Below are 72,089 nucleotides of genomic sequence, written 5' to 3'. Positions count from 1 at the left end.
ACACTGTTCTTTTAAGAGGAATGTTGATTTTCAAGGCAAACCTTGACGTCTTGAATGTTTAGCTCATCAGACACATTGGGTTAGTATGTTAGTCTTTTTTAAGTTTAGACAATTCTTGATCGCTGTTAGCATTCCTAAATGAAACTAATGGGTACAGACAGCTGTAGGTAAGCTGCAATAAAAAAATGTGTCTGATGAGAAAAATAGCATTTAAAATTTCACTATGATCTCAATATGAAGTAATTCTTTTTATGCTAATTCTTGTGAACAGATCATAACAGCATTGACTTTACTGAGCAACAGTGCAAAGGCTTATAGAACAAGTACAAGTCACAGTAACAGAGCAAGCTAACTGGCAGTCTTTTTAAGGGAGCGTGGCTGGAAATGTAAGGCACTACAGTCTCAGTGGGAGCGTCTCTGCATCCTTCAGACCTCCATTACTCTGCTTGCGGAGAAACTGATGATGGGACTGAGATGGAGGGACGTCTGTCCTCAATTCAGAAACTCTCAGAAAGTTTGTCCATCCGTTCATCACGATCCTCACATTCATAATATGCATAATCAGGAGAGCAGCTTCTGCAGCTCTGTGATCTCCATAGAAAGAGAGACTCCCTCCAGGCGTGACAGGCAAGGTACAATTAAAGGCTGGGCTCGCTGGCATGTGCTACTTCTCGGGTAGAGTTCAGGAGTGAGGACAGAGCATGAAGAAGCTGTACGGAGGAGACGAGAGGGATATCTGTGTGTGTGTGTGTACACTTACAGTCTAGTGAAAGGGCCCACGTGAAGAGGCCCTCTCAGTTTGGGAGAGGAGCAGGAGTTGGTGGTGAACGTGGAGGAAGGAGAGGAGGAATAAGGTGAAGAGGAAGCAGAAGAGGAGTCACCGCCACTGTTCAGGGTGAAGACGCTGGAAACGGCCACATCCACGATACCTTGACATAGCTCTGCATATAGTTTCCTAGACGGGGAAGAGATAATAGGAGTGTCAACTTGCCCTCACACTTTTGTGGCTTTAGAGCCAGAGGGAAGATACTGGTATCAGGTGAAACTAGAAAACCAGGAATCCATTGGAACCACCAACCATGTCATGCTAGCAGAAGGGCCAATGAGTCCAATTGTATTCATGTGTGATGATGTTAGTGCCCATAGTAGCCATTTCATTGTAGTGAGACTTTTTTTTTGGAACTTGACCTCACTGTATAAAATGACCTGTGGTGACCTCTAGGATAATCACAGCCTCATGAAACTTAACAACCACAAACTCAAGACCTACAGCATTCAGAGGATGGATGGCCTTCCTAGGTAGATTGACAATAAGGGGGTTTCTGAGCAGCTTACACAACACAAGTGCTCGCCATCCAATTGCCGAAAAATGCAATTCTTGCAGAAATCTCCGAATGTTTTTTGATTTCAAAATTGATTCCAATTCACAGCATGGCTTTTTCTATGGTGTTCCTCAAGGTCTTGGTGTCTTAATGTGGTATTTTGGAGGGATTATTGATCATTTTTATCAATTCTAGAGCGGTGAAAACATTTTTAATTTAGCACCAAATTTGTGTAGCAAATAGTATCAACTCAAAAAATCGTTGCAACAACTTATGAGACATAATAGAACATGGTGATGGACATCACAAACTTATATCATCGTGTTCTCAGCCCTGTTAAACTATTTTTTTTATTATTAATTAATTAATTATTTCTTTTAATTTCTGATTTATGACTACAACAACTTGGCACACAATACTGAGCTGCATCTCAAATTAATCTTCAGGTTCCCAGCTTTCGGATGATGTACACCACTTCTATGTGATATCTACTGCTGACCTGTTATCTCTCCTTAAAGACCCCCTGTCTCCCCTAAAAACGACTAAATTGGGAAAGAAAGGGGTGGAGTGGAAGAGGTTAATGAGTTTGATTTAAGTCTACTCACAGCCACAGCTAGCTGTGACTTATTTAATATCTAGCATAGGAAATGAATTCCCATGACAAGTTGGCATTAAAAAACGTCAAGTTCACTGAAGAGTCAAAGTTTCAGAAAGGAGCAAAATTCAAATGTCTAGCTTTGAAACAATGGTAACATTTTCAAAGCCTTCCTATTTCTGACTCCGACCCTCCGTGGAATAAAAACAACAAACAAACATTCAAACATTTCACCAAAGACATTTTTACATAAATTAAGGAAATAGATTCAAAGTTTTTCTTCTCCGTTTTGTCAACAGAGGCCAAAAAAGTCTGTCTAAATACAGACTGCAGGAATAGATGTGAAAACAGAAGGAGACACTACGCTGTATGAATTCTCAATGGAAAAACAGTGGTAAAAGCTAAAAAGTCAAACTGAAAGGGACACTGAGAAAGAACGTTACTGACTGTGCACAGGCTGGAGCTCCGTTGATCTCAATGAGCCACACTTTGAAGCTCTCGTCCACCATGAAATCAAATCCAAAGAGTTGGAAGCTCTGGTAGGACAGGTGCTTGGTGCTGATTGTCGGCTCAATACACGTTAGACAGCTCCTATGAAACCAGACAGCAAAATCATTTCCAATCATCTGGCAGCTCAACAAACACCTACTTCCTGCCGTGTGCAAACACTCGATACAATTCATTAGGAAAGTTTCTGACCTTTTAAGACCTTTACTGCCATTTGAAAAGGAAATGCACAATAAAAATGCTTCCTGCCCAGGACCCACCTTTTCCTTCAAGTGGCAGTAGCTAGGATTTGTTTGATAGATACCTAAGTCACATTTTCACAAAACATAAGGGAGCTAATTAGAGAGGAGATCTGACTTAAATGGCTATCTACAAAGTAATACATCACAATTAGTAATATTAAATACTATATATGTACTAATATTAATAGAATATTAATTGTGATCACGATTTTGGCTTCCTACAATTAAAATAACATGTTCGACTGCAATATTGACGTTTAAAATGCGTGCTTTGTTCGTAAAAAACTCTATCAACTGTGATGTTTTGGCTTCACTTTTGGGGAGCTGTCATGCTGCTGCACACACACCCTACAGTACAGAGGCAGCCTGTAAAAGTTTTTTCCTGAATGTGGCAGCTGCGGTCCAGATTTGAAAAGTAGAAGATTAATATAGGCCTACTGTATATTACTCGTTTTTCCCGTCTGCAAAACAAACATGCACTGAATTCAGGTGAAGAACCATACTTTTAAGTCAGATTTTGCTGCAAAGATTTGTTAATTAGCAGAATATAGCACAACGTGGAAGAGAAAGCCGTGCTCTCTTGATTCAAATTTTGGGTAAAAAGTTTTGGTACATTTTTAATTTGACTTGACAACTCAGTCAGTCATTTTCAAAAGTAGCGTTTGAAGAATGTCTTCAACCACACAAATATGCTAGTTTTTGTGTATGGATACAGTAGGTGACTGATATGTAAATTTAAAAAAAACCATTATGTATTTCAGCTTTCAATGTGATGTGTGAGAGCTAAGCTATGCCTTCTAATAGATGAGGTTATAGTTGCACTGATTAATGCAATTAGTTCTCTGATTCCAGCTTCTTAAATGTGAATATTTTCTGGTTTCTTTCCTCCTCTTTGACAGTAAACTGAATATCTTTGAGTTATCGACAAAACAAGACACTGGGAAACTTTGGGAAACACTGATCGATATTTTTTTTTTTTACCATTTTCTGACATTTTATAGACCAAACAACTATTTGATTAATCAAGAAAATAATCGACACACTAATTGACAGTGAGAATAATTGTTAGTTGCAGCCCTAGATGAGATCCAAAAATAAAAGAAAAAAGCCAGAAGGACCTACTTTATGACCTGCTTGATCTGAGGTAATATGGTGGTCTCCAGGGCGACGTTGTGAGTGTTGAGCAGGTACAGCCTGAACTCATCGAAGAACATCTCGTTCCCCTCCTCGTATCGTCCGTAGTTGTGGGAGTGCTCCTTCTGGATGCAGTGGTTGGTCAGGTGGCTGGTCATATCCTGGAGGTCGGAGCTGTTGTAGGGCTCCGAGGACGTCCGCAGCACACCCTCCCGGTATAAATAGATATTGTACTGATGGTCCACTAGCACCCAGCTCCTATAGCAGTAGCATAACACAATAACAGCCTCTGTTACAACGTCCAGACAGACTAGCACATCATCCTCTGTGCGTTAAACATACAATACTTGCCTGATGTCAAACTTCCGATGTCCCGGCTGCAGAAGCAGAGGTTTCTCCAGGTACTTCTGAATAACATGAACCTGTCCCTGATTATCAATGTACTCCAGCAGCTGATTAGCATCATGGGATATCAAAATACCAGCACCTGTTACAATAAAAACAAACATGTAAAGCTGCCACTAATACCACATTTTAAAACTGTAAACAATACAAGCACATAAAAGGGGATTCATCAATAGGAAATGTTGGCCTTTAGCAGAGCAAAACTCTACAAAATAGCTCAGAAAGAGTATTTAATCTAATTGATTTAAGTTAATATAATTTAAGAAGGCACCAAAGGGAAAATGGCTCACTAAGGCTTACTTGTATCTTGGATTTACAACCAATAAGACTTTACCTTTAGCTCCAGCAGAAGACTTGGCTATCCACACTGTGCCCTCCCCACTTTCTTTTTTCAAGTGATAGGAGGCCAAGAAGACTTCTCGCTCATCCGTCTTGGGATTGTTCTTCAGATGGCTAATGCCATTCGTAGCTGGAGCAACAGGGGTGTTGAGGTTAGTAGGATAGATGATGTAGGACTCTGGAAGCCAGTTACAGGAGTCGGACAGCTCTGGGCTGGTCTTTATTAGCCTAATGGTAAAAGAAGGGAAATGGTCAGCTAATGCAACTCCCTTTGAATAATTCATTTGAACATTAGTAACATGAATGCCAGCAAAAGATAAAAATGTGTCTAATGAGACAGTCTCATCCACCAAAACTTGATGGTCTCAAGAGAACTTGGGAAAAGGATCTAGAAGGGGAGATAGCTAATGAGACGTGGAAAGAAACTGTGGGGTCCCGGCGTAGGACGGAAGAACAGACTCGGTTAATTACATATAGGATCATTCATAGGGGTTATTGGACTCCCTGTAAGATGGCAAGACTGAAACTACGGGATTCAAATACATGCTTGAGCTGTGATAGGAGCAGAGGCACACTCCTACACATGCTTTATGAATGCCAAATGACTTGGAACTTATGGGAAAATATAATAACTTTCCTCAATAAAGTGCTTGGAACAGAGTTGCTACAGAGCCCTGCGCTAGGTATAATAACAGAGGGAGTGAGACTAGACCAGACTCTATGGTGCAGATTGGCCCTTACTACAGGTTGTAGGATTTTGCTCAGACACTGGAAAACAAAAAATATAATCCCTTTTAATGAATGGGTGGGAGAAATTACCAAAATAGCCAACTAGGAACAATTAATTAATTGTTAAACTGAACAGACAAGAGATATTTTTGGAAATATGGGGCATGAATACAGTATTGAAGGATTAACTAAGGAGAGGCTGATAACGTTATATGTAAGATGTTATTGTCATGATGTATGAGAGTCACAAGCATTGTAGATAGATAGATAGATTTAAAGGGACTGTTTGTAACTTCTTACACGTATAAATCACCCGGGTCGGTGTCCCATGTGCGTTCGCATTTGCAGGTGAAATATAGAGTGATTTCGTGGTTTTAGCTGACGTGTGTCGCCTCACTGTTTTGATTGATGCTCGTTCATGTCTATGTAGAGCGAGCACAAGTGCGAGCCCGACGCTGACTTTCGTTCACTTAACGGCCACAGGTGTCGCTGTTAACAAGCATTTCTGTTTCTTACAAACAGTCCCTTTAATTTGTTGTTGTTGTTTTTTTCCCTGTGGTCTTATTAGTTTTATTGTTACTACTGTTTTCTTGTTTGTTTCTGATGTCTTTGCTCTGTGTGATGTAACTTGCGGAAAAGCAATAAAAAGATGCAGATTTTTCATTTTAAAAAGACAGATACACACTTGACCAAGGATGCCTTTCTGCAAAGCTTGTCTGCTCCTCTGTAGTAATTCACCAGCTGCACCAGTCCTGGTTCATGACCTGTAAAGTCCAAGTGAGGGGCACATTTTTTTTTAATGCATTAAAACACACTAAACACACATCTAAATAAGAGACACAATCTTTCCACAGGATGCCTGGGAGCCCTGCCCAGTCACAGCAGCTGTCTCATCCTGAGTGGGTGTGCACACCAAATATAGCAGACTTGTTTTCTGTCTGCTGTCAAGCATCCTATGAAATAAGACATAAGATATTTACCCAGACGTCCAAAGGGCAGTCTGTTCCGTTCACCAAGCATTAAGTTGAACCTGGGATTGTCTCTTTTCAGCCTCTTCCATTGTCCAGTCGAGAGGAGGATTTTGGAAACTTCTGCATAAACAGTGCTGTTGTCGTCACGCGTGACAAATGTGTACATCGGGGTATTCATAACGCCACTGCCGAGGGGGGAGTCTATAATAATAAAATGTAATAACTTAGCTGTCTGAGCTAGTTATGATGCTGTCTGGTTGTCACTGCAGCAGACAGACCAGTTCAGGGTTATCTCCTCTGTCCGTGCCATGATGATGAGTCAGTCATATCCAGCTTTAACTCACAATACTCCCATTCAAAAGGCTGGGGCTAACATTAATAAGTATAAAACACTGTAACATGTGAAGGATAGCTATTTAAAGCTGCTGCACAGACGGGGTTCCTTCACTAAACCCCCAGACAAGGGTGTGACTGACTGACTGACTGACTGCTGCTGCTGCTCCTGTTATGGGTTGATAACCAGTATGAGCTATCCTGGAAACCCTTTATCCGGTATCTCTCCTCACAGACAGAGTCTTTAACACCGAATATAGTGCAAAACATTAACTAACTACCTAGTTAGCTACACAAATATCACAAAACGCAGCCTATTTCCCCCCAACCCGGCGGCGACTGCTTTCTTTCTCTGAAAGCTCAGCTAGTCGCTGTCATCCAACGTCGACAGCGTAAACAAAAACGCTTCTCAACGGTGCTCAACGGTTGTGGGTAGTGTAGTTCACGCGTACATTAATATTAAGAGTAATTGATATTTAAATGTTTCTCATACACAATACAACGAAATAAACACACTCTGGAATGTAATTTATGTAAACGAATACTTTATTTGTATTAATAATGTATGTCAGAATCTGAATTTGACTGAATTTCAACCAACGGTGGTACTACATTTCCCAGAATGCAACACGATAAAGCGACACTTCTCCGAAGCTCAGCAATCGCTGTCGACAAAAAGCACAACGGTTGTGGTTAGTGTAGTTCACGCGTACACTAATATTAAGAGTAATTGATATTTAAATGTTTCTCATACACAATACAAGGAAATAAAACACACTCTGGAATGTAATTTATGTAAACGACTACTTTCTTTTATAAATAATGTATGTCAGAATCTGAATTTGACTGAATTTTAACAAAGGTGGTACTGTATTTCCCAGAATGCAACACGATAAAGCGAAGCTTCTCTGAAGCTCAGCAGTCGATGACGTCCAACGTCGCAGCGTGCTCAACGGTTGTGGGTAGTGTAGTTTACGCGTACACTAATATTAAGAGTAATTCAAATTTAAATGTTTCTCATACGCAATACAAGGAAATAAAACACACTCTGGAATGCAATTTATGTAAACGTATACTTTTTTTTAGGAATAATGCATGTCAGAATCCAGTGCCCGACTACATTTCCCAGAATGCAACACGATAAAGCGACACTCTAACGTTACATTTATTTAGGCGCGTTGTGGCCACCAGATGGCGGTTGTAGACCTCACTAACAAGTTAGCAGATCGGACCGTTGTGTTAAAACAAACCACAGAATATACATTTTAAAACTCAAGAAAAACTCAGTAAGACTGCGTGTAGTTTATAATGTATCGTCATCAATCAAGAAGATTTACGTGGACAATTAATAATTAATAATGAATAATAACAAATTAACAGGTCGGAACGGTTCTCTGGGCGGACCCGGAAGGAATAAATAGAGCACTAGTGATGTGTATTTCATGAACAAGTCGTCTCTTTCAGCCGGCTCTTTTAAGTGAACGATAAGGAGCCGGTGCACGGTGCACTGACGGTCTACAGGTACAGAGCAGGAGGGAGAAGAGGAGAGAAAGAGAGAGGAGTGCGGTGCGCGAATAGCAGACAAGATGAGTGACAGTCGGAAACGAAGCAGCATGTAAAATTATGGTATTCTGGAAATTATAAGGTTTAGTATAATTATATTGAATAATTTAAGTGATATGTGCACACATACTAATCATAGGTCAAAACAGCTAAAGCTAAATTTGGCTGAATTATAGAAGGCAGAAGTGGTAAAACGAAGAGCCGTTTGGGACCCGAAAGAGCCGGCTCTTCTTGGTGAGCTGAGCCAAATGATCTGGCTCACTAAAAAGAGCCGGAATTCCCATCACTATGGAGCACTCCTTAGTTTTGGGGTCCCGTTCCGATATTTCCAAATAACTTACTTGCTCAGCTTAGCTTCTTTTATTATTAAAATATTTTCATCCTAAATCAACGTTTTGTCAGATTGAATGCGGATAAACCTATGGTTCGTTTTGGCTGGAGCTCCTACATTAGGTGAAAGCGATCCTGAAAGTCTAGTTTAGGTTTTACGAGAACGAATTGGTACGTGACCGGAAGTCGTACTGCCGGAAGAAGAAACAGGCGGCGGGAACAACTCAACTGCGAATTAAAGTACAGCAGCGTTTACAGCAGCGTTAACAACATTATAAAAGCCTTGTGTATGTAGTGAGTAGCACCTCTTTATTTTATCATAATATCAGAAGATATCCCTAATAGTAAGTGGCGTCCGTCATCCTCAGTATTGTGGCCTCTGTTGTCTGAACATTAGTAGTATAGACTGTTGTCATGGAGACTAAGATAGGTCTCCCTGTCAGTTGAATGAATGGCATCTTAAAGGTCCCATGTCATGCTCATTTTCAGGTTCATACTTGTATTTTGTGTTTCTACTAAAACATGTTTACACGCTGTAATGTTAAAAACAAACCTTTATTTTCCTCATGCTGTCTGCCTGAATATGCCTGTATTTACGCTCTGTCTGAAACGCTCCGTTTTAGCGCTATTTGACAGAATTGCAACAGAATTGCGTTGCTAGGCAACAGCTTGGGTCCATTTGTACTTCCTGTCAGCTGATGTCATTCACATACACTGCAACCAGAAAAATAAACTGGGACACATTTAGAATGTTTATGTTTAAAACTGCGTAAATGGTCTAAATATTGTATATTTGTGACATCACAAATGGACAGAAATCCTGACAGCTTTTTTCAAATGCAGAGTTTCTGAATACGGGCTGTGTGTATTTCCCTGTGGATTGAGCGTTTTGATACACAGTGTTTATATAGGACTTAAGCCTGCTTTATGATAAATAAACATGAAAATCTCACTTTTTTATAATGTGGGACCTTTAAGGTGCCATGCAGGACCACTGCAAGACAGCAATTAAATGACCTTTTAAGCGACTTTTGAAACATTCGACAGATGAACAGTTACAGTTACCTCAATGTGTGTAGAGGTCAGGGGTCTGAAATTAACTTTGTTCACTTCCTGCCACTGTGGCTGACAAGTATATTTTTTTGTGTCTTCCACTCAGAAATTTTCATCTGCCACTTTTGAAATCTCTGCGCTAAATGAAGGAATAACATTTTAGATCTGAAGTCATTCAATATTCAACATATTTTACATAAAAAACATTATATAGTGGGGCCATAAATGTAGATCATTCACATATATTTTGGTTTTGCCCTGAAGTTGCACAGTTTTGGGGAAATGTTCATAAGGTTATTTGCAAAATTCTGGGCTATGATATACCCAAGTCATGTATAGTACTGTATTTTGGTAATATGACTGGAAATACTGTGTTAAGAGAAGACGGATACCTGCTGAAAGTGTTGTTGGCGGCCTGTAAGAAGGCCATTATGAAGAGATGGTGTAAGGCAGAACCACCTACACAAGATGGATGGCTGAAAATTGTGATTGAAATATATGATATGGAATTGTTAACCCATAGGATAAGAACACAAGAGGAGCAATGTTGATAAAAAAACAACAACATTATATACACGGTAAATTACAGTGTTTCAATTACACCGTAGCTTCCGGGGTATCCTAATTTTGGGGGGAGGGAGGTTACTGTACACAGTACTGTACTGTACTTTGTTATTGTCATCTGTAGTGGTTATTTGCATAAAAACACACTATTTAAATGATTATGAATATTTAAATATTTATTTTGATTCCAAAAAATCTTAGTAAGTTATGAAGTTAAACAGGTCATAATTCCCTCTTTAATATATATTTTATATTGATGTGAAAACATCTCCTACAAACCAAAAACTTAATTTTACGAGATTACATTTGAACACATCATGATAACATTGTTATTTACCTTCGCCCAATGGTCATTTTGCTGAGCAGACCGTGAACGTCTCATAATAATAACTCAATGGCACCTCCGTTAACGTTAGTAGCTCTGCTATTTATCCAGGCAGGACAGTGCTGCCCACTGGCTGCTAACAGCTAACGTTACGAACACTCATCCTGTTGATATCAGCACGGATTTGTTGTTCACAGTGTCGCTTTATCAGGGAAAAATAGGGTGTGCCCCTCAGGTTTAGTAGCACCATGCTTTTGAGCGCTTTTTTTTTCTGTTCGCCGTGTCTCCGGTCCAAAACAAACTGAAACATGATATGGCGCGCGTAATGATATGGCGTGCGTAATGATACGGCATGCGTAACTGTGGGAAAGCATCAATAAGAGGAATCGATTGAGACAGGCATGAGATGCCAAGGAAGCGGACAACTACCGTTCTCTATTCCATCACTAGCATTTTCCCTGCCTGCCAAAGTGGTGGATGTCCTGATGATTTCACCTGCCACTGCCAACAATTTACCCGCATTTGGCTGGTGGCGGGTGCTAATTTCAGACCCTGGTAGAGGTTATCTCTGCTTTAAACATTGAGGTGTGGAGTTGCAAAGACATTTACCAGGCAGGAGGGTCTTAATGTACAGATGCTTATCATATGCCTGTACATATATAACTTTTCAGGGATGGTGCATACCTTGGCTTTTACTGAGGTCATGTATTTTTAATAGCTTTTGTCCCCTCTCCTTCATCAGACTGGAGCAGGCCAGGCATGAGTGGAGCACACCTGGACGAATGGCAGAGGAGGTCCTTTGACATTTCATCTGGCAACTGTACACCTGAACAGACGGCCGATGCCTACCGGGCCCACATCCTCTCCATTCAGTATGCATGGGCAAGCTCCCAGCTCTCTCAGGCCGGCATGGCCAGCCTGCTCAGGACCTACTCGGAGCGCTACGCCGCAGTGCTGGACTCGGATGACCCCCGCACAGGGCTTAACAACTATGCAGACAGCGCGCTGCATCTGGCCCGCAGTCAGAGGAACTACAGTGACAAATGGGAGTCGTCGCTGACCACGGAGAGTGTGCTGGAGCTGCCCTGCGTGCAGAGGATGAATCAGGCAGGGATGGAGGGAGGAGGCTCCCTGGTGGCACCTGGAGATGTTAACATACCTGTGGGACAAGAGAGCAGGTCATTGTTCAAACCTGTAGGTCCACCTCAGCCTAAAACAGAGGTTAAAAACATAACCTGTAATCCTGCTACTACTTTAGAGAGGCCTGGAGGCTCTGAGGGGATGTCAGGTAATCCTAACTCATTCTCCCGACCTCCAGCCCGACCACCGTCTGCCTTTAGTCATTCTTCTTCAGTTCTTCCACAGGGAAACCCCGGCCCTGCAGGGGGCACACAAACCTATCAGTCCTCCTTTTTCCCCACCTCCAACCCATCTAAGCGGAAAAATGTTTACAACCCAGATGGAGGGGATGGTGGCAGGGGGCAACACGGAGGTCAAGCAGGCGGTGACCCGCGAGCTGGAAGCAACTTTAAAACGGCTCGTGAGCAGTTTTTTGTTGACCAACAGAGAAAACACTCCAACCAGCCCCAAAGAGGTCAGCCCGCTGGGATGGCAGCAACTCTGAAGAAATCTCTGGGTGCCAACAGGCCTCGAGGCACATTTTCTAAATTTGTGTCACCTATTCCACGACAGGAGGAGGAAGAAGAAGGAGGGGCGAGCCGTAATTCCAATCAGGAACCTCAGATCCTGGATGAGCGTCTGAAAAACTTTGAGCCAAAGATAATCGAGCTGATCATGAGTGAGATCATGGACCACGGGCCTCCTGTTTCCTGGGACGATATAGCTGGCCTGGAGTTTGCCAAGACCACCATAAAGGAGATTGTGGTTTGGCCTATGCTGCGCCCTGACATCTTTACTGGCCTCCGTGGTCCCCCCAAAGGCATCCTGTTGTTTGGACCCCCAGGGACGGGAAAAACTCTGATAGGAAAATGCATAGCGTGCCAGTCAGGTGCCACCTTCTTTAGCATCAGTGCTTCATCGCTCACATCCAAGTGGGTGGGTGAAGGAGAAAAAATGGTGCGAGCCCTGTTTGCCATCGCCCGCTGCCACCAGCCTGCTGTCATTTTCATTGACGAAATTGACTCGCTGTTGTCCCAGCGGACAGACGGGGAGCACGACTCATCGCGTAGGATAAAGACCGAGTTCTTGGTTCAGCTGGATGGAGCGGCCACGGCAGCCGAGGACCGCATCCTGGTGGTGGGCGCCACCAACCGGCCTCAAGAGATAGACGAGGCCGCCCGACGACGCCTGGCTAAGAGGTTATACATCCCCCTGCCTGAAGCAGCCGCCCGTCGGCAGATCGTGATTAACCTCATGACTCAAGAGAAGAACCACCTGGGAGAGCAGGAGCTGGAGAGCGTGGTAGCCGCCACCGAGGGCTTCTCAGGGGCTGACATGACTCAGCTGTGTCGAGAGGCAGCGCTGGGGCCCATCCGCAGCATCCAGCTCAGCGACATCGCCACCATCGCTGCAGATCAGGTGCGACCAATCCTCTACATCGACTTCCAGGAGGCCCTGAAGACGGTACGACCCAGCGTCTCATCAAAGGACTTGGAGCTGTATGAAAACTGGAACCAGACTTTTGGATGTGGACGTTAAGCGCGGCTCCTCGTCCTGATTATTCCTCTGTTAAAGCTATGGATGTTGTTTTGAACTGAGATGAGATAAACATTTCTGCTCTGGAGAAATCATACATCTAAAATATTTTCTTTGTTGCAGTGGGTGGACAAAATAGCAGGAGCACTTCACACTATTGCTGAAAATAATGACCTCCCAATTGGATCAACAACTCTGTGACATAGTCTCACCCAAAAGCCCCAAAAAATAATAAGCTTCACAAATTTTCTAAATGCAGAGATGTGTGTTAGATTACATTATATTGAGCAGGTGTTTCTGGTATTTTGTCCACCCCGTGTGTCCAACAGTTCATTTTAATTGATTAGTTAATCTCTTTATAACCAGTCTGATGTTTCCTTACTTAAAGACGATTGCGACTACACTGGGACGATGTCTTAATATCGGTTTTGGAAATGTCTGAAATGCAGCCATATATATATTTATTTATCCTTATGAGAGACTGAAAGGTTTTTTTTTCTGTATGGAGAAATTGCTCTGCAAATTGTTCCCAGCAGTTTGCATTATGTATTCAAATTGTTTTCAGCAGTTTGACTGTTTTTGTTTGGACATTCATTTTACTGTTGCCTTGTGGTTCAGTGTGAGCGTTAAGCACCATGTTATGTGTTTGAACATGTGTTGCAGATGAAGCAGTGATCTCTGTTTACATTCGTTTTATAGCGATTAGCATCCTTTTTGTAAGACTTTGAGGATGAACATTTAACATCTATCTCATATACTGTATGTCAAGAATTGCTCTTGTTTGTTTCAATTAATTGCATTGCAAAAATTGTGTTGTTTTTTTTCTAATAAATTGAAATGTTGCCCTCATGTGCACATTTGTTTATGTTTCACAATTGAAACACATCAATAGTAAGTTTATCTCTAGCGTATTGTGGCATTTGCCCCAGGGTTTGAAATTACCACCAGCCAAATGCTGATACAATATGCAAGTGGCTGCTAGATTTGCTTCACTCACCAGCCAAAAAAAACAATTGTAATCTATTGAGTGGCTGGTAGATTACAAAATCTACCAGTGGCAGGTGTGGCAGGTGGACCAAAAAAGTTAATTTCCATCACTGATTTGCCCACTTGATCTTCCTTCTCATCTAATCCACAGAGGGAAGTGTGATCACTGTTGACGCACCGTTTGTTTTGGTCAGTAGTTGCACGCGTGTCTCCGGTGTAGATGGCGTGTTTCCAATGCGTGGCCCTTTTGTCCTCTGTTGTCAACAAAAAACTTGCCAAAGTAGGCTTTATCTCTTCAAATAAAACACCACCATCATTACCTTCGCTCACGGGCAAAAACCATTGACCACACCTGAATCAAATTAGTCTACGATGGCTGCCCACAACGCCGCTCCTTGGTCACCACTGAAATGGCTCCAACTATCACTTTGTTAAGAGCTTTATATGCACATCTCTAGAGCTGCCACAATTAATCGATTCGTTTTCAGCTATTAAATTAATCGCCAACTATTTTGACAATTGATTAATCGCTTTGAGTATTTTTTTATTTTATATATATATATATTTTATTTTTTTTCTGGTTTCTTTACTCCTCTATGACAATAAACTGAATATCTTTGAGACATTTGAGGATGTGATCTTGGGCTTTGGGAAACATTTTTCACCATTATCTAACATTTTATAGACCAAACAACTAGTCGATTAATCAAGACAGATTAATTAATGAAAATAATCACCTCTATAATATTTTGCCTCAAGTCTCGTTGTCCTGAAATGTTCCTGCGGCTGGATGTGCTAATCATATCCACGGAAGTTGGGCCACGCAGAGAGTATCCTGGGTCTCATGTTCAAAAAACCTGAAAGCTTTGCCTCCCTTCCTGTTAGTGATTAACACAGCAGAGGACTCAACAGGAAAATCTGTTACTGCAATACATCCTTTTTATTAGACACAGAGGTGGAAGAAGTACTCAGATCCTTTACTTCAGTAAAAGTACTAATACCACACTGTGAAACTCTTTTACATGTAAAAGTCCTGCACTTAAATACTTACACAATTAAAAGTATGCAAGTATAATCATAAAAATGTACTTAAAAGTATTAAAAGTAAAAGTAATCAATGCAGATAAAGGTCCCCTGTGACTTTTATACTATTATATATTATATCATTAGATTATTATTAATCATGCATTAACATGTAATCAGCATTTTAACGTTGAAGCTGGATGTGTTGAGCTAATTGCATATTACACAGGGCTGCAACTAATGACTATTGTCATCATGGATTAATCTGCTGATTATTTTCTTTATTTCTTGATTGATTGTTTGGTTTGGAAATCTTTCAAAACTGTAATTGTAAATTTCAAAATAAATACAAAAAAATAATTAAAAAGAAAAGCAGCAAATCCTCATTTCTTCTTAATTTTTTCCCCCCTAAAATTCTATAAAAAAACATATTGGACATTTTGTGGATGTATAATTCATGAGTAGTTTGCAATAAAAGTATTAAAAAAAAAAGAAATATTTTTGTATGAAAAAGAATTTAAAAGATTATCAAAATAGATGGCAATTAATTCATATCAATGAATTAGTCAATTAATCATTTCAGCTGTTTTCATCAATGTTTTATGTGCAAAAATCTTGCTAAGTAATAAGTAACTTTAGTGAGATAAATGTAGTGAAGTAAAAAGTAAAATTTTTCCCTCTGAAATGTAGCAGAGTAGAAGTACAACGTAGCATGAAAAGAAAAGACTCAAGTGAAGTTCCTCAAATTTTACTAAAATACAGTACTTGAGTAAACGTATTTTTTTTTTATTACATTCCACCACTGATTAGACGAGTAGCATGAGCTCCGTAGTGTTAATAAATACGAGGGCCACTTGCTCTCCTCCACACAGCAGAAACTTGGTAAATCCATCGCCAAGTGGTCAACAGATTCTCGCTGGTCACACACACACTATGCTATGGTGGAGCACCATTATAGATTGTGCACACATGAAATGAAATTCTCATGTAAATTTAATGAAACAATCTTTGAAAATCTGGAAGACCATGAAAAAAGACTTTCATTTATTTTTCATCTTTTTGTCAAGTCCCTGATAAATATTTCAGACATGTGTGGTTGGCCACTGTATTGAAACTTTGTTGAATTAGCCAGCATCGAAAGTCGTCACACACACACACACACACACACACACACACACACACACACACACACACACACACACACACACACACACACACACACACAACAACCCCGACCCCCAACCCTGGGCGTCTCCGAACACGGGGACTCCTCACAGCTGGACCTGGACAGATGCACAGAATTCCTCTGGTGCTGCTGGGATCCACAGAGTACGGGCTGAAGACTGCTTAGCCATATGGTGGAAGCTTGTAGCTCCATTTGACTCTGTGGCTGTGCAGCAATAACACACATCACACAGCGTCTATTGAGAAACGTGTGTAATTTCATCGCCTATGCTCGTTAGTCAAACTTTGAATACTGACATTTGAAATCAAGGTAGAGATGTATCAGTTGATGTGTTATGGTGATTTCTCATGTTGAGCCACCATGTTTCTACAGAAGCCCAGAACGGACAAATCAGACTGTTAAAGGGACTCGATGTAAGAATCAGAAATGCTTGTTAACAGCGACACCTGTGGCCGTGAAGTCAACGAAAGTCAGCGTCCTGTTGCTTACGCTTGTGCTCGCTCTAGATAGACATGAACGAGCATCGCTCAAAACAGTGAGGCGACACACGTCAGCTAAAACCACAATATCACTCTATATTTCACCTGCTTGGCAGTAATGTTAGCTGACCAGACGAAGATCTCTCCATGAATCAATGCTGATCCTAGTGTTGGCTTTTCCTGCCTCAGCCTCCCGACAGCGGCCGGAGGGAACAGGGGAGACACCGGAGTTTTGGTCGGAGACGATAACGTTTCTCGCTGCGGAGTCCCGTCACTTCACAAGACACGGGAAACCTCTGTTGGTCTGGAGGAGCTGCAGCATTTATTTCTGCACAAACGTCCACTGTACATTCACTAGATATTCTCAGAGCTATGAACTCTTCTGCAGTGTGTAGTGTGCGCGCATGCACGTGAGAGTGGAATGAAAGAGCGACAACGAGGGTGCTGTGTGAGTGAAGGCAAGCAGGCAGGCAGAGGAGCAGAGGAGCAGAGTACAGCAGAGACTTATCTTATCTTACTCTTACAGCAAATTTGCGTTTTCGCGTCAGCCACCGTAGCTCTCCAACACGCTTGGCACACGGGAGAGTCTTCAGCTGGTTGCAATCTCCTCACCTCACCGCCAGATCCTACACACCGGATATTTAAATATGTAGGATCACTTTTTATTAATTATTTTTCATAATCTGAGCATGGCGGGCAGAGTGACACTTTGCGCAGGAAGTTAGTTTGGTGCGAGTGAGGTAAGAAAAAATGGAGATACAGAGAGAGTGGCACACGGACAAAAAGGATTTTCAGTTAAGGAAACTCAGGATCTTAGTACCACTTTGCATCTCAACAATATAATATAATAGGTGTTTGCTTTTGGCCTGTGACCCACCATTAAAGCTGAAGTCCATAGAAATGCAGCAAATATGATTAAAAAAAGTTATTTTTATAAAACAGCCATTATATCCTGACAGTAGTGCATGAGACAGGTAATCTGAAAAAAATCCTGTGTCCTCTGGTGTCCTCTGGTGCTCCTAATGGCATCTGCAAGATTTCACAGACCGGAGGAAAACAACCAATCAGAGCCGAGCTGGAGCCTTTTTGTTTAGCTGTAAAATGAGAAAGTTTGTCACCCGGCAGCCATGTTGAGATCAGTTGAGGAAATACCAAGCACCGCCCACCAGCCGGAGCAAACTTTCTCATTTTACAGTTAAACAGTACACTCCAAGATGTTTCTGAAAACATTTGAGGAGAGAAATAGGCATTACAGTAACAGAATATTGATTCATACTTGATCAGCACTGCCTAGTTTGACCGTTTGAACGGAGTTGGCGAGTGATTGACAGCTGCCTCCGTTGAATGAGCAGCCAATAGGTCTCTCTCTCTGAAATGACCTGTGATTGGTCAAAGTCTCCCGTCACAGGCTAGATTTTTTAAAGCCTGAAAACAGAGCCATGAGGAGGTGCAGAAGTATAGTTTTCTCTCAGAACACTTGAATTACAATATGCTGAAAGGTTATTATGGAGTTTTTGTCCAATGATGCCAAAAATATTCTGCCTACTGCAGGTTTAAGTTTCAGTTTTGGCCCTCCAAGGTGAAGAAGTTTGTGCACCCCTGTCCTATACAGTACTTGATGCCCCACATGTTGAGAAACACTAGTTGAAACAGCGCCCAATTTCACAAAGTCTGCAGTGACTGTTCTATTATGGCCGTCCATTAATGGGACACAGTCATGTGAAGTGTGAAAAACCTTCTTGTTGGATCGCGTTAACAGCACAACCGGTTACGTCTCAGTCTTAAAGGAGTATTTCAGTCAGCTGGCTGAAAGAGGAAGTGAGATTTGGGATCCTGGCAGGGCCAGAGTTGGTTGGCCAGATTATCCCTCTCATGCAAATGCCCTCCCTCCCCTGTTGGGTCCCAGTCAAGCGTGGGGGGCTCAGCGCTGGCCACAGCTGCTTCCCGTTTCTGTTAAATCACACAGCAGCCATCTGGACGAGGCTGTCGACGCACAACGCCGCCGAGCTCCTCATTGCCGGCCCCGACTGAGAATGGCCCTCAGAGCCCCGGCCCCTGCCTTCTGCTCCAGTGCCTGATCCTCTCCGTCCCAGCTCTCTCCAGAGGACCACACTCTTCAGGTCCTGGACACGGCACATGTCCACATGCTGGTGTGTGTCTCCACACTCACACACACCCTTTAGTGTGTGTGTGCGCTGCTTATGCTGCTACCATGTATTCCCTTGATGACACAGTTTTAACACGAGGGTCTCTGAGCAGACAAATGCCACTGTGATGTTTGGCATGCGTCATAAATTAAAAGATAATATGAAGGAATGTTTTTAGTTGGAAATTAGGGAAGTTTATAACTACAAAAACACCAAAGATTTATATTTGATATAAATGAGCTTTTTGCAAAATCTAGACGATACTTTGAAACCACACGTGTGTGTGGAGTTGTTTATTTATTCGCCTCTCGCTGTATTTTATTTCAGTGTTTGTGTACTCAAATGCCAGTCATTCACTCTCTCTGGGCTCTTCCTTGACAGCTTGGAGAGAGCAGCATCTTGAATGACATCTAAACTTAATTATTTCAGAAGAGTGTGAAATAAAAAATCTCCATATTTCTTAAGAAGGTAAAACTTTTCATTAACTCCAGGAATCATTTTCATTTTAATGTGGACATTTACATATTCTTTGACAGGTGCAGTAAAGAAAAAACATCCATATGAATATATAAAGATGATCCTGTAGTCATTAAACAACCTCCTCCAGTATAAATTCTGCTTTCTCCACTGAAAAACAAAACACTTCCCCACTCTTTGTGCATATATAAAATATCCTTTATTGATATTTTTGCAAGCATAAAGCTCCTTCAAACCTCAAACGGCTCATTTTGTGAGTGAAACAATTCTTCATCCATCAGATACGAAACAAAAGGCCAAGATAACATTTTTCTTTCAGATAAAATTAAAAACAAATTCCAGCAGCGGTCATGTTTTCACCTCAAACACGTTTAGTACAGTCGGACAGAAAGAGATGCAGCTTTTCTTAACTACTCTACAGACAAACATCGATCACTGTAATAAATACAAAAACAGACAAGCGTGTAGATGCGATATAAATAATATGTAGGTTGATACAAATACAATAAAATCAAGTAAAATGTGGGGTTATCTACATTTGATTGTTTTTATTGATTGTATTTAATTTTTTAAATGAGTTTTCCTGCACTGAAAACAATATTTCAGACACTTCAGTAAATAGCTAAATGAAAGGATGGACATCTTTTTCTATTTTAAATCTAGAAAAAAAGTTGCTGCCTGGTTTACTAAAAAAAAGACACATTTATACATTTTATACACGTGGCAACTGTAGATGTATAATTTAAAAACCTACGTAGGATGTGGCACAGTAACTCTGCCGTGTTGTCTTCACTGAACATTATTTAAAAAAGACAGATGAACTACTCTTCCTGTTGAGCGTGGTGTTCGAAAGGAAAATAAATGTGTGTTTTGTATAGTACATTTATATGAGTTCAACAAACATGCATACTTTGTATAAAAACACAACTTTCAGACATCAACAGTGTATTTTACATCTTGTATTTCTACGCATTTATTTCATGTCTGCATGTGTGTTTGTCGTATGTACACCTGTGTGTTCTCTGGCGCTCAGTAGCGATGCTCCCCTCGCGTTATGTGCGAGGAGAACTCGTATCGGTCTTGGCTCCGGTGACCGCAGAGGTTGCACTCGAAGGGGTCTCTGAAGCCATGGCAGCCCATGTGAATGGTGTACATGACGTGGTCCAGGAAGAGAACGCGGCAGTGTTCGCACCGGTACGCCCTCACCTGCTCCCCGTCGGCCGTCACCACCTTGAAGCCCTCGGAGGCCATCTCGATGCTGGCCCGAATGGCCTCGTACTGCCTCTGCTGCTCCTCCTTCACCAGAGGCAGCATGCCGTTCCTCACCCCGGATGTGATGTGGTTGGTCAGGTAGATGAGGCCGGAAGTCGCCCCGCCCGGACGGTCCTCGTTGTTGCTCTCGGTGTCTGTGGAGTCCTGGCCGCTGTGGCTGGGCGAGCCGTCCTTCTCGCTGGAGGCCGACTTAGAGTTGGAGAGGAGCAGCAGGTTCTCGGCAGCGTTGTCTTTGGCTGACAGGCTCATCCCCGCGTGGCCCTCTGTCGCCTGCTTGTGGAGGGGGAACAGGGAGCTGAGGCCAACATCGGAAGAGGAGGCCGGAGAGGTCTGGACCAGAGGCCGGAGCGACTCGGCGCCCAGGTAGCTGATGGCGCTGTTGATGGCCTGGTCGATGACGTGGGGCTGAATCAGCTCACCTGCTCCTCCGTCGTAGGAGAGGTCTGACAGACGTTTGTCACCTGAGGGTTCCGAGAGAGACAGAAACATTTTACTTCACTGACACACTTAAACTTTCACCAACATCCTGTGATTTCACCATATTAATACAGAGCCTGCTCCTCTCTCTCCTCCTTTCCTCTTAAAAATGACTCACTGTTATTGTATTTCTAGTCTCATACTAGCATTTCCCTGAGCCTCTTTATATTCTGTTTTTCTCCCTCTATTGTTATGAAGATTATCATAATCTTAATGTAAAATTAATATACAGGATTAAACACTCATTCAAACATAGGCTTTTCTAACAGTGATTAAACAAATTAAAGGCACAATTCCTGATCAGGCTGAACTGCAAACAATATACTTTTTTTCTGTTACACTGCATGCATTCTGCAGAACCAAAGTAATTAACACAAACAACCCGTTCTCATTCCTAACTCGTCAGAAGCCGCCGTTTGATCAGTGCTCCTCGGCATCGGAGACCGACACACGGAGGTGCCCTTTAGCAACAGTATGTGACAAACCAGGCTTTCAACTAACTTGGGGGGGGCTCAGTTTTAAAGCTAGTGAAGATATCAGTATCATATGAAACTAGAAAACCTAAAGAATCCATTGGTACCAACGGGAAGGAATTTAATAACGCTCGAAACGTATGCTAAATTTAGGCGATAAAAACTGTCATGGACATTTTCAAAGGGGTCCCTTGACCTCTGACCTCAAGATACAGTATGTGAATGAAAATGGGTTCTCTGGGTACCCACGAGTCTCCCCTTTACAGACATGCCCACTTTATGATAATTACATGCAGTTTTGGGCAAGTCATAGTCAAGTCAGCACACTGACTCACTGACAGCTGTTGTTGCCTGTTGGGCTTGAGTTTGCCATGTTATGATTTGAGCATATTGTTTTATGCTAAAAGCAGTACCTGTGAGGGTTTCTGGACAATATTTGTCATTGTTTTGTGTTGTTAATCGATTTCCAATAATAAATATAAACATACATTTACATAAAGCGAGCATGTTTCTCCACTAGACACCCAGACCCTGGTCCATCCAAAAGTAACGCAAGAGGGGTACCCCGTGCGTCGATCCCAAAGGGGCACTGACCAACCGGCGGTATTTGACAAGTTGGGAGTGAGAATGTGTTGACATAAACACATTGCAGCTTTCATAGGTGCAACAGTTACACAAATGGTTCAGCAAAACTAGTGATATTGTATTAACACAAAGGAAGCAGATTTCAGCCCTTACCAACAAACTTCTGTGGCATAGTGCTCTTACGCTTGGCTACATTATTAGCTAGTCTGTCTAGCACCAAGGCTCTGTCAGATCCCGTCTGGCTTAAGTCTTCCCTCTGCTCATTCTGGTTGCTTTCTTCCTTTACTACTGGAAAGCAAGACAGAAAAGTAGATTTCAGAGTCAAAGTAATTTAAGCTTGTCCTGTTTAAAAGTGATGAACTGGCGCCTGATAACACATACATGGTATATTTTTCTCACAGAGCACAGAGCGGACTATTCTGACACATGCGAAGCACTTGGTCTATAAATAGATTATTTGTTCATGCTCACAGATGAGGTATAGATATGTTTCTAGGCTTCGATGCAGAAGTTTACAGCACCCTGCACATTAAATAGCTCTATAGTGTGTTCATATATGGACAAATACTGAACTATGACATGATTGAACTGACTTTTATTATCTCTGAAGTCATTTTAAATAGCTAAAGAACGTCTGCATGTTCAAATGGAAATGACAGTGATTTGATCTGCCCTCAGCTTCATGTCACACTGCTGTTCCATGCATAGCGAGTCCTGCACTCGGGCTAAAGTAGGCCATCAGATTTGGGTGAAAGTGAAGTGTGTGCGTCTTGTGGGGCACCAACCTGTGTAGATGCTGTTCTGCAGCCCCATGCACTGGAGGTAGTTGTGACAGCGCTCCTTGTGTTCCTCCAGAGAACTGCGCTGCTTGTAGCTCCGTCCACAGTAAGCACACTTGTGGGGTTTTCCAACTGCAGAAAAACAACAACATTAGATCAGTAAACAGTGCAGTGCAGTATTCTATGAGATGGCGTCCATGCTGGGAAGTGAGACGATCCCTCGCGATAAAAAACGCCTCTGTGGATACGTACCGTTACTCTCCCCCACAGAAACACTGCTCCCAAACTGCCTGAAATGCCTTGCTTGAAATTTCCGCCTTTTCTTCCGTAACGTGGTGATGTCACCAAGTAACAAATTTGCATAATACCTGCCTAGCGGCTAGTTTGGCACGCCCTCCAACAAAGTTAGTTAGAGTGGAGCTGGAGCGGAGTCTGAAGAGTTTGGTTTGGTTGACCGATCACAACAGAGTGGGCCAGCTGACCAATCAGAGCAGACTGGGCTTTTCCGGAGGTGGGCGGGAGCTCAAACAGAGCATTTCAGACAGAGGGTGAAAAGAAGTGCCGCAACACAGCCGGTATGAGAAAAATAAAGCATTTTTTGAACATTAAAGTACGTAAACATGTTCTAGTAGAAACCCAAAATACAAGTATGCACCTGAAAATAAGAACAATAGGTCCTCTTTAAATTAATCTGCTGTTCTTAATGCCCTTTTTGGTAGCTCTTTCCTGGAAAAATACAGGAAGTGATGGATTTTACATTTCCAGTTTGATTGGAATAAATATAAGAAGACAAACTGGGTATTTAGCATGAACAGTGATCAGACAAAGAAAAGAGCACCACCTACAAAGACTCAAGGAAAATCCCTGACAGTACTGCCCATACTGTTTGATTGACAGGTGATCTTTGGGAAATCCAGAGCAAAAACTCTGTGATGAGCACGGCTGAGGTCACTGAGGTCATGTCCTCTGTATTTTTTAGGTGGACTTCGGGAAGCAACTTAGGGGGAGTTCACATCTTATAAATAAATCTTACTCATAGTGGGTATTTTAGGGGAGTTTTTCCTTGCCACTGCTGCACCAAGTGTATGCTCATGGGGGATCTCTTGTTTGGTCTCTAAATTATACGGTTAATTAGTACGGTCTAGACCTGCTCTATATGAAAAGCGTCTTGAGATAACTTCTTTTATGATTTCATGCTATAAAAAAATAAATTGAATTGAATTTATAAGATGATTCCTGTGTAGACTTAATTTAAATTTAACTACTTTTACGCCAACAAAATAAACAAATAAGGCTGCATTCACACCAGATCAGGCGGTGCGACGAAAACGCAAGTCTTCTGGACAGAATCAGCTTTTGGAGAAACGCAACCCGACATCAGTGACAAATCACGTAACCGGCGATCCGGAGCTGTACCACCCAGCCACAAGGGAACAAAAGACATTAATCGTCACAGTTAATGGGTCATTAAAGTGACGCTCTCACACGCCTGAGCGCCTGATCTGGTGTGAATGCAGCCTTAAGGATTGACCATTTCCCCACTAGTAGTTTATTCCTGGTTCTGTAGAGAAGGGTTTGAAAGTAGATAATAATAGACTCACAGTTGTGTAAAATAATCTATTGAAATTGTAAACGAACAGCTGAATAAGTTGAATATTGAAAATACAAATAGTAAAAAATAAATCTAATGGTGTCCGGTCAGAGTTTTTGGTGGAGAAGGAGGGAGCAATGGGGGGGGGCACATGACCTCACTATTTCTAAATTCCACTTTGGCATAAAACAAAAACTTTCACTGGGTGACATTTTCATTATTATCATGAACTTGTAGTTTATTTTTGGTGTATAATCAATCCCAGAGTCCTGTTGCTTTAGACTCACTACTGCACCAAATGTGTATTAATCCACGGCTGAATAGTAGTCCCAAACAAATGCGCTATTAACTCCCGCTTGAGAAATATTTGCCCAAACCTACAGTGCCCTACTGTTTAAGGAAATTGTTCAGCCTTTTTTTAAAAATGAAAGTAGATATTTGTGACCTATTTTAAAGCCTGTCGTCAGTAGGAATGAAGAGGCTTGGAGCTGAGTGTCACAAACACAGTAGGGAAGTTGGAAAGTACTGATAGACAGACTGACTCTGTTGGTTTTGAGCCTTTCATGGGAATTGATGACTAGTTTTTCCTAAGGATAACTCATCACGGGGATCATAATGCTTGCTTTATGTTTTGTCACTTATTGTTGTTAGTTAAGGCAGTTGAACGTTTAAATGGTAGGGCTGCATCGGTTATTTCCATTGTTGATTATTCTGTCGAGTATTTTCTTGATTAGTTGTTTGGTCTATAAAATGTCAGAAAATGGTGAAAAATGTCAATCAGTGTTTCCCAAAGCCCAAGATGACGTCCTCAAATGTCTTGTTTTGTCCACAACTCAAAGATATTCAGTTTACTGTCGTAGAGGAGTAAATAAACCAGAAAATATTCATATTTAAGAAGCTGGAATCAGAGAATTTTTTTATTTTTATTTTTTTAAATAATCAAACCGATTAATTGATTATCAAAATAGTTGCTGATTAATTTAACGGTATAATAATCGATTAATCGTTGCATCTCTAGTAAACTGATTTAAGTTGAAACTGCTGTGCAAAAATCATTTTGCATGTTATCCCTTCTCTGTTCTGTTGAACTATTCAGAGCAGGCTTTGTAAGTGTTCTGTTTACACCCAAAAATGTCATCAACACATACTTCTGCAAAGCATTTGCAAAAAAAAAAGTGACACCATATCTACACCCCGTCAACTTCCCCTTATAAAGCACTGAGCTCTCACTGTATACGCCACAGCACATGTCCTGCCTTTTGTAAAGGCTTCCACCTAGCAGTCCTAGAGTTACCATGTTTTCAGTGTGGGTGACCTTTGCACACTCACCCGAATGGGTACGTAAATGTCCGGTGAGGGCGTCCCTCCTGCGACAGGCGTAGCTGCACATGTGACACTTGAAGGGTTTCTCCCCTGAATGGAGCTTGATGTGACGCAGCAGGTTGCCCTTCTGGGTGAAAGAGGCGCCGCACTGGCTGCACTGGAACGGGCGCTCTCCTATGGGACAACAACACAACAGACGCACATTACTGTAAAGACGCAGATTAAACACGGAGAAAAAAAATTCTGTTTTAATGGCACCCTTTTTTTTTTTTTATGTACCCTACAAGGGAGTTCATGATTTTTTATGTTTTTCTTGATTGCACCACTCTCCCTAACCTCACTATGTTTGATCCCTCAGCTGACAACAATAAAAGCACAAAGTCTTTGTCTTTTTATACGTGGATGAAAAAGCGCCGCTGTAGGAATGTGGGGTCACTGCACTACAAGCGTCCCGAGCGCCAGAACAAGCCGGATGATGGAGCGTCTCCGGGGCGGAGAGCGATCCAGCAGCCAGCAGCAGCAGCAGAGTGACACTCTATCTCTCCATGCTCCCCCTGCCCCACCGACTCCTGGCGCTCTGATCGAACAAGAGCCTTTCAGACTCAGCCTGCCAGTTCCGTAATGCACCATTGCCTAGGTCAATTTGATCTGAAAATCTCATTTTTTCCTCTTCTTCGTCTCTAAAATAAGAGCGGCACATCACAATGCAAATTCAGCCTCATTTGAATAAAGCGAAGGAAACACTTTGTGTTGAGAGCCAGTCTTCCTGATCAGCGCTTCTGGAATAAACCAATATCCAGCCTCTCCGAGTGTTGTGGCATTCTGTGAGAACGTTTTAATATGCCTTTTTTTTCAAAGGCCCCCCATAAAATAAGAGTCACCAGTGAAGCAGCAAAAATATATAAAAAAGGAAATTCATTAAAAATGCATTTCAGGAGCAAAGACTCACCACAGAATATTTTCTATTTAAATAGGAGGCACTTCATTATATCTTTTATTGTACTTTCTTTTGCATTTACATTAGTCTAGTGTTCCTTTCTTCCATTTTGAGTTTCATTAGTTTCTAAAGCTTGACAGTTAAGTGCCTTTTTCAAAAATGTTCCCCACCACTGGTTTGGCTTCATTACAATAGAATATCAATTTTGAAATTTGAAAAACTTTTAATAGCCAGATAATTGTCACTTCATAGAGATCCCATTTAATTGCCGCAGATATCCTGTTTCTCAACTGAGGGCGTGTTTTTTTTTTCTGACCAAGTTCTGCTGCTTTATCGCACAATAATTTGATCAGTTACTGTTGCTTGTCATGTGGTAATTCAGAGTCATTTAGATGAACAATAATGAATACTAATGGTACGCTCAGAGTCTATTTCACGCACGATAGGAAGGTTTACATGCATAGGATGCCATTACAACTACTACTGAGTATAAGGGTGACTTCAAACATAAGAACAGACTCTAAAGTTTATTTATCACTAATGTTTGTGTGTAGGCAAAGACACTGTGATGCTGCATGTGTTAGTGGGAGACAACTTCTCAGACGTTCTCAGACTTTAATACAGGGGAGAACATTTTCCAAGGACCCCCTCATAATCATAACACCGATTAAGCATAACGCTTACTACCATTTGTGCTCTTAGATGCCTTTGGAACTATTTGTATTATAATATTTTCAACCTAAATACTTCAGACATGTTTCATAGTGATAAACAGAAACACATTTCAATTTGAATCATGTTAAGATAAGATGAGATCATCCTTTATTAGTCCCGCAGCGGGGAAATTTGCATTGTTATTGAATGTTAATACCATTTGTTTGATTCTATTCAAATTGCATTTGGACTAAACTTGACAGCATTTATAGCCTATTTCCTATTAATTGATCTTAAAAGCTTGACTGGCATAGTCCTAATAAATCCAGATATTTAAATATACCAGTCTAAAGTGCTTCAACTTTAAAATAATGAACTGATGGCTGTGTGTCACAATCATATCAGAGTTTTTATTGGCCCAAAGCTCACGTTGGTGGGAGTAATGGACACAATATGCTTTGTTTTATCGGTGCAAATGGTCCCCATCTGTAGATATGGACTTTATAATTTATAGCAAATTATTTTGCGGACCACGAACTCCACTTTGAGAATCACTGGTCTAAAGAACTGCTCTAAACATGGGCGGGAACCCCTTTCTACCCCTCATCCATCCTCTCATACTAACAGTGAACATGGGTGCAAAGGAAGGGCAAGAAGTATTGCAGGTGGCTTACCAGTGTGGCTTCGCTTGTGCACCATCAACACATTGGGGCCAATGCAAACTATCCCACAGATATCGCACTTGAGCTTCCCGTTGGGCAGCCGGATACCGCCGGCCGAGGAGAAGGCCTTGGCTTCGAGGCTCGGCTGTGAGCCGTTCACCTTGGCCCCCGAGGCATCGACCACGCGCAAGTCTTCCGCGCACTCCTCCTCCTCCTCCTCCACGCCATTCATGTCACAGGCCAGCCCATTCTCCTCATCACTGCGAGCCTCAACTTTAATGTTACAGGCTGGAAAAGAGGGCAAGGGGGGGCCACGGTTTAGAATACGAGCATGGTTCTTTCATGATGTTATATGCTAGAGATGGGCAGTTATCAGTGTGATATTGATACTGTGACATGAGAAGAGATAGAGCTGCTGATTGTGACATTGTGATGTAGCCTTGTGCCTGCTCTGAAAGGCTTCATAATAGGAAAGGGAAGCGATTTGACTGTCCTCACTGCATGAATGAATGTTTCTAAGAGATGTTTGGTCATTATATCCACTTTACCTCACTGATTTGTTCTCTATTTTTGCCTTATATAAGCCTCTTTTACATTTCATTTTAGGTTCTCTGTCCTGCTGCATAAAAACCCAGTGCAGAAATGGTAACTTTGACCGACAGGTGAAGTCTGTCATTCAATCGTGCATCGCTGCAACTTCATATCTCAAAAATGTGATCTTTTTTTATCTCCTAAGAATCTATTAACTGTCATAGACGCTTTCACTACATCCCGTGTAAACTACTGTAACTCACTGTCTTCCTGTCACACCCAACACAACCTCTCCAAACTTCAACTAGTTCAAAATGCTGCAGCAAGACTACTCACAAAATCCAACAGAAGAGTTCACATAACACCTGTTTTAGCATCTCTACTCTGGTTACCGTTACGTTTTAGAATTACAATTTTAATGATTGCTTTTAAAGCACGTGGGGTTAGCTCCTGATTATATCATTGACCTACTAACCACTTACGCGCCTGAATGCAGCCTGAGATCCTCCGGCAGAGGTCTCTTAGTTATTCCTATAGGTCAAGGCTAAAACCAGAGGAGATTTTGGAGTCAGGGCCTTTTAAAAAGACTCTTAATCGGTTATTTTTCTGCTATTATTCTACTTGTTGTTACTGTGTTTTAGTACTTCATACCTTGCTTGTCATTTTTATGTATTATCTCTATTTTTATTTATTATTACCTGTTAATTTCTCTTGTTTTTATGTCTTTGTAAAGCACTTAGTAACTTGTTTTTTGCTATATAAATAAAGTTTTTATTATTATTATTATTATTATTATTATTATTGGTATGTCTTTTCTTCATTCTTGTCATTATTATTTTTATTCTTAATCTCGTAATTTGAATTGTTTTTATTTTATACTTTTTTCATAATTTACCTGACAGATTGTAATTGTTATATTATTCCTTGTCGTATTGTTTGGCTGTTTTTTCCCCTCTGAATGAGACACATCACATTATGTGTTACATTGCTTTTGTTACTTTTTGAAATAAATTAAATACTTGCTCATTTTATAAAGACTATGTTGATGAACTCAAGCAATGAAACTTAAGGCTGTGTATTGGCGAGAATCTGGCAATACGTATCATGATACAGGGGTTAACGATTTAATATATTGTGATTTTTAAAATCTAATTTCAAGAAAACGGTCATAGTGTGAAGACCACATCACCATATGTATAAAATCTGAGTAAAAATTGTACTTTTGTATGTAATCAGAACATTAGAATCTGCATTTGCATTTATCACAGTCCCTGTAACATCCAACATTTGCAAATTAAATAAAGTATTGACTGAGTTAATCTTTCCATGTACACTATTAATAAAAAATCAATACAGTGATATTGAGAATCACAGTATCACAAAACATAATATCGCGATATTCAATATTTTCTTACACCCCTAATGAAACTGAACTTTAATCTGGCTTTATTGCAGTCATAAAGTTTCTGTTCATTCCCTTGTTCCTCTGTCAGGATAGACACTAATAGCACTGCAACCACAATATAATATAACTAGAGCAACAATGGTTTTGCAAGGGCAGACCTCATTTACTGCACAATGCAACATTCTCATGTTTACCGGGATGCTGCATCAAAAACTTCCCCCTCTTACTTCAGGCATTTTTTTTTTTGTGAATTCAGCGTGAGAAAAAAATCAACATACATCTGATAAGATCAACCCACAGCCCACTCATCTAAACTGTAAACTATACTGCTTATTTATTTATATGTATTTTATAAAATACGCAGGTGGATAGCATGTTTTCTTGTTTGAGGATGTCAGTGATGAAGAAACACACAGATCATCTCACACCATCACACTTTGGTGAAACAAATGACAGCAAGATAAACAGGAAACAGAGACACAGGAAGCAGTGTGAAACTAGGGACGACGGCGGCGTCTATCAGAGCAACAGAGTGCGATGAACACACGCAGCAGGCACACATGAGACAAACCCGCATTTGGCCTTTTCACTATTTAGAGGGCTCTTAATCTGTCTGATTCAGGCTTACAGAAAGTAAATGCTGCACGATTGTTGAATGCCAACTATTATTTATACTATACTATATATATCTGTACTTGATGCCTGGCGTTCCCAAAGTGATCAGAAAAGAGAAGTGAACTACCAGCTCCTTCTTTTCCCACCAGAGATCTTTAGAAACATTTCAGAGAACTGACGGATCTTGCAAGTCCCACAGCTACGAGCCTGTGGTTTTGCATGTCACAGTGGCAGCCTGATTTCCCCATGCCTCTACCTCTGTTTGTACAACTGAAGAGGAAGAAGTGGAAATCATGAAATATAGGAATCTATGGAAAAGGGGAAGCTTCAGAAAGAGGGCCTGTCTAACTGAAATACCAAGAATTATGGAGAAGTGACAGAAAGGGAAGCACGGGAAGGGAATTGTAAAACAGCCTGTAACTGAAACATGTTTCTTTTTCACCGAGAGCCACCAAAGTACATCATATCTACCAATAGAGAGCAAGAGGTGGAGCGAAATTTGAGAACTAACAGCGTAGGATGATGATCGAATGAATGATGAATCTGATCGTCCATCTCCACACAACGTTCTTTTTTTTTTAAATTTGCTGTTGCATGACAAACAATCTGCTCATCTGTTCGACTGATGACATTTTTTTGGACAAACTCTCTTGTCTTTTTGCTGAGCAGATGAGATAAGAGAGACACCAGCCGTGCACGCAAAGGGAAGGAAAGGCTTCCCTGTTTATAAATACAAAATGGTGCTCGAGTTCTATTAAAGTGCAAAAGCCGATGCTGATTTATGATATTATCCAATACCTTTCCATAATTATTTCAACCCTTTATCCATTACTTTTAGTTATTTCACTTTTTATCCATTACCTTAACTATTTTAACAATTTATCCATTACTTTATTTCAACTGTTTGTCCATTACATTTAGCTATTTAGCTAATTATTTTAACCATTTATGCGTTACTTTTAGCTAACCATTTCAACTGTCCATTACATCTAACTGTTTGAACGTCTCTGCTCGCTCGCTCATTACACTACTACAACATTACATTACTCTCAACGAGTGGTGTTCATGTCACTCAATATGGCAATGGGATTTTTTTTAAATCACATTGTAATTTTTATTTTTTCAAATTACTTTAGCTTTTCCACAATCTTTCCACATTCCTCCATGTGCCTCCATACGTCCCTGGTTGGAAATCACTCACTTAAGACAATGTTTACACCTTTTGTGATGTGCAGTCAGGTTATGCATGTGTCCTACTCACATTTCCGGCAGCGAAAGAGAATACAAGCACTCAGAGTCATATTTTTTGGAGACTTTACGTTGCAAACGTTGCAAAACCATGCGTATGAATTTCTTACTTGAACCACCAAGGTGTTTCAGTCAGGCGTAAGCACTGTAACGGTGACGTAATGAGGGACTTTTTTAGGGGCGAGTGATTGTACCATTTGCATATCAAAGAGCTCGAAAGCAAAACTCGATAAGTGGCTACACCACTTTAACCCTCCTAATTTAATTTATGGTTTTAGCCACATAACCTGTGGCTGACACAATTTTCTTGGTGACAAAGTACTTTACTAATGCCAACCGGGCGTTGTAAAATAATGTACCAATAAAAAGGCTTAATCAGACTATTCCTTTGCTCAGTATTGGCAAGAGAGATATTTCTCTGCACATGAAAATGTAGCTACGGATACAAGAATAACTCCTCAATATAAAAAAGGTGTTTGTTTATTCTGACGTATTTCAGAATTGTTGGAACAATGAACTAAAAAACCTTTATGTCTATCTGTAGACATCTAATACACCAGCGAGGCCCTCAGGTCAGACAGAAGGGAACCATGAACGCTGGGCTGCCACCCACTTCTCATGGATATGGGGAAGTTGTGACTGAATTGGGAATAGGAAGAAGGCTTTTTACTTTTTTATCTTGTTTGTCACGGTCACACATCCTGATTTGCTCGTTTTGGGAAGCAAGGGTCAGACAAACAAAACAGGTCGCAATAAAACGGTTATAACCTGATGTGGATCTAATCCTTAAAATAAGGGGCATACTGCAGCAGAGAATGAAACAATGACAAATACTGAGAGAAGTGATTAAAAAATATGTAGATAAAAAAAAAAAAAACTATAGTACTAGTGTAAAATACGTTTTTTTTGTGCATAAAAAGAAGACATAATCAAGCTATATTGATTGCTAGTTAGCTCTGTAGCGTGGAAACACTGCTGGAGGTTCCTGTTACTGACTTCAGCTGCTCTCACTGCCTGAAAATAACCCCTGTGTGCAAAGCAGTGGAACCGCATTTGTTAAACCACGCCAGCAACACCCTCAACGCAACTTGCAGGAACACCAAAAAACAGCCTGCTTTTTCCCCTTCACACTTTTTTTTATTTTTTTCAAAAACTCGCCTCCATGTTTTCGGGAACTAGACAGCTCAGTCTCTGAAATAGCAACGGCTTCGTCTGAATCACCGAAAGTGAAAGAAAAATCATTTCACTGGGATGTTGAGAAGGTCACCGCCTTATAACTTTAACCAAATATGTCTCCAGTCAAATTTCCACTTTAAGCCACACAAGACAATTCAATTAATATGCATTTCTGTGACAATTCACTAAACACACTGATATGGACGACATATATAAACCTCCCTCATGCTTGAAGTCACACATGTGTGGATTGCAGCGCTGTGAATGTGCAACAACAGTGACGATCCCAGGCTGTGAAGACTTATTTGCAACAGGAAACAACCTGGGTTTTGAGGTTGTGAGTTTTCGATACTTTGAGGTCCCGTGTCCCACATATAGTCCCCCCTGCTTTTTGCCCTTTTTTTCACGATAGAGAACTGAGCAGCACATGATCCTGGGTGATAATTATAACTCATCTGGGCTTTTATCACAGAGGCAGCCATGCATAGATGTACCAGATACTTGCACTTCCCTTCTTTCTCTCTGTCCCTATATAGACACATGCGCACACACACTAATGCGAAGTGATCATACTGTTATAGGGAATGAACAGAAACTCACGTATAGTACATAAAGTCCTACGTACACGCCGCCAGCTGTGCCCTCTTTACATGCCGTCAGATATTTAAATCATCTGCTTTCTGACTATTTCCCTTTGCTTTTCCCAGATTGTACTAAACGTCCGTCAGTCGACTGAGATGAGATGTGCACAGTCGTATAAAACACGGCTCTACAAACGCTCCCTGACTCCATTTTCTAATTGTTGGCATCGCAGCACTTGATCAGAAGTGTCTGCCTGCGTTGAGCTCGGCGCCTCAACAGTTGTAAAGTCAAACAGAGAACCTATGTGAGTAAGCGCGCGTGTGTGTGTGTGTGTGTGTGTGTGTGCAGGTGTGTGACCTATGCGGTGTGGTGATGTGCTGATCTCTCTGAGCTTGGCCCTGTTCCTGAACTCTTTATCTCCAGGAGTGTTGAAACTGTCTGATGGCAAGTTCTTCTTAGGAAACTCTTACACATCCTATTTCACTTCACTCGAGCTGAGTTGTACCTCTTTTTGCACAAACATGTATGTCTCTATCTTCCATATTTGCGATTGGTAAATATTTAATAAATTAAGTCACTAAATGACAATGGCTCTCGTGTGGATTCACCTCATCTTGGTGTATCTTTAAAGCTGTGACTGTCCCTAACATTTTGCATATTCAGTGGGCATATTAATGTGCTTGAAAGTGTTAACAAGCATAAATAAACAATAATAATAATACCTGTATTTAGGGATGCACAGATTGCGAAATTCTGGGCCGATACCGATGTTTAATTTAACAATTTGACCGACAGCCAATGCTTTTGTTGCTGTTATTAATTTAGTTTTTGTTGTTATTTATTCCCCTTTTGTGACAGGGAAACAAAGACATCTTCAGTATAAAAAAATAACTGAGCTGTTTTAAAGTCACTCAGCATTTCATCACACTGTCTTTGAAAGAATTCAATCATAAGAATTTATGAAACAATTTTAAATAAAACCTGCTTTCACATGAAAAAGATTATTTTAAAATTTGTAATAATTAACAACATTTAGCCATTGCAAAATTGATGCGACACATCGGTCGAAACCGATGTTTGGCCAATAAATCGGTGCATCCCTACGTGTATTATTTATGCTATGAAAACTGCACGTTGTGCCTGATTCATCTTCCTGTCATGTAAAACCGATTAGCTTTTAATGACTCCACCTTGAACATTTCCTGTCCCATGTTAGGAGACTTGAGATAAATTTACGCCGCCGCGATGTGAGTCCCCCCAGCATGCTTCCTCCTTATTTTCACCGTGATATTCCCTGGCTTGATGTTCACAAACTCAAATCAAGGCCACATTAGCTATTCCTTAAGATTGGGCTTATTAATGACATGCCATGGATCAAAGGGATTTTTTATTTTTTTTACCTTTTCTGCCAATGACCTAAATGTGTCTCTTTGCAGCTTTAAATTAATTTTTCCAAGGGATTTGGAACGGCAAATATCTCCCACTGGATGTGTACGGGATTAAGTTATAAATTTATGTTTTTTTTTAATATATATGTTATGCTTTTGATACTGACATTTAACCGTTTTACTCTGATTTGGATGCTTTGGGAATGAATACTGTTGGGAAAGGCACTGCAGTGGTTTTGATTGCTGCTTCATGGATACACTCAACTTAACGTAGCAATCACACACTTTGATTAATTTATTCTTAATTTACACAGTGATGTTGTGAGTGGCAGTGGGTGCGTTTGGTGCCTCGTACCTTTGTCCCCTCTGTTGTTCTGCTGGTGGGTGGAGCTGGCTGACAGGTCCTCAGGGACCGCCATGGGCTCCTCTGCCTCCTCGGAAACTTCGTTGGCAGGGGGGCTGTCCCTGCCTGGGGAGACACACACCAGCAAACACCCATCACTCACCGCCCAGCCCCTCGACGTGTCTCATTCAGGAGGCGCAAAATTACCTCCGGGTGCCTGTTTGTTGGGCCTATTGTATCTACTTTCTGCACGCTACGGCTCAATCATGCAGTCTTTTACCTGGCATCTGGGCCAATTCCTGGGCCTCCTCTGTCTCCATGCGGTGCAGGTACTCTAATGGGAGAGAGATGGAGATGTAGATGTGTGTAAGTTTAATCAAGTGCAGGCTCAGGAAACAACATTATAAAAAGCCAGAGTGGAGTAAAGGGCGCACTTCTCGGCGTGACTTTGTCACCTCAGTGAGATCACTCTTGTCACGCCGCAGATACACCACTGTCCCCCGCATTACATTACAAAGAATTACAGACGTTTTCATTACAAGTCTGACAGAGAGGCTGAGCTGGGAGAGTGGCTTGGCTCCGGCTGGTAGCGCGGGGTTGCCGGGAACGGGCTTTCAGACCACATTTGTTATTTATTGTTAATTTCCTGCCACGTAATCATCCAAAAATGCAAACTGACTGCCGCAAAATTAAGCAGAAAATTAACTGGCCCCGGGTCACGGGGATGCGGGTGTTTGCCGTTCCCAGCTGATCGGCGCTCGTGTTCTCTCTAATTTACTGAGCATGCATCGCTGAGCCCGCGGCCTGGGCACAGACGCATGCAATCCACAATCAGAAACAAAGAGAGGGGAGGACAGAGAGGGAGAGTAATAGAGAGGAGGAGAAGAGCGGCGAGATAGATAGAGGCAGAGACGGAGATGGCGATGGTGATGGGAGGGCAAGAAGTCAGAAGCAACAGGAAGGTGCAGAGAAAAGAGACAGAAAAGCAGGCCGGAGGACAGAGAAGTTCTCTGTATTTATGATTTTTTTTAGAAGCGATCCTCCGGCCAGGGCTGAATATCTGAGGAGTCACCAGTGCTCGTGGCCCCATTAATAATGGATGGCCCTCAAGCCTGCAGCAGATGGGCCCGACAGCCTCAGCCCCAGCTCCGCCACTTCAAGAAGCCCTTGGTGGGGCCGCTGCCCAGTCCAAGCAGCCACTCAGGGAGAAGTGAAGCTCCCGAAAATAGCGAAACAAGCCCAAGGGAGAAGGGGAACCTAGGCCTTCCTGTTTTACTGACAGATGGCTCCACACATTTGGAACAAATAGTGGGAAGCGACCGGGCCGCTCTGTCGCAACGCACAATATTCTGCGGAGTCAAGTCAGGAGCTCGGCGGCCTGTAGACGCCCTAGTGTGAGGGGAGGAGGAGGACGAGGGGGGCAAAGGTCACTGGTGCAGAAGATTTGTTCAGCACAACACAGGGGTGTTGCGTGTTACCCCGCCGAGCTACGACTCCGCAGCGCCCTTCTTCAGCATCTGGAGTTTGGAGGTCGGGGGCGGAGGGGGGTATATTCTCATGTGCCCTTTTTTTCTGGGCAGATGGTGCGAGGGGAAACACGGATGTGTTGGCGAAGTGGGGGGCGTCTTCGGCAGAAATAAAAAAGAGAGTTCCTACATTCACCCACAACCCACTTGCGGAGGCATGTGGAAAGTAAGGTGCATGTAGAATATTCAGGAAGTAGCTCTTTTGTGATACTATTTTTATTTTCTACGTGTTGCAGACATTTTTGTTACTATTTTAAAAAACTTTCCCATGTTGTTTTTTTAGTTGTGATTTAGATACTATGCCTTAATTTTCCTTTTCCAAAGTTTAAAGTCCTACTTTGAAAAACATACTTTTTCACAAGAGCAACTAAAAAGTCATAACTTTATTCTCATTTATTTAAACAAATCAAATTGATATTGTGAAATAGCAGGATTTTTACCCCCTACTGCTCAAATCTTGGTTGGTAAACGGGGGGAGATGTGTGTTAGTGACTGTGTGTGTGTGTGTGTGTGTGTGTGTGTGTGTGTGTGTGTAGGAACTGGGGGCAGGTGGAAGATTTCAAACAGTGAAATGGAAGACACAGAAAAGACTCATAGCGCAGGGGGACTGGAAAAGTTTTGGTCTGAGTATGTCGAGTGAGGAGAGGCAGGAAGAGGCTTGTGGGTTGACAGAGTTCTCGGTCCTCCTCCTGTGTGCGTGTGCGTGTGTGTGTGTGTGTGTGTGTGCGTGTTTGGTGGATGGTGGCTTTGGCAGTGGGGGTTGGGGGGGTTCGAGGCGTCTGCTCATAGCGAGGTGCAAAAGCGACACCAGGGAGCAGGGTGGAGATGAGAAACAACGAAACCGTTAACAGATACTGAGGACCACACCAGCAAAGTTTGGATACCCTGGAGGAAGCTCAGACGCTGGTGTGTATGTTTAAATGAGCGTACGTAATACACATTTAACATGAACAGTTAAATACATGAAGCAAGTAAAGAAATAGGGGGGAAATATGTCACAAAAAATAAATTTTTTCAGTTAGAATTAAATTACATTTCATGTTATTCAAATTCAATAAAAAAAAATTATTTTTTTAATAATAATCCAACATAATTTGATCAAATCTGTTACCTTTAATGGAATAATTAAACATTTGTTTTAATAATTAATCTTTGGTCTGTCTCATTTTGTTCTGGGTATGAAGGACTTTATCTATTGTTTATGTTCTGTTGTGAAGCAACTCTTTTACTTCTATTATGTGCACATTATGTTTACTGTTTTTACTTATTGTTGCTTGCTTTGTATTTCATTTTTATTATGTAAATTTTTGCAGTTGTTTTTAAATGTGCTATATAAATAAAGTTTGACTTGACTTTGTAAAGGTGTGTTTTAAAAAAATGCTTTATATATAAAGTTTTACTTGCATTTAAAAAACAAATAAAAGTGTGATTTAAGGCCGAGGAGTTTCACGTTAAATATGTTTTATATATTTCTGCTTATGACAATTTGATTTTTGGCTGCAATAAAACATGTTTTAGCATTTAAATGTGTGTAATATATCAAACAATACAAATCACAATTTTTTATTCCCACACACACAAGTTTCCACTTTAGACAGTTACTAAACAGATGACTAATGAAAATATCTTAACTTCTAATTGTCATTGGGTTTTATGATGGCTCTTTCTCATCAACCATTAGGATTAGAGGTGATCCTACAATGCCAAGCAACTTGGTGCACGCTCAGCTTTGTTCATATGGAGATTGTCATCAGTAATTCATGAAACGTTTGGGTGTAAGTGTTAGCGGATGTGTTGTGGAGGAGCCTATGGAGGGGGTGAGGGGAGACTAAAGGTGCTCTGAAGAGAAGTTTCCTTCATTTGCATCTGACACACTTCACTACTCTGCTATTCAGACAGTACAATCATTTTAATAACTGTCTGCCTTCCTCCTGCTCCCCCCTCCTCCTCCTCCTCCTCCTCCTACTTCTGTTTCTATTCTGACAAGAAAGATGATGTATCTGCAGACACATTCAGCAGCTTCTCTTTCCAACTGAGATATGAACAAAGTCCTATTTGTGCAGGTACTGGGGGTTCCTCTACAAGTTTTAAACAACATGTGAAATCAAACCTATTTTGTGTGCTGAATATTTGCATTTAAATGTGATCTAAGTGAAATATTAACTTCTTTTAAATGTTTCAAATTCAGAAAAATTACTTGAAAGGAAACTTCAAATGCATTCATATTTATATACAAAATATACATAAAATTAAGATGCTCTCTCACAGTTTAAGATTGGAACAAACTACTTGTCAACATCACATGAAAGCCACTTTAAAAAATAAAAATTATGAATATTTACATTCATTTTTAATTAAATATTAAAATATTTCTAGAAGAGGCTCAACTTCTACAAGCAGGAACTTTATATGTTTTTGCAACGTGTCAAAAAGGTTGAGACACTTTATTTCCTGAACAGTTTGAGAGTCTTTGTGTTTTTCTGTCTGGGCGTTGATGAACTACTTTCACATCAGTGTAAAAAGTTTCAACAGTCCTGCCTACATGTGTGTTTTTGTCTTCCCTTCACACAGACGTTTAACTACTAACTGAGACTGTGCTTCCAACAGGTGAATATAAAGCTTAACGGTATGAAGAAATGATCACATTTATCGATTATTCATTTATAAGAAGCATAAAGTGTCTGTGCGTACTGATTTCCTGTTTAAGCAGCGCTTAAATATTTTCACACCGTTTTGTTTTTTGGCCCCGAAATGTGCTTTTTAATCTAAAATTGTTGTGAAAATGAAAATGTGTATTTTAATAATTTAACAAACTTTATAAAAAAGAGGGAAGTTTACTGAGCGCACATCTGTTGCAACAGGTGTTATAACAGGAGTGTAGAAAAAGAAACCAGATTAAAAATATAACAAAATGCGTGGATAAATTTGTAGGAAATGTTAAAATTAGATGAGTATTTTTATATAAATTTAAGAAATTGTGAAATAATTTATCCATGTGTTCCCATAAAAGAAAAAGAGACAGGAAAAAAATGGGGAACACTTCACTACTTCCGTTTATTTAGTCACAAATAAAGTGGAAAACTGTATATATTGTATTCAGTATTTGATTTTTAAAACGTTTATTATTAATCCGCTACATGTCCCTGAAGCAGCCGGAGAGTTTGACGCACCAGACGGGATCAGATGCGCACCTGCACTGAAACTAAAGGAGTTTTTATTTTCCAGTCAGGTGTAATAAAGTCTCCTAAAAAGTCTTTAGAGAAGAAAACAAGTAACTTTAAAGATGTTTTTCTAGCCTTTTCGAGGTGCGTGTGGAGCAGCAAAGCGCGGTGTAAGTAGTCACTTTACCTGCTATTCCTTGAGTTTGCAGAATGAAGTTCTTCCAGCTGTCCCCGGCTCCGGCTCCATGTGCAGCAGGTCGCAGCGCCGCCGCGGCCCCATGGAGCTGCGCCCGGAGTCCCTCCCCTCTCCACTGCACTTCCTCGTTCCAGCCCAACATCACTGTGTCTCTGAGACAGGCTGGGGCATTTTGCTCGCTTTTATCCACAAGCAGGCCCGAGGAGTCTGCAGCCGCCGAGCAGCACACTTGGCACTTTGCTTTGTGCCGTGCCAATAAAAGCTGACACCCAGTAGACCATTACTGGCAGCCATGCATGAGATGGGATGAGGCGCTGCGAGGAGAGTGGACCATTCATTGTTTATTTATTTCATTCTCACCGAGGATGGAGGGGGTGAGGTGATGAGGGGGGGGGGGGGTCCATATTGGACAGCTCCCCTTCTGTCACCTGTTCTGGCACGCTGCTGAAGCAGTCCATGAAATTAACACAACTGTTTTCTTTTCCCATATAATGAGTTTGTTTTCATCCATTTGACTCTTTCTCTCCAGTTATGCCCCCAACATCACCATCACCATCACCATCAGTGTCAATGCTCCTGTCCTGTCCTGCTTCCTCAACACATCAGCAAGTGTCCAAAAAGTCAGAACCTCAGGACCTGACCCATTTGTTTCTTTGTTCCAAAACCTTTGTTACTTTCTGTTTTAAGATGCATATATGCACAATGAGTGCTTTTTTTGCTGCAAAGTCAATCATCTAAATGATGGGTCCGTACTTGCATATTGGACAGCTCCCCTCCTGTCACCTGTTCTGGCACGCTGCTGAAGCGGTCCATGAAATTAACACAACTGTTTTCTTTCCCATATAATGAGTTTGTTTTCATCCATTTGACTCTTTCTCTCCAGTTATGGCCCCCCTCAGTGTCAAAGCTCCGGTCCTGTCCTCAACACATCAGCAGGCGTGTCCACAAATCAGAACCTCAGAACCTCAGAACCTGACCCATTGTTTCTTTGTTCAACATCTTTCTGACTTTCTGTTTTAAGATGCATAAGACCCACACTGACTGCATCCTCCCTGAGTCCTGCAGAAGTTCATCATGCAGACATGCTGCATTATATTCACTGAAATGTGGTTTTCCTTCTGGTTTGATGTATGTAGGAGTCTTGCAGAAGTCAATCATCTAAATGATGGGTCCGTACTTGCATATTGGAAAACTCCCCTCCTGTCACCTGTTCTGGCACGCTGCTGAAGCAGTCCATGAAATTAACACAACTGTTTTTCTTTCCCCATACAATGAGTTTGTTTCATCCATTTGACTTTCTCTCTTATGGCCCCCTCTTCAGTGTCAAAGCTCCTCCAACACATCAGCAAGTGTCCAAAAAGTCAGAACCTCAGAACCTGACCCATCATTCGTTTCTTTGTTCCAACATCTTTGTTACTTTCTGTTTTAAGATACATGCAACACTGAGTGCATCCTGGCTGAGTCCTGCAGGAAGTTCATCATGCAGACATGCTGCATTATACTCACTGAAATGTGGTTTTCCATCTGGTTTTATGTATGTAGGAGTCTTGCAGACCAACACACTTGGCTCTGTGAGACCAAACCCATTTGAGATATTTCAGTTTCAGACTGTTTTTTAAGTATAATGAGTTTGTTTCATCCATTTGACTTTCTCTCCAGTTATGCCCCCCTTCAAACTATTGCGCCTGTACAGTAAAAATGAAACTGAAGGTTGAGAACACAGGGCATGAACCAACAGCTGATTGTAACATGAGGCCTGGTGTGTCTCTTTTCGCTCTTAAAGCTAAGTCACCACACTCCCAGCGCACTTTCTCTGAGCATTTAATATTGACGCGGATGGGTTTTACATTGTAGTTAATAGAAAACCCAGTGTGTCTCATACCAACACTAAAGGGTGCCATACCGAACGCTGATGGCCGTGACAAAGCGTCGGTATTTGACGCCCCTTGGACCGAGAACGGGCTGAATGTTATAATAACTACTTTCCAATTTTCTTATAATGCCAGTCTTAAGTGTCAATCTCCTGCACAGGCATGTAGTTGAAGCCACAGAGTGATGAGTGCCTGAAATTATTAAAAGAAATATAAATTGTGGATTAATATTGATGGAAATCCTAAATAAATAATGAGTTACACCTCTGGATTGGCTAAAATAACTCATTTCCAGATATGTCCTGCCATTATTTTCTCACATGAATATCTAGCAGAGCTGTAATTACTGTATTTCAAGTTACTGAGCTTATACTATTAAAGTAGAGCTTTTTCCCCTAAAGAACTTTATGCATTCACTGCTGATTAAGTAACAAGAGTTTATACTCAATTTCCCAGAGTAAGTCGTGGTTATACTCCGTGAATTTACCTCCCACTGTTCTCTCTACTTGTGTTTTTTTCTTTCCCAGTATCCCGCTGTCCTCAGGCCCCGCGGAGCCCTCTTATCTCAGGAGAGGCTGTGTGTGCTGGATTGCTGAGTCACCTTTCGTGGGAGGCTGCCTCTTATCTCCTAAGAAGCACAACATTCAGGCAGTTGGTTGCAAAAGGAGGAACTTTGGGCAGGAGCGCTGCGGCCTGCTGTGTCTTCACGGCCGTGTTACGGATTGCAGCAATGCTCGCCGACTTCCTCAAAGCCTCATGGGCCGGCGCTGCTGTCTCTGTTAAGGTCAGAAAGTGCAGGTTTTTGGACGCACAACGACGCAGGTGTTGAAAAAAGCTGCAGGTTGAGGCCACACAGCAGAGGGAATGCTGGGACTGAAATGTGACTCAGCGTTATCAGCAAACGCAGAGGTGTCCAATCATCGTGACTGTGGGCTTCCATGGCCCCAGAGATACGGTCCCGTCCCAGTGACACAGCAGGTCTGAGAGGCAAAGGACAATGATTCAGTGAAGGTTCTAGAGAAGTTACTGCAGAGCTGGGATGAAAACTCACCGCTGGCTTAGTTGCTGATCATCATCTTAACGTCTGACTTCTACAAAACATTAAATTATTATTATTCATGCCTTCAATCTGAAGCAGATTACTGCTTCAAGCTTTTATACGATTACTTCGTTCTGCAGCCTTTAAGATTAAACTACATGAACGGGGCTGTAATCCAAATCAAACTAAACATAACCCGCTGCTCCTTTAGGTTAATCCACAACCTGAAGCATGTTGCTGTAATTAATATCATTACCTGGCAAGTCTCAAAACATCATCAGGCAGTGTAGCCGGCCGACTGCCGAACAATAGGCTCTGGCTGGTTCTTATTTCATGGATCTTTAAGCAGTATTCACCGTTTCACATTTGGAAGCATGAGCAGCATGTACCCCTTAATTGGTTTCAACACCTTAATAAGTCAAAGGCGTTCAAGACTGATAATCACATTAAATAGTCCAATTTATCTAAAAAGTCAATTGCAAACTGAGAAACTCCCTTTCTTTAGGAATGCATTATGCTGTGAGGATGTCAGAGTAAATTAAATTCCCCTCTGCACACTAAAGCATCTATTTCCTTATGGTAATTATCTGCTGGAATAGACGTGTCACTAGAAGGAGTCAGGCATGCCTGACATTTAGCCTTTTTATGGTGCGGCGATGAGTAAAAATTAAGATGAGGAAAAGCAAATTAATCTGCAGCCCAGGCAGGCATTGAGAGATCCTGGAGGATAGTGGCTAAATCAATCATGATGTTTGTGAAGCTGTTTTGAAAAGGAGCCGCTGATGAGATTCAGACCACAGGCTGGGAAATCTGAGGAGGAGGAGGTGCTTTAGCAAATAGAGTTATGATTGCTATGAGGAGATTTACGCAGTTTTGTTGGTTTTGAACACAACAGAAAACACGCAAACTTGGGTACAATACCTATTTTAAAGAAATAATTAAACATTTTGAGAAATACACTTTTTTTTTGCTGAGAGTTAGATAAAAAAAAATTATATTATCATTTATGGCAGCAATTTACATTTGCTTAGGTAATAACATGGTAATAGTTTGATATTTTGATAATAAAGAGGTACTAATTCCATGTAATTATCAAAGTAATAACCAGGTAATAGCTTGGAATTAACAATCTGGGTAATATTAGATTGAAATATATATAACAGGGTAATAAGAGGCCAACAACAAAGGGTAATAATGGTAAAACACATTTAAAGATATTGAGGCAAAACTATTTAATAATAGTATAGTAATATGTTTTAACCTGATAACGATAAAATGTATATATCAGTGCAATATTTGGATTTAAAAACGGTAATATTGTGACATTAATGGGGTGATAACCTGATCATGAGGCAATATATATCATAGGCTATCTATCAGCGTAATACTAAATGTAACATATGTACATTGTTTAGTGTTTGCAGCCCTGATTCATGTCTATTACACAGAAACTACCACAAAGTGTTTCCAGGTAATTATGATGCCTATTGATGTTTGGTTTTATCTACTATTACCATGAAATTTAACAGAAACAGGTCGTTTATGTTTCCGCCCTGATTCATGTTCATCACATAGAAGCTAAAGTGTTTCCAGGAAACAAGTCACAGCATTAAACATGTAATTTTTTCTACAGTGTTACCTTGAAACAAAAGCGAGTGGTTGTACCATAAGGGAGGATGAATTTCAGCATTATAATATGGCAACAAAATTTAAACTTACAAGAATTTAATGTGATTTTGAAGTTATTACGCTGACAGTAGTCTATCATATATATTGTGAAACATCAACCTATTTTACCCCATTATTATCAGGTTATTAATGACACCATATTAGCATTTATAATCCAAATATTGCACTGATATAACCATTATATTGTCAGCAGGTTACCATGTTGTTACCACAATATTACTATACTATTAATAAATAGTTTAGTCTCGTTGCTATCTTTAAATGTGTTTCCTCATTATTACTAGGGGTGTCGCGATATACTGGTATTGATGATAACTGTGACATTTAAAAAATTAAATACTGATATCATGTTAATAACACACATATGATAATATCGTGTAAATAATCCAGCGCCTCTTAAATGGTTACAAACTCTCCAACCTCCCTACACTCGTACTTTGAGTGCAGTTAAGTTGCCAAAAAAGAGACAACGCACAAAGTTAAAGATGAATTTGACTGATAGCATTATTTATTTATTCAAATTTTCTATTGATATCGCAATAATATTGTTATCGTGAATTCTTTTGGCCACGATATTGTAAAACAACAACAACACTAATTATTTCTCTTTGTTGTTGGCCTCTTATTACAATGTTACATCAATTTCAGTCTAATATTTCCCAGATGTACCCATTGTTAATACCAAGCTTTTACCTGGTTATTACACGGTATTACTTAACTATTACCTCTTTATTATTAAACTATTACCGCATTATTACCAAGTTATTACCAAGTTGTAATGTAAAGAGTTACCAATATTATTTTCATATCTGGAGAAACAGCTAGCTGGAAACAGGATGTCATGAGTGCTAATTGTTGAGCTACAGATGTGCTTTTATTACTTTTAGACAGAGCCAGTTCAGCTGTTTCCCTGTTTAATCTCTTTAAGCTATGCTGTGCTAACTGTTTCTTGGCTGGAGCGGTATCAATCTTCTCATCTCACTCTCAACAAGAAAAGCGTATTTTCCAAAATGTCAAACTATATCTGTAACTGTCTAAAACATCTCCAAACGTCCTAAATGGGTGAAAATAACGATCACTAATTAGATTGAAAATGTTTAGTTAATAGTAGCTGGTCACTCCATCACTTAATAATGTGGTTAATATTGAACACTGGCTTTTCTAAGTCAAGATTGTCCACCACATTAATTGGTGGTTACTAGACGTCAATCACGAACAGAGCTGTTGGCTGATATCAGGCCAAAAGGAAGAGTGCTCTCTCTAGATTCACTGGATTCACTACAACGCAAAGGAAAAGATAAATCTAAACAAAGTGTGTTGGTATGATTTATAACTGAACTGCTAAAGAGGGAATTTCCAATCTTTTACACATGAAGTTAAGTGTTGTTCAGTAACCTAAAGCGTTATGGTAATGTGATCACTGTTTTCAGTAAAGGGTAGTAGCCTATATGGGTTTTTGGGACATGTTAGCTTGATGCAAGGCCTGGCAGTGTGGAGGAGTGGGGAGGCAGCTTGCGTCTATCGAAAGAGGAGAAATGGGACTCCCGGTAACTCCAGAGTTATTGTATTGAAATGTGCATTCTTAGCTGGCTTGCTATCATTGCCCATTAGGTTTGGGAGTCACCTGGGTTTGTCCAGAGTTGGAGGATGTGTGAACTCACTGTGAGGACGGGACTACTGCAGTGCTGCTGCATGCAGTCACTAAGACAGCTGTTGATAGTCAGTTAATATCTCTAAAACGTACTGTAGGCAGACTGCTTGTTAAAATATTTTGTTTTGTATTTCTACACAAGGTAACTACAGAATATATGAAGCACAGAGCATTTCCAGTTGTTTAGATTCACCTATGAGTAGGGCTGTGTATCGGCAAGAATCTGGCGTTACATACGTATCGTGTTACAGGGGTTAAGATTCAATATGTTGAGATATACTGCGATACTGCAAGGCAATCAGAACAGTGGGATCTGCATTTGCATTTATCACAGTACATGTAACATCCAACATCATAGCACTACTTTGAGAGGGCACATACACTGAGAGGGCGCATATCCTTGCAAATGAAATAAAGTATTGACTGAGTTCATCCTCGCATGTAAACTATTAAGTAAAAATTGATAGAGTTCTTGAGAATCAATGCAGTATCACAAAACACAATATCATGATATTCAATAGTTTCTTACACCCCTACCTATGACGCAGTCGTGCTGAGTAACGAAGGTCATGTAACGCAGTACTTTTGCTGTTGAGTAAAGAGTAAAGTAATTCAATTACTTTTCAATGCGCAATATGTAATGAGTAATTGATTTCATTTTTTAAGTAACTTGCCCAACACTGCTCTTCATGAGGAGTACTATACAGCCTGTGAAAACAAGTGTACAAGGTCTCCTGTAGCTCTGAAGGGTGCTTTCAAAGTTTAAATGATGTCTAGCTAATAATAGATGCTATTGAGCTGCATTATGGGAAATGTAGGATCCAACACTTTTGGAGTTTGGCCCATACTCAAGACTAAAGGCCTTTAAACAACGGGGGTGTGAAGAATACACGACAAGAAAATGTGAAATACTCGCTATTATATGTCTAGGGCTTTTAAAGGTAAGAATGGAAGGAGTGGATCTGGCCTGCGCTGCCTTTGTCAGGGTTGAAAGGAGTAAAAAAGTTTGCCATCCTAGTTCGTACTACGGAGCCTCTGTGTTGTTGTTTCATAAATCTAGGCGTAACTCAACCGGTTCCGCACGACGTGATTGGTTGATGCCTTTATTAACGGTGCGAAAGCTCTGAAAATCGACGTTAAGGAAAAAAAAAAATGCCGCTTTTTTGCTGCGAGTATTTGCTTTCTGTGTGAGAGTACTCATGACTCAAAAACAACCGTTTGAAAAAAATATATTGATGTGCAAATGAATCACTTGTGAGTCCCCTGACTGTATGGAAGTGCAACACTAAATCACTGAAGTGCCCCTTTAATGACAATACATTTAAGATAATGTAACTGAGATGTGGATTAGAACTGTGATGCATCAGTGATCATAAAACCTTAAAACTCACAAAGTCAGCAGCTTGTTCAAGTAGTAATCCTCGTGAAATGTAAATCTAAACAAAATATAGATGAAGAGAGACAGGAAAACCAGCTCATCCCTATTTCCTGTGTAAGCGTGAAGCTGCACAAACCACAGACGTAAAGCTATAGCTGGCAGACGCCTCATAATAATGTCAATTTGCATTACAGTCACATCTACAGAAAAATGACACCTCTAAATGATGAGTGCAGCGTAAACTGCATTTAATATGTACTTCCTGAGCAAATGAGCTCGGGTTAAACCCAAAATGTGACTCATAATGGATCTCCTATACCTTCTATTGTTTTTTATACTGTTAAATGTGTTGATAGAAAGGATATCCGCACACTATGATCTATGCAGTATTCCACGTAACATTTGTGCAGAAAATCCTCATACTTCCTTAAATATAATCTCTGTTTGGTCCCTCTCTTTGCCCTTCATGACAGAAACATAGAGTGTGTGGGCTGAAACACACACACACACACACACACACACAGTGAGCGAGTGAGTGATTCGGTGAGAGAGCGAATGTTTAAGAGGACAATGCAAGAGCTCACTACCCAGAGTTAGAAAACCACTCATCTAAATCAGGGAAATTATGATAATGGGGCATCTCATTATTCTCCAACTCCCTCCGAATCAGTCACTGACATCACATCATTATAGACGTATTCACACAAACAGATTGGATGGCATAAAAAGGAAGCTGACACCTTCAAAACTTTCTCATCTGCTTTGTCTAAAGCCTCCTCGCGTGTTTGCGTGTGACAGGAACTCTCAGGAAGGGGTTGCGGGGGGTCGAGGTGGTCACCATTCGAGACAGGGGGGCCGCACGGCCAAAAGTAGGGCTCCTCCATTCTGTTATTGTCCTGTGAAAATATCACAATTTTGAGTCAGTGAATTTATTTTGGATCAAGTAAAAAGGAAACAGACTGATACTTAAAAAAACACCCATAGACACTTGTGTAATAAGTGGCAAGCAAGAATCCCGAGGACGTTTGACCGTTGTAGCAGACAGTTAATCAATCCAAGAGCTTGTCTTTTCTTCTGTTTTGGGGAAAAAATATGGGAGGCCAGCCTAATCAGCAGAGGAAACAGATCTCAGGGGGTGTCGGGCACCAGGAAAATGGATCTAGGTTGTGAAAAACCACGATTACCACGAGCTACTCTGGAATCAGCCATCTGGAGATGCCTGACTCCAAAAGCCGGTAAAGTTCGCTCAACTGGGGCCCAACTAGGAAACAGGTTTACACCTCCTTAACAGCCAGACGGCACTCCCAGAGCGGAGCCATGTTTGCTCTACACAGCGAGGTGGACATTTTCTGAAGTGAAATATTTCCCATTGCTCTTGATGCCATTTAAGAAAATCAGAAATCTGCTGTGAAGAATGTAAATTTTGCCCTCGAATTAACCTTCTTGTCTTTTTCTCCCCAGTTTTCCAAGACTTCCAATTTCCTTGCTGTCTGTCATCAGGAATGACATCCATTGTTTTTTTTTAATCTCTGTCTGAACATTTCCAATTACTGTAGTCTTTACCAACTGACCATTAACTTGTATCTCACCGGCCCACTCATCCAAAAAAAAACTAAGACACACATTTAGCTGATGCAAATGCCCAAAGTGATGCCAGTCAAAAACACACAGGCACAAAAAAGAAGGAAAATATAATTCTGAATAAAATGCAAACAGAAGAACATTAGAAAATAATGATTATTCATTATTTATAATAATTAAATTAATTGTTTTAGACACTGTATACCATCATTTATTCCCATTTGCCAATAAAACTGTGGGTACCTCGAATCTTCCTCATTTTATGCTCTTTTATTTCTCTTGAAAAAAACAAAAAGACACCATGTATTTTTCTTGATAAGACGGAATTTGTTTTGTTGTTTGTGTCTTTGTTAAGACCTGAATTAGACAGAAGTGCCGCTACGCACCCAGATCCCTCTTCTTGTGACGTGTAGCACAATGATTTAGGTTTAAGACGTGTTTCTTGGTGATTATCAAGAAGGTTTTACTCTTTGTAAAATGATTACTTGGCTTCGTTTTTCTTTTTAAAAAGCACTAAATAAGCATTATACGCCTGTTAAATTAAATACTGGCTGATCCAACATCCAACAACTTAAATTATTCATTAACTAAGTATAACCCACTGTAGTCTTGGTATTAATGATGATTACTCTGAGCTGTATTTCATTTTCAAATGAATAGCAGTAAGATATGCTGTGTGGTGAAGTGAGGCTATAACGTGAGGCTGGTGTCAGTGGAGAGCATTAGAACGCCCTCCAGTGGACATCTGTGATCATTATTGTCTCACACCCATAAAAAGATCATGTGTATTGAGGATGTGAGTAGTGGTGGGAGAACAGAATACTAAGAGAACAGAAAAAATATATATGAAAAATGTCGATCAATTATCAATATAGTATAATAATTGGCAGCTAACCGATTAAATACTTCAGCTCTAAAGTTGTCAGGTGGTAGTAAATGTACAGTGTAGGATTCAGTTTGTATATGAATAAACACTGCAGCTCCTCAAGACCAGCCTTTGAGACTGTGGACATATTCATAATTGGTCTGGTCTGTTTAACAAAGTAGCATTAATAACACAATAACACTTCAGATGAGAACAACAAATGGTTGAAAATAGCACGTTGGCATTGTTGAATTTATTGAATTCCTCAAGTATTTGTCTCAGGAGTAGCTTAACCATGTTATATGATATATCTGTTTTAATAAATGTGCTTGTGACATCTCACATGTGGCTTTGACTTAAAACTGAACAGTTAGCCAACTTCGTAGAAAATATAAAGATATATATAGTGTATCGCCATTCAGCTTAAAAAATACCGAGATATGATTTTTGGTCCACATCGCCCAGCCCCTACTGTGAAGACTCACCCAGGACTGGAGACCGCTGGGACAGAGACTGCAGCATCAGCAGCAGAGTAAGAAGCCTTGCCGGTATATCCAGGGATGGTGGTCCGGCTGGCACAAACCAGACGGTTACACATTATTTATCAGGATGTGTTACAGGAGGCTGAACATCACCGTGTGAGAGGAATATCAAAGGTTTCAGAATCTGCTTTAGTCACTCAGGGTGTCATAAAAAAATATGTCCAGTGCAAAATGAAATTCCTGCTGCATTAATAGAGCTCTTGGGATCCACAGTGAACGTGTGTGTGTCATAAAAAGTGTGTCTTACTGAGCTGTTGGCACGTACGGGGGCACGACGCTCCTCTTCAGGGTCAGCGGTTTAAAGTCTTCATCCATGTTGTCGATGTTATGCATGTTCTCAGAGCCGATCGTACCACTATGAGAACACACGCACAGAGGTCAGCTCTGGGGACGCTGGGAATTGGATTCATGGACTAACATATGTGTAAGACATTTGCGGTGACCTCTCGAACGTGAAGTACTCACGTGTAGAGAGGGATCTGACCGGACCTCGAACATCCACTGCAGCTGAACAGAGGAGAGAGAGATGCTGCTTTAAAATTGGTGATCATCATTGATGTAACTGCTCTCAAGGCAGGAGAAACTTACAATGATATGGGTTTCTTGGCATCGTTCCTCGATCGAAGCTGCTGCCTGCTCCACTCAGCTCCAACAGACTTGGAAAGGACAGAAACAGAACATCTGTTAGCAGAATTTATCAGGCACCTTTATTAAGATACTCAGTTCTTATTAAGCGATACACCCTCACTTCACTACATAATCACACACGTAGACATGTGACGATGTTCACATTGGTAAATGCTGCAATGGTTTATCATCAGTTCATTACCACATTGATTGGAAAACATTAAAGGATCAGTCTGGTTGGTTATGTTATAGATTTTTCTTATTTTTAACAAATGGGAAGACCAAAAACCAACATTGTGTTAGTCTGCCTCTCAATGCTCCACTTCCCCAGCCTGTCTGTGGCTCTCAGTCAAAAAGGCCCAGACACACCAACCCGACATCAAAGAACTAGCGGCCATGAAGGCTGACTTTTTGCCTCACGTCGCCTTTGTCTTGGCCGACAAGTAGCATTTGAACACACTACTATTCTCACTCACCACTTAGCTTCATTCCAGACGGCCATGTCGTTGTGAAAATATCTGTGTTTTGAAGATGAGATGAAGATGAAAAAAGAGAAGAGCCTTCTGTGTTTGTTCTCTTGACTTTACTCGTTGGCTTGCTTTCCTCACGTCTGTTTCTCTTCTCGTGCACTGATTCGTTTAAGCTGAACAGCCAATCAGAGTGATTTCTCGCACTGACGAGCTCCGCCGCCGATTCAACATGCTGAATCGGCCGAAAAGCTTTCGACACGGGCAGACTAGAGCCGACGATGTGGGATACACCGAGACGATTCTGAAAACATTTGAGGTGAGAAATAGGCTTTACAGTAATTGACAGTTGCCTCCGTTGAATGAACAGCCAATAGGAACGCTCTCTCTCTGAAATGACCTGTGATTGGCCAAAGTCTCCCGTCACGGGCTAGATTTTTTAAAGCCTGAAAACAGAGCCATGAGGAGATGCAGAAGTCTAGTTTTCTCTCAGAACACTTGAATTACAATATGCTGAAAGGTTATTATGGAATTTTTGACCAATGATGCCAAAAAATATACTGACTACTGCAAGTTTAAGCCCATCGTTCCTACTGAAGATGTACATTTTTAAGATATTTAATATACAGTCACAAATGTATTGTTTTTGGTTTCCTAAAACAGCTGGGCACTGTAGCTTTTAGCAGACATTACTCAAACATTGGTAAATAGGGCATTTTGATGGGGACTACTTTCAGCTGCGGATTAATACACATTTTCACATTTTGTTTTAGTGAGTAAGTAAGTAAGTAGTGACTCAAAATTAACTACAGTGCCCACTGACGTTTATATGCATATTCTGGTTGTTGCCCCTATTTCGAAAAAGACAATGTTCCCAATTGAGACGCATATAAAAAATGTGCTGTATACATGTCCAAATAATGCTCTTAAACCCTGAATAATATCGGCATAACCCACATGTCTTAATCAGAAAATGTTCCATTCGGAATAAGACTTAATTCACAATATTCAAACTGAATATGCTGTTTACATGACCTGTATCAAATTCAGAATATTGTCATATTCTGAATAATAGTGGAATATTAGTGTGCATGTAAACAAAGTCATGGTCATCGTAATGAAAGAATATGTCACTCAGTGTATCTCGGTGTGTTTTTTAGTTTTTGAAGTTGGGAAGTTTTCCGGTGGGGTGCGACACAAATTGGGCCGTTTCAGTGAAAAAAAAAAACACACACACACAACACGACACTGAGAGAGAGAGAGGGCTGAGTTGTGTCCCAGTCGAGTGGGCTGACCGACCCAGTGTGGTTCTGTGTGGCTCTCATGAAAACGTTGAAATCCCGAAAAATGGAGGCATCCAAGTGCTTCAAAATAATAAGTCAATGTATTCAGCTGGTGCCAATGACAGTCAGAGAGGATGACCAGAGTAACAGAGTGGATTCAGGACAACAGGGATACAAAAAGAGGAGCAATTCACTGTTGGATTTGGTCTTTTCATGGGATTTAATGGCAATAAGAAAAATAAAGAACATCACCAGTCTTATACTTTATTTGCCTCCTTCAGTCTTTATGCTACATTTTACATTGTGTGCCAAGAGCTCTTGGCACACAACGTAAAAGTTTAGACACACATTTACAGACACACATTTGACCTAGGTCAAAACTGACAGTAAATGTGCTGCATTGTTTTAAGTCACAAGGGGCACATTACTGTACAACAGGGGTTCTCAACCTTTTGCAACTTAAGGCCCACTTCTGATAGTTCTGATTTCCGAGGACCACCTTCCCAAATAAATGAGGAAAAAAAACACAACAAGACAAAAAAGGAGAAAGAATAAATAATGTAAATATGCCACTGTCAGCTGTAATGACCAAAATAAATATTCTGCTTATTCTCACCCATCACTGCCTGCCATTATGAATCCAAATTTAATGTATTCAAGGTCATATTTACTCACCGCACGCTTTGGAGCTTTTACTGGCACAGGGTTGTCTCCCACATCACATTTTTATTTAAAAAAAAAATCCATTTTGTGTCACTGCATCTGAGGGAACGTTAGCTAGCTAACAGTGAGAACACGTTTGTCACCGCCTGATGACGTGTCGTTAAAATCATTTAAATCATGCATTATAATTTGTCATTTTTCCTTTATGTGAATTCTTGAGCACATTTAGATATAATAACTATTTTTGTAAACTAGCCAAGAAACAATTCTTAATTTAATCTAATAGACCTCCGTGGTCCACTAGGTGGCGCTCTGAGGCCCACCAGTGGGCCCCGACCCAGTGGTTGAGAATAGCTGCTGCAGAGTTTCTGAACATGGTTGAATGAGAGAAAGTAAAGTAGAAAAATCACCTCCGACACATTCATTCCTTTCACTAAAACTAAATATAAAACAAATATACTTGTTAGTCGGAAACAAGGTTTTAATTTTGAGAGATAATTAAAGGATGTTTTCATTCTCACGGTAATTACATTCAGGTAACACAATTAGATTGATTTTTCTTGATAGTAAATGACTTCCTTATAAACCACCGCTGTTTAATTACTTCAGCACAGCAGTTCTACTGTGAAGTATTTTGTTATATTTGCACGTCTCTCCAGAGTAACCAGCTATTAAAAATTCAAATGTCCTTCAGCCAGAGTGTAAACCTCTAGGAGCCCACAGCTGGAGAGAAAGACCTTTTGTGCTCACCTGCCACAGCTGAGGTCGACTACTGTAGCGTCTCGATGAGGGACGCTCGCTCACTGGGTCCGCCGTTTCCTCCAGGGTTGTTTCTGGTGCCCTCAAGCGCCGCGGTAACTTCACATCCCAACCGACTTCCTCATAACTCCTGCAAACGAACGGGAAAGTCCGGCCATTAAACATCCGAACCGAGGGGCCTTGAGTGTAATTGATTAACTTGATTCCCAAAAGTTCTCAGCTTTAATTTGAATACTTAAACAGCCCCCTTCGTTGCACAAAGTATATTAGACAGCTTATTAACTGGGGAGCCAGTTCTTCCCAGAGGCTTGAAGCAAGGCTACAGTCCATCTACATGATTTCATTGAGCAGCAATTAACACAACAAGAGGACACACTGCTCCCCGATGACATCACTGGAGCACAAGATCAAACCTACTCACTCTCAATAACCCTCAAAGCAGAATGACACTGATGTGCGTGGAGCGTACATAAGGACGTATGTGGGTGGTGAGCTTTGTTTAGCGCTATGAAAGGAGACGATTGAAGGTCACCGTGTTCTGACCTCTGTGTTGCAGAAGTGTATCTGAAGCGCTGAACTGCCGCTGAGTTGTCTGTCCACCGCCTCGGATCAGAAGAGAAGCCATCCTTAAAAAACAATATTCATAGTTTTATTATATTGTCAGTGGTTTCATTTGGATATCAGGATGCAAGCTGCTAAGTGGTCACTAATTGATATTTTTCTGTATTTTATTTTCTTTATCTCCCTTTCTTTATGTCTAACATTAACACTTTATTATTCAACATAAAGATGATGTATTTTGAATACCTGTGTGTAAAAAATTTTAACCAGCACCATATTAAAAACCCATGAAGGAATGAAACTTCATTCACTTAAAATCTCATAAAAGTAGCCCATTAGTTTTTAGTATAAACAGCATCAATGCCTCTTACACCAGCCTAATGATCTCGCAAATGATCTCGGATACTTGTAGAACTGTAATGACGGCAAATCTGACACCAGTCTGCACAAATTTGTCTTAATTAAAATCCCTGCAGTAACTGTAAAGGAATAACAAGACCAAGATAGAAAATCACAAATATCTAATAGATGTCAGGATGTAAAATAAAACCAGAGTTTACAGCCACGCTAAGCGAGCGACTCTGTGAGGCTGTACTTCAGCACGCTAACATGCTCACAGTGATGTTCACCATCTTTGTTTGGACCAAAGTGGTGGACAGACCAACATTACCATCACCAGAGCCACGCAGCTAGAGTGCCAAAAAACACAAAACGTCAGGATGTTATCTAAATGACAACAAAACAAAAGTAAAGACAAAAATCCAGATATGCTCTCTCAAGTGAATCTGGATGAGTCAATAAGATAATTTGATGTGTTTACGCATCGAGAAGCATCAGCGTGTTCACCGCTCTCCTCCTACGTCTCAAACCGCTTAAATCCAGGCATCAATCAAGGCTCCATTCACTAAACAACACTTTAAACTCAGCTGAGCACCGCAAAGCTTTTCCTAAACCCTAATAATGTATGTCAACGTAATTATCATTACTTCAATAAGCTGACTCAGAAACAAAATAATAAAGCATGATTATGATCTCAAAGTGAACACCTTCCTACATAACAGCGGGCTAATGTGATGCTTCATCATGTGTGGTGAGACCCAGAGGGTCTGTTTATGGATTAGTCTTTCATATTTAATATGTTTGTGTTATGATGGGTAAGTGATTAATTGACCAGTGATCTGATGAAATGTAATAATAACTAGTTTGTTCTAGAAACCAAGCCGGCATTAGTTCGAGAAAATGTGTGCGGTGTCTGCAGTGCAGTCGATTGAATGTATAAATGTTTGAGTGTTTGTGTGCTCAGAGAGTTAAACAGGAAAATGAAAACAAAGATGTGTTGAGGTCCTATGTAGTGAATGCATGTTGTTTTAATTGAATTCAGTCCTCACACACCTGAGGTCCAGTGTGTTTCTCAATGATTCTGCTGTGCGATGTTGCTTCAGTTGACGTCCTCAGAGAGTGTGGTTGAACTTTAACAGGATCGGTTGAACCTTAGGATGACACAGCAACGATTAAGTACACGTGCAAATTGCAAACCATGACTCATGGTAATCACAGCAGTAACTGCTCTCAAGGCTAGATTACCCCATGAGGAGGCCCAGGGGCGAAAATCAGCCATGGGCCCTTATTGACCGCCACTCTCTGTGACTTGTGTGTGAATCCTGTTGCCTTTAAGTACCCACCAGGTACAAGCAGAGCACACAGCAGACTACAAAAAGGCAGTTTTTGCCTAGAGACACAACTACCACTCCTGTTTTCCAAAACGGGGTCATCCATATGTTCCCTAGGTCCTCATTGTAAGAGTTGTAAGAGATTATAGGCTATCTTCACAGTTCAAATTGCAAAAGAACGAAGGGAGGGTGGATGTTTCAATGCCGTTTGAATGGTGATAATCCATTCTGTCACTGTGGAGATGTCAATGTTTAAAGTCAAGAAAATTGTCTGTCTGCAAATTTGGGGGCACAAGTTTCAATGAGTATAACATAGGCTTTAAACTGTTAGTGGGTGATTTCTATGTGTTGACCAGGGAAACATACATTGAACATTAGACCTGGGGGGGGAAATTGCTGAGAACATAAAACCCTTTAAAAGGTCTCCTTAATGTGTCATGTTAAAAGGATATTGAGCTGGGGAACATAGGACACTGGGGACGCAGATAAGCTCCCCTTCACAACTGAAATAGTAAATATACTGTCCTTATCAAAGCTAGGCTGTTAGCTAACAGTGTGACATCCTTCAATAAACACAGGGCCAAACCTTTCTTGGATATTTATGCAGAAATCAGAATAAAACCAATAGACATTATTCTGACAAGATGTAAAAGACATTTCTCACCAGTGCCATGCAGTGCGGGAATTTTCCACATTGACAACCCTGCATCCTCTTTATAGTGCCATGTCCGGTCCACACAATAAAAACACAGACAGAGAATGTCTAAGGGGCTAACGTTAATTCCACTATTCATTTAAAGGTCCCATATCGTGCTCATTTTCAGGTTCATATTTGTATTTTGGGTTTCTACTAGAACATGTTTACATACTTTAATGTTTAAAAACAACTTTATTTTCCTCATACTGTCTGCCTGAATATACCTGTATTTACCCTCTGGCTGAAACGCTCCGTTTTAGTGCATTTCAATGGAATTGCAACAGAATTACGTTGCTAGGCAACAGCTTGGGTCCATGTTTACTCCCTGTCAGCTTATATCATTTACATACACTGCAACAGGAAATAAACTGGGACCCATTTAGAATTTTTACGTTTAAAACCGTGTAATGGTTTAAATATTGTATATTTGTGACATCACAAATGGACAGAAATCCTGACGGCTTGTTTCAAAAGCTCAGTTTCTGAATACGGAATGTGCATATTTCTCAGTATATTGAACATTTCAATACTTTCACAGTATTTATATAGCACTTAAATCTCCTTTATACTATAACATACATTACACCACACTTTTTACAATATGGGACCTTTAAGGCTCCAAGTTTTAGAAGCAGAAGATGCCGAGTCACATGCAAAGCAGTAGTAGCTAATGCTAGCTATCAATTAGCTCAATTTGAGACTCAATTTACAGACAAAATACAACAACTAGCTATATTCTATTCTTCTTACAGCATCTTATATTTTATAAAAAAACAAAAAATACTTACTATCAAATAGTGTCCAGGGTAACAATGTAAAAAGATATATTGTAGCAGGAGAAGCAGTCACACTGTGTTCTCCACCATGATTCATAGATAAAGTGCCTTCACTAATACTACTGCTGTTGAATTACCAACAGGGGGCACTGCAGCACCCAAAATCCTGTACAACAGTTTTAAATGCACTCAAACAGGAGGCAGAGCAATACAGGTAATAACACTAGATTATGACACAAAGCCTCTATATGAACAATATACCGTATAGGTAGAGAAGTGCAGTAGCCACCATAAGAACCTTATTAAGGGTGCAACTAATGGTTTTTCCATTATTAGACATGAAGGGGTTCATTAGCAGGCAGCAATCAGCAGCAGTGGTGTTTGTAGCATTTGTAGTGTGGAGTTTTAATTAGTTTTTAATTAGTTTAGATTTGTTTTTTATAAAAGGCTCCTAAAAATCTTGTTTTTGCTGACCGCCGCCTCTCACCATGCTGAGATGGTGTTGATGTGACTTACAGGCGTAGTCAGGTACACTATGACATCACTGTTGTATGTGGTTACAGGTGCAATAGATGACCACACCAACAGACAGAGAATAGTGAAATACTGCTTTTCAGCCTGGTGTTAATATGCTGGTGCTAATTGTTTTAACTTTTTTCTATTTTGTTCTTACATATGTACATGCTTTTATCTTGTCTTTTGTGTTTTACTGCTGCACAACAAACCGCCCTTTGGGGTCAAAGTGATCGATTGAGACAATATTGACTCATCTGCAATTTACTTGATTAATTGATTAATCGTTTGTGTCCATAAAATAGTGTAAAACGCCTCCCGAGAGCCCAAAGTAATCTATTCAAACTGATTGTTTTGTCCGAACAACAGGCATGTTCAATTTGCAATCATATAAGACTACACTAAAGCAAGAAATCTTTTCATTCGAGAAGCTGAAGCCAGAAAATGGTTGGTGAAATAGATGCCAATTAATTTTCTGTGGATCAATTAATCAACAAATTGACTAATCATATCAGCTCTAGTCTAGTTTCAGTTTATAGTTTCCGTTTATTTTGTGCCTCTAACTGTTGTGCCAGACAATAAATACAAGTACTAATATCAACAGTGTTATTTGGAGCAAATGTAAATATAATCTCCTGTTATTTTACCACTGAGTCTTGCTCTCAAGATGGCATCAGGGATCCTCCTGGAGTTCCAGGCCTTGTCTTCGCTCAGGTCTACACAGACACCAGAGGGGTTTGGAGCTGTTTGTGGTCTCCCTCTGAAACCCGGAGGCACCCACAGAGCAGAGGCCACATGCTGGAAATCTATGAAATTCTGTCGACCTTTGACCCCAAGGTCCACCTCCGCTCCGGCGCTCAGTTGACCGCAGGTAGGATCCAGCAGGGGGACGTCGTCTCGTAAAGGAGCCAGGTTGACATGTCCAGCAGCGGGGTGCCATCGTCCAGGTTCCTCTCCACCACCGGCCCCGTACAGACTGGAGTTCAGCCGTCTAATGACATGCAGCTCTGCAGAGAATGGCTTGAAGGGATCCAAAAGTGCTGCCATTATTGCCAGGGGGAGAAACTCCCAGAGTGCCTGTGTCTATATGTGTGTGCGTCACAGATCTGCTGTCAGGCATAATGATGCAGTCAGCACCGGTTGCCCGGACACCGTCTTTGTTTGCTGCTCGGATCAAATTACTGATATGCAGAGAGGCAACCTGACCTGCTGGCTGTGGAGGTGTGGAGCTACCATAGCGCAACATTTATGTGTGAACACTTATCCGGTATTTGTTATAATAATAGAGAACAAAAATCGAATAAACGTCCTCCAGTATTTATTTTGGAAGCCACACACCAATAATTCGCCTCAGGGGAGCATTCACGACAAAATAATGTTTCCTCTCTGAGCTGCTATATTTTGGCAACATACAACTGTTAATTTATCACACTGACCAAATAAAAATGTTCGTCAGTCGGCGGCTAATGTCCCTGAAAAATTACTGCACTCTAATGTGTTTTGGTGGCAAATAATAATGAGAGGACTCGGCCCTGCCTCAGGGTTTACTGAACTGACCGTCCCGAGAGAATGCTACATTACTTCTTGTGATGGGTTAAGAATTGTTTATTTTCTTAAGAAAAAAAACACTCTGTGTAGAAGATGTCTGCTTTTCCTTCAAAAGACCACAAGATGGAGTAACAGAGCCTGTATTGTCAGATGATAACTCCAGAAAACAGGCCTCTCTATGCTGTCCTGTCCCTCATGAATTAAATGACAGTCCACAAATATCACAGCAAAAAATATAAGTCCCTGCTGCAATATTATGATGATACATTATACGATTAAAAAACGCCATCATAGTACAACAAGGTGACCATAAAACCAACGCTGAATACCTCAAACACACTTTAAGTCCCTGAAGAAATATTAAAATGATTTTTCCTTTGTGCATGCAAGCTAAACAACAACAACAACAACCAGTAGTTGACTTCAAATGTAAGCTGTGTTTTTAAAGTAGACAGTAAACTAAATGAAAATTATGTAAATCACAGGATGTAAAAAGTGTTTTTACAAACGGTGTAATCTGGTGAATGCACTGGCTTGAAAGAACTGTCTTATATTCGCTGGACCAAAAAAAAAAAGGCCTCAGTGCCTATTAATTAGTTTGCTTGGGTTGTCTGAAATGTAATGTGCAAATGTAAATATTCCTTATACTGTAAAGGCAGACACACTTTATATAAATAGTGCAAGCACCCTGGCTAGGTGGCATTTTTCTTGGGAGGGGATCCATGTTAATGTGTCAGTGGCGATGATGGTGATGCTTGCTGATAGATGATTTTTACTCAGGCTGTCATTAGCAAATGTAAACACCCGAGAGCAGTTTAAAAGGATGTGTTAAAAATAGCCTAATTAGAGTTATTCTGATAACTGAGTGGTGAATATGCCCGACTCCCACACGATGTTCCTCCACAAAAGGAGAGCACAAATGACACTTGTGAGATCTGTTGTGGGCTCCTTTTGAAAACATACCATTTGCATCAGTCTTATGTCTCACGAGAGCTGCGCTACAATCAGTACTTTCATACATTTCTAATGAACGAGGCTATAGAGGTCCAGAGGTCCACATGATTTATTGCATTTGGAGTCCATTAATTATTCCCATATCGGAAATTCCTCCGTGCACCATATTAAATTCCCACAATGCTTTGTATCCCAATTATTTCAGGGTCTTTTTTATGTTGTTGCAGGAATTTAAATACCAGCCTGAGTATTTTTCGCAGGGAATCAGATATTGCCGGGGTGAGGAGTCATTAGGAGCAGCCCTTGTTACTGAATCCTGTGTTGTAAGTCAGCTTGTCTGCCATTCTCCAGACTCCTCCACACTCTCAGAAATTATTTAAATCTCACATTTTGCCCATGGTGCTGGGCCCAGTGCTACAGACAGTGCAGCAGCTATTAATTTGCGCATTCATCTGAGGGAAACTGTTGCTCTGGATTAAAAGGCATTGTTGTTGCTGCTGCTGCTGCTGCTGCTGCAGAGGGTCATCAAAGCAAAGTCACAATTGTGGCTGAAGACAATATGGGCTGATGCTGCTCTGGGCAGGGCTTTATTTTTGTTAATCAGACAACAGGGCTGAGGGTGACCCGGGATGCCCCCCTCGGGATCAGACAGGCCGGGCCGGGAGGAGATATGGCTACCGGGCGAGGGGAGTGGATCATCCAAGAGTGGAGAGGACGCTCCAAAATGTAGACAGACAGTATCCTTCATCACAAGCCATGGAATCAGCGCTTCAAGAAATTAAACAGATGCCAGACAGATATTAATGTTTGCCGATGTCATTTCTATGCATTAGGCGCCTGCAGATACCTGTGGGGCTCATGAAAGTCCATGTAAAGCCGTCTCTTTGTATGCATGATGTGCAGTTCAGTTCATAACAAAGAACCTAATTCGTGTCTGATGCATCCATTTCTTGGATTATGTCTTGTAAACTGATGAAAATGCATGATCACATTTATAGCATGAAGGCCTTAAGTCATAGCTCATGGGTCATATTCTTCAAGGCAGTGAATTGATGAGCATGCATGCATTAGATTAGATGGCACATTGGCTGAAGTGAACTCCGTCTCATGCTGTGTGCGGCACCCTCAACCATTTGGATAAATCCAGACAGAGTGCAGAGATGAAGCCCCTACGAGCGGCTGGGGTAGCCATGTCCTCAGAAAGTGGCCGAAGGCTTCATTGTATTGCTGCTTCTCTGCCCTCGGTTGCTGCGGCTCTCTCGCTTGTCACACTCAGTTAGCTCAATGAAGTAATGAATATGCCGCTGTACATTTTTCATGAGGGTGGTGGGAGTGAAAAATCTGCTCTTTATAATGCTTTTAATATGGAAGTTTTTACACACACTCTTCCCCCGCAATGCACCCTCCGGGCTATCATGATGCTGCATGAGCATGATGTTTAATGTTAACTTTCCCCAGGGGAGAGTCAGCATAATGCAATGTCACTTTCAGTGATGAATAGCCTATGTTGACTACAGCAGATATACAAGCAGCTGTAAATCAGGAGTAAGTTGGGATAACAGTGCCAGTCTTCCTTGCAAAGAAGACTAGGGGGCTGCACAGGAAATAACTGGTGGGGAAAAAAACTCTCACTGTACTCTGAGTCACCTATTCAGGTCTCACATCATTATAGTAATTAATTAGATTACAAGGAAGCACACCCATGAGCTTACAGAAATGGAGGACTATTAAGTTTGAAAGGAAGAAATAATGATCAGAGATAAATGCAAATGAAGACAAGTGATGTTAAAAAAATAATCAACAAGCAAGTAATTAGGAAAATGACAAAGGTTGGGCATATTTGTGAATATATGTAAATTAACTATGTTCAACCATTTAACATGCATGGAAACACATGATGACTCTACTGCCCAGCTGGTGTTTTAGATAGTGATCCAACCATGGGTACTGCAGTTTGGTGTGGAAAGATTAGTAGCTCAACTCATTAAGAAAAACAGAAAATAGCTGAAATAGTTAGCTAAAAATAATAGATAAAAAGTTATAATAATTAGCTAAATGTAATGGATAAACAGAAGAAATAGTTAGGTTAGTTAGGTTGGAGACGTGTAACCATGGTAACCAGTGCCAACCTCATGTGACCAAAACAACGGTTTGAGAATCAAAGTCTGAATAAATTTTAAAAATACATTACGCTTAGGTGAAATCTTGAAGTGTTATTGATGTTACAGAGCTGTCAGTCAACGTCCATTATGAACATTGTCGTTACTACCGAATTGCATTGTGGGATATTAGTGTCCAGCCTTGGATACTGTAATATTTCACCGGAAATAGTATGCAATTTGCGTAATATTGGTTTCATACTAAAGTTTCGTACATACTAAAAAATCTCACTTACTCACTGTTTTAGAGTACTAAATAGCATGTTAGTATGTCGGACGCAACCATAGAATTTTTCTAATATATTTCTATGTTCATGTACCAACAAAAAGACTACATTTTAAGCACTATTCCATTGTTTTCACTCAAATAGAAATTCAAAATCAACCAGGACTGAAATCTTACAGATTGCCACTTTAACATCCATTTTAAAATCATGAATGGCAGTGCTGATGAAGAGGTACTTGAGCTCCTCTGATAGGAGTGTGGGGATGCGTCAGACAAAAAAGAGGTGTGAACTACTGTTTTAGATCATTTCTACATTTAGAGATATATCTGGCTGTGTCTCGCAGTGTCTAAAGGTGGCATACAGGACACCACTCCACATTTGTGCTTTTGATGTGTGAGCAACAACACACCTCCGATTTTCAATTACAAATAAGACGTTGCGTTAGGCAAAGAAACACTGAGGGTAATGGACTTTCTCTGTTGCTCACAATGATGGACTTGTCCCTCGAGACCTTGGTTTACATTATTAAACCTCCACCATGTTGCCCACCTCGGCTGTTTCCATTCCCTCTGACCAAAGTGAAATTACCTGCTTTTGAGGCTTAAACACAGTGGAGAAACCACAGGGTGGTCGGCCACAGTCTGAACCTCCATTTCCTCTCTGCACATTTATGTTGTTTGGGAGGGCAAAGAAGCAAAAAACAAATTCTACTAGCTTGTTTGCATTGAGGTCTGACATCCCTATATATCCTAAGGGAGTCTAAAGCAGCATGTGAGCCAGTGGCGAATACATTCACTGGGCATTCTCACAGTATGTATCAAGACTTGGATGATGAATTACCATACAAGGGCCATAGAAAATGAAAAAAAAAAGAATACCCAAGGATGGATGTTAGTGTGTTGCACATGCAAACACTTGGTATTCCATAGGGCTGACACAAAAGCTGCTCCCTTTATGATAGCCTAACAATCCACAGTACCATCTCCCGTCTGACAGCAACTTATGCAGATGTGCGTGGCTCAGCAGCGCTCTGCTGAATTGAACCCCCCCTTGAAATGTGTTCAGCAAGCAGGTCACATTGGCGTAGGCTGTCTGTTGTGGATGAAATGCTGAAAACGCTGTCCTCCAAGATGCTCAAAGCCGTATGACTCACCTATCTGGCCCATAACAGCCTGTGATGGATAGGGCCAGATTGAACCTGCAGTCACCTATCTAGCCCATGTCATTTAGAGTAAATAGGGGATTTGCTTTCTCCCAGGCTTAGATTACTTCTTAACGCTAATACAAAGCCAAGTTGGGTGTTTGCCTCCCGTATCCTGTCCCTCTAAGACCCAGTAATCGTAGCATATCTGTCACTGTGTGAGATGTGCTACCCAGATGTATGAATGGGGAGACAATTCAACACTGCAACAGTGTCACCATCATCCACAAGGCAGTGAGGTGAAATTGAAAATGTGAATGTCTGGCTAATGGCAGAAGAGGAGTGCTGGAGATATAATACCAAATCTATAAAGGACAATTTCAGGCCCAAGACTCCGGAGACTCAGGCGCTCAATCATGAAGTGATTCACTGAGATTGATCAAGGAGCGTCGTAATCACATGGGAATGTAACATGTGGCTCCAAGGATGACTCGCAGAAGCTGTCAAGAGATTCAAAGCTGGATTTAATGGATTTGAGGTGATGTGCTTAGAAACCATTTCAGAAGGTGCAAATAGAATCCTCAAAGCATTTTACCAGCATTTAGCAGCTGTCCAGTGAAATTAATGTTGAGAATAGCACAGGAATAAAGTCAGAAAAACTGAGGGTTTGAATTCAGTCAGTAGTCTCACAGCAGAAATTCAAAGGGCCCAGCTCTCTAAAAGAAGTATCGCAGATCTACTAATGAACCGCGCCGTTGATAACAGTGCCATATTAAGCAGAAGGCCTAAATGCACTTAGAGATAACAAGCCTTCTTTTATTTAAAGTGATTGCGGTTAAAAGCTCAGTGCTCCCCTCAGAAATTGAAATAAACGCTGCAAATGTGACATTAAATATTCATAACTTTCAGCTGTCATCTATAGCTCTTCCTGTTTGAAGACAAAAAACAAAATCCTACACAATTATTTAACTTATTCCAATGAGAATCCCTGATCATTACAGCATTATGGGAAAGTGAACTCTTCATGTATTAGATGCGATATTAAAAGCGGCATGAGGTGCTTTCTGGAGATATTATTAATCAAAGTTCCCTTACATTGCCTGCTATAGATGCCGGCAGGTAAACTGCACTCTGACCCGTTGCTTATTTCCCTTTCTTATAGGCTCGGGGAACATTTTCACCTCTGTCAAATCATTGTCTCACAAAGCTTTTAATGCACTTCATAAGCTTGCAGGCCGTTGACGTAGGCTCACACTCGTGTGTGTGAAATCGTGAAAGTAAACCCGTGCTTTCAAAACTTTAGATTGAAGTTGGTTGAAGTGTTTTGATCTAAATCTTCAATCAAATGGCATCTTTACTCTGAACTTTAAAGACAAACCAAGCTGCAAAAACATTCATATAAAGTCTTGACATCACTCCTTGTTCTACAATTTGCACCGCAATATGACATAATAATTTAATACAACAATAAGTTATTATCTTAGCCTCAATTGGGCTTCACAAGTTTCACTCATTCACGCATTAAAGGACTTTATTTTGGATAAATTGGATATATTCATCTTAGTATCTCCCTCAGTCGTGTGTAGTTAACTAATTACATGGGTTTCAATAACTGACTGGCTGAGATACATATCAAAAAAGGGGGAAATGTGTTAGAAATCCAAAACGCTTTATATTGATAAAAACACATCGGCCAAGGACAAGAAAGTCAATTATCTCAGTTATTAGTCAGATTCAGATTTACATTCCTTTTCTGAATGCTTTCTCAGTAGAATGTTAGGCAATCTTACACCCTGAAGCTTCATAATAAAACATGATTAACTACCTTAAATCTTTCTATTCAGCTCAACCTAGGGCTGCAACTAACTATCATTTTCATTGTCGATTCATTTATTTGGTTTATAAAATGTCAGAAAATGGTGAAAAATGTCGTTCAGTGTTTCCCAAAGCCCAAGATGACGTCCTCAAATGTCTTTTTTTGTCCACAACTCAAAGATATTCAGTTTACTGTCTTAGAGAAGCAAAGACACCAGAAAATATTCACATTTACGAAGCTGGAATCAGAGAATTTTTACTTTTTTTACTCAAATCGATTATCAAAATATGTGGCGATTAATTTATTAGTAGACAAATAATCGATGTCATTGCAGCTCTAGCTCTTAAATACCTCCTTAAATACCTCGGTTTTTAGAAACCCATTTCTTAAGTAACACAGACGAAGCTACAAATGAACATATCTTCGTTGCTTGTAAACCTTTCAGAACAAAATATGACTGAATCAACAGTGAAATTGGATCTACATTGATGCCTGACACTGAAACCAAAATTAAATGCTCATTATGTTTGATGTTGAATAAATGTCAGATTTTCAATCATGACTGAAAACTAGAGCTGTAACAATTAATCAATTAGTCAACTATTAAATCAATGGTGAACTATATCGATGATCGATTAATCGGTTTGAGTGAGTCAAAATTCTCTGATTCCAGCTTCTTAAATGTGAATATTTTCTGGTTTCTTTACTCCTCTATGACAGTAAATTTACATTTTATAGACCAAACAACTAATTGATTAATCGAGAAAATAATGGACAGATTAATCAACACTGAAAATAACCATTAGTTGCATCCCTAATCAAAACTGATTCACCCATTATCTAAAAGGGTGTTTCCAAACAGTAAATGACTTCAAATGACAATAGGATCAATTTAAGTGTACATAATATTTACGAACATAATGATTAAGTGTACTCTGGAATATTTCTGAAGCTACTTACAGATCATAATATAAAGTGAAATATAATATCGCAACATGTTTTGCAAATTAAACAGTGAGTAAAATACTCATTGAACATACAATATGAATGCACACACTTAAATTAAATCATTTTTAATCCGAAGTTGATCCTTTCTTAGTCTCTTCTCTGAATCACTGAAGGTCAGCTGATATATCTTTTTGTTTTTGCAGTTCAGTCCTTTGGGCAAAAATTAAAAAGACAAATAAGATGAGATAAGATAATGTGGGTGCAGACATGCAAAAGTAAAAAAAAAATTATCTTAGTAAACCTAGCAAACTCAAGGGGAAAACATAAGATATGAAAACAGTCCTAATTATATACACAAATAAGATTATATTTTATACTCATTCTTCATTTCAAGTCTTTTTTTCACATTTTAAAAACCATAGAGGCCAGTCAAAGTTCAGTCAGTATTTAAATATTGATATTTAAATATGTAATGCACTTAGATTGCGGTTGTTGTATTTTAATGTGCTAGACAAAATAACAACTTACAGTCACAGAGTAATACAATCCCTTTCAACAATACTAATAACCATGGAGCTAATTTTGCCACAGTCACTCTGACAGAATGCTCCCCCTCGTATCTCCTGAGTGCAGCCAGTAGGTGAAACAAGGTGACTGTATGGGGTCCAGTCATCCCCATGACATACCATTACTCGCAGGTTGCGGGGGACCGTAAGGTGAGGAACTAGCCCGAGGTGGAGTCTGGCATTAAAACAAACACACACTTGCTGCAAACACGGATATTAAAACAGCTCTAGTACAATATTGTGAAGCATTTGTTTTGACTTGCAATTTGCTTCACTTACCATTATTAAGCTCCCAGCAGTCTCAAAGGAGGTGTCTGCACACAGCTTGAATTGTTACCATGAATACTGAAAAGAAAGTTTCCCTTTAACTGAAAAGACAACTTTAAAATGTTTTTTGAAGAATTCTGCTTGAAGTCAAACTACCCTAATAAATCGTTTGTGTTTTTCTTGATGGCCAGTCAACCATTTGTATCTCTTAGGTTAGCATATAAGTATATATGTATAAAAACAGATGTATATCATTTTACTAGTTTGAGCACAACCAGCAAAGGTGATATACTGTAGTACAGCAGTAAGTTTGCTGCTAATGTAGCTATCTGTTTTCACCAAATTACTCAGCATAAAAAAAGGTTATATTAAACTTTACATTAGGCTCCTTGGTTGTATGCAATTTAAGCAGATTGTTCAGAAGGTGCAGCAGTTTAACCCAAAAGCATCCCCTCACCAGCCCATGCATTGTTCACATGCACGGACCAATAGTCTGTGGCTTGGCATGGTCTTCACATGATCAGAGAGTGCTTTGATTCCAATCACCTTCTGCGCAGATCACAAGCCTCATTTGTCCTCCAACTCAGCTCAGCATCAGTGTTGCACCTTTCTGGACTCTTTTCTCTTTATTTATTGATATGGTCTTTCCTGTGCGTCCATGAGAAATAACCACTATTCAAACAAGGATTTACAAACCATCTTCTTCAATCAATAAATGAGTGGTATCTCAAAGAGAGAGTGTGTGACCTGGACTAATTGATACATCACCATCATCTACATGTTCTTACCGGACAACCTGTGGAGATTGTAAATGACATTCATAGAACCAACATCTAAGGGTTCATTCAATCAGCATCACTAAGGTCACAAGTTTGGTATCCATTAAACCAACGCCTATTTTACACAGATGCCTGGTGTTTGCTGGTACAGCCCATTCCCATTCCCAGGGCATCAAATACCAATGCTTTGCCTTCGGCATTCGATACCATCGCACAAGGCACCCTTTAGCGCCAGTATGAGACGCACCAGGCTTTCCATTAACTACAATGTCGACCCATCCGCGGCAAGAGTAAGCTTTCATCCAGGACACCGCTGTTCATGTCCCGTGCGTTAAGTTTCACTTAAGCTGTTTGTTTGTATCCCGTGTTCACTACATTCAGTGTCATCTTCACTGAACAATCAGAAATTTTAAGCCCAACCATGTTGTTTTTTCCTAAACCTAACTAACTGTTTTTTTGCCTAAACCTAAACAAGTGTTTTTGTTTATTTCACAACATTAAGTATGTGTTTACTGCGACCGAAAAGTGACGCCGAGGTGTCTGACAAAGCATCGGTATGGTACCAATTATAGATAAAACAAGACCTTATTTTAACACCAGACATGCTGAACTAAACTAATGCCAGCTGGCATCATTTCTTTAGCAACAAATACAACCATGTTAAAATAGTTAATTTAACAACCATTTACAACCTAGTCCCGCATAGCCTATTAACTGTGACTGCTGTGAAAATGTTCATTTAAAGTAGAATTTTCAACCTCAACCATAGAGCAATGTCTTTATTTTCAGATTTACTGCTATCAATAAGGAACACATGCATCCAAACCAAAGAGGGCAGGCGCCGAGCTGAAAGTGAGCAGATCATGATGAAAAAAGGATTAGCTCGCACACTGCAGGTCTCCAAGGACCACTTATTTATTGCACATATACCTAGTTAGGTAGGTTTATTGTACCTAGGTGCAATAAATAAGTGGACATTGGAGCCCTGAAGAGTGCAAACTATTAATTTCATAACTGTCATCAGTACCCTGAAAAATGAAGGACAATGCTACACTATCATAATTAAACATCCTTTTGTCTGTGATAATTTGTACTATCAGCGACACAAAATAAGGTCAAACAGGCAAATGCATTAACATGAAATACAAGATATGTCTCTAAAGCTCCTAGAGAAAACATTTCAAAATTACTTTTCTAAAAATGTGACACTTTGACATCAGAGATTTGTGAAACAAGTCTAAACCCACATTTCTCCTGGATTAATTTCTCCAGGGTGATTTTTACAGTGATTTTAATCCTATCCAGAGTGCATACATGGGTCATTTTTCACCTCACAATAATTACAGTGACAATTACCTACTGTTTTATGGCGAACTCGCTGGTCCTCCTGTAATTCAATTCCCGTCTGGGGCGACATCCTTGTATTTTAAAGTTTTTCCTTTGACTTTTTATATTTTTTTTAATCAGCTCAGTGTGAAAATTTGACTTTTGTGTGAAAATGTAGGAAGTGGAAAATGTTTTTGTTAACCTGATAGACAGAAACAAGTTAACATAGACCTAGCTGGGAACCAAAACTTTTGGCTACTGCTGCAGAATGTCTTTTATAGACCACAGCCTTTAATCCCGTCTGGAGGGATCAGTTAAATTACTGAGGAGCACAGTGACTAGAGAGTGTACAACCATGCTGGCGGCTCTGAGGCTTAGAGCTAAATGCTTCTGTTACCACGTTAACAAGCTCGCCATGACAATGCTAATGGCTTATATTTAGGCTACACTTTTGCAGGTATTTACAGTGTCCACCGTCTTAGTTTAGCATGTTATTATGCTAACATTCACTAATTTACACAAAGTACAGCTGAGGCTGATGGGAATGGAACCAAATTGTATGACAATCCATCCAGTAGGTGTTCAGATATTTCAGTCTGCAGGACTGATGGACAGACTGACCGACAGGCTGACATTGCCATTCATATAGCCATGCCACTAGCATGGCTAAAAACCACGATTTGGCTGCTTTGTGTGAAGTTACACTGGGTTAAATGCTGTGAGGTCCTGAAGTGTGGTGATTGTTTTGTAGTTGGACGAGTCGGGTGTGGCATCCCTTGGCTGGAGTATGGCGTCTGCTGATTCTCAGAGGCTCCGTCCAAGGCTCAGTTCAGCAGGGGTGACTCCGGATTCGTGGACGGCGGAATTGAGAGCAAAACTGAACTCAGGTAGGTGTTTATCCCAATGTTTGTGGTTCTCTCCTACATAAGAGGCAATCATTGGCAATCACTAGCTAACCACTTCCTGGTGTGTCGGCTTTTGAGTACGCCATACTGCTTTTGTAACGCCTCATCCGTCCGTCTAGGGGTGTGTGTGTGTGTGACGGAGGGGGGGGCGTCCTTAAAGGCGCTGATTGCCACAGATTACAGATTGCGACCAACTGAGAATTCTCCCGTGTGGCAAGCGTGTAGAAAAACAACGTTGGCCGCGGCAAAGCCAGTGTTTGGTTTATCTGCTCTGGGCTACTGTGGAAACATGGCAGCCGGCTCTGTGAAGAGGACCCGCTCCCTATGTAGATATAAACGACTCATTCTAATGTAGCGAAAACACAATGATGCTTATTTCCAGGAGATTATATGCTAAAGAAAACATACTCATTAATATTATATTCTATTTCTGCCAATAGATCCCCCTAAATATTACACACTGTTCCTTTAAAATTATAACCCAGTAAAGTGTAGAATAAGCTGCTGCTTAGTTTTGTCATTTGTCATTTA

At 40.6% G+C, this 72,089-nt stretch overlaps 4 protein-coding genes across 13 annotated transcripts in view; 1 reads left to right on the top strand and 3 right to left on the bottom strand.

Annotated features, from left to right (window-relative positions):
• The window catches only part of ttl (tubulin tyrosine ligase), a 9,758-nt gene extending 2,794 nt beyond the window's left edge, over positions 1–6,964 (bottom strand). The window contains exons 1-7 of the mRNA XM_074646822.1: positions 6,254–6,964; positions 5,959–6,037; positions 4,540–4,772; positions 4,152–4,287; positions 3,789–4,058; positions 2,365–2,508; positions 1–955 (exon numbers count right to left, since the gene is read on the bottom strand). The exon at positions 1–955 is cut by the window's left edge and continues 2,794 nt beyond it. Coding sequence (XP_074502923.1) covers positions 757–955; positions 2,365–2,508; positions 3,789–4,058; positions 4,152–4,287; positions 4,540–4,772; positions 5,959–6,037; positions 6,254–6,422 — 1,230 coding nt within the window. The 5' untranslated portion in view covers positions 6,423–6,964 and the 3' untranslated portion in view covers positions 1–756. The remainder of the gene's footprint in view (positions 956–2,364; positions 2,509–3,788; positions 4,059–4,151; positions 4,288–4,539; positions 4,773–5,958; positions 6,038–6,253) is intronic.
• A 1,464-nt stretch (positions 6,965–8,428) lies between these two features.
• Positions 8,429–13,534, top strand: fignl1 (fidgetin-like 1). Of its 4 annotated transcripts, none has more exons than XM_074646810.1 (2): positions 8,429–8,710; positions 11,155–13,534. In XM_074646810.1, exon 2 carries the CDS (start codon positions 11,172–11,174, stop codon positions 13,068–13,070), a length of 1,899 nt encoding a protein of 632 aa, XP_074502911.1. In that variant the 5' UTR covers positions 8,429–8,710; positions 11,155–11,171; the 3' UTR covers positions 13,071–13,534. The 4 variants fall into 4 exon arrangements, with proteins under 4 accessions (XP_074502911.1, XP_074502910.1, XP_074502909.1 ...); XM_074646809.1 differs by having other exon boundaries at positions 8,429–8,757; XM_074646808.1 differs by having other exon boundaries at positions 8,430–8,764.
• Positions 13,535–19,542: 6,008 nt separating this feature from the next.
• Positions 19,543–40,607, bottom strand: ikzf1 (IKAROS family zinc finger 1 (Ikaros)). Of its 7 annotated transcripts, none has more exons than XM_074646813.1 (8): positions 40,282–40,607; positions 35,688–35,741; positions 35,420–35,533; positions 28,132–28,407; positions 25,873–26,040; positions 22,959–23,084; positions 22,327–22,461; positions 19,543–21,099 (listed from the first exon to the last, which is right to left on the bottom strand). In XM_074646813.1, exons 1-8 carry the CDS (start codon positions 40,430–40,432, stop codon positions 20,396–20,398), a joined length of 1,728 nt encoding a protein of 575 aa, XP_074502914.1. In that variant the 5' UTR covers positions 40,433–40,607; the 3' UTR covers positions 19,543–20,395. The 7 variants fall into 7 exon arrangements, with proteins under 7 accessions (XP_074502914.1, XP_074502912.1, XP_074502917.1 ...); XM_074646811.1 differs by having other exon boundaries at positions 22,327–22,458; positions 40,282–40,489; XM_074646816.1 differs by having other exon boundaries at positions 35,615–35,741; positions 40,282–40,377.
• Positions 40,608–43,016: 2,409 nt separating this feature from the next.
• Positions 43,017–60,028, bottom strand: spmip7 (sperm microtubule inner protein 7). Its single transcript, XM_074646819.1, has 10 exons — positions 59,570–60,028; positions 56,659–56,756; positions 55,249–55,331; positions 54,697–54,835; positions 51,495–51,562; positions 51,372–51,413; positions 51,154–51,261; positions 50,850–50,936; positions 48,659–48,814; positions 43,017–43,141 (listed from the first exon to the last, which is right to left on the bottom strand). Exons 1-9 carry the CDS (start codon positions 59,967–59,969, stop codon positions 48,685–48,687), a joined length of 1,155 nt encoding a protein of 384 aa, XP_074502920.1. The 5' UTR covers positions 59,970–60,028; the 3' UTR covers positions 43,017–43,141; positions 48,659–48,684.
• Between the last annotated feature and the right edge of the window lie 12,061 nt (positions 60,029–72,089).

The sequence above is a fragment of the Sebastes fasciatus genome, chromosome 9 (assembly GCF_043250625.1).
Source record: "Sebastes fasciatus isolate fSebFas1 chromosome 9, fSebFas1.pri, whole genome shotgun sequence".
Classification (NCBI taxonomy): Eukaryota; Metazoa; Chordata; class Actinopteri; order Perciformes; family Sebastidae; genus Sebastes; species Sebastes fasciatus.
Note: the sequence above shows the minus strand (reverse complement) of the source record. Positions and strands in the feature narration are given on the sequence as shown.

Coding starts and splice junctions, on each gene's coding strand:
- spmip7 (XM_074646819.1), bottom strand. CDS start 59,969: ATGGCAGCACTTTTGGATCCCTTCAAGCCATTCTCTGCAGAGCTGCAT. Junction 51,563..54,696: donor GTCGACCTCAGCTGTGGCAG/GTGAGCACAAAA, acceptor GTCCTTTCCAAG/TCTGTTGGAGCTGAGTGGAG. Junction 51,414..51,494: donor GCCAAGAAACCCATATCATT/GTAAGTTTCTCC, acceptor TCCTCTGTTCAG/CTGCAGTGGATGTTCGAGGT.
- fignl1 (XM_074646810.1), top strand. CDS start 11,172: ATGAGTGGAGCACACCTGGACGAATGGCAGAGGAGGTCCTTTGACATT.
- ikzf1 (XM_074646813.1), bottom strand. CDS start 40,432: ATGTTGGGCTGGAACGAGGAAGTGCAGTGGAGAGGGGAGGGACTCCGG. Junction 35,534..35,687: donor GGAATTGGCCCAGATGCCAG/GTAAAAGACTGC, acceptor GTGTCTCCCCAG/GCAGGGACAGCCCCCCTGCC. Junction 23,085..25,872: donor ACATTTACGTACCCATTCGG/GTGAGTGTGCAA, acceptor GTTTTTCTGCAG/TTGGAAAACCCCACAAGTGT.